Below are 67,467 nucleotides of genomic sequence, written 5' to 3'. Positions count from 1 at the left end.
CCTAACCTAACCTAACCTAACCTAACCTAACCTTACCTAACCTTACCTAACCTTACCTAACCTAACCTAACCTAACCTAACCTAACCTAACCTAACCTAACCCTACCTAACCTAACCTAACCTAACCTAACCTAACCTAACCTTACCTAACCTTACCTAACCTAACCTAACCTAACCTTACCTAACCTAACCTAACCTAACATAACTTAACCTAACCTAACCTAACCTAACCTTACCTAACCTTACCTAACCTTACCTAACCTAACCTAACCTTACCTAACCTTACCTAACCTAACCTAACCTAACCTAACCTAACCTAACCTAACCTTACCTAACCTTACCTAACCTAACCTAACCTTACCTAACCTTACCTAACCTTACCTAACCTTACCTAACCTTACCTAACCTTACCTAACCTTACCTAACCTAACCTAACCTAAGCTAACCTTACCTAACCTTACCTAACCTTTCCTAACCTAACCTAACCTTACCTAACCTTACCTAACCTTACCTAACCTTTCCTAACCTTACCTAACCTAACCCTACCTAACCTAACCGAACCTAACCTAACCTAACCTAACCTTACCTAACCTAACCTAACCTTACCTAACCTTACCTAACCTTACCTAACCTAACCTATCCTAACCTAACCTTACCTAACCTTACCTAACCTTACCTAACCTTACCTAACCTAACCTAACCTAACCTAAGCTTACCTAACCTTACCTAACCTTACCTAACCTTACCTAACCTAACCTAACCTAACCTAACCTTACCTAACCTAACCTAATCTTACCTAACCTTACCTAACCTTACCTAACCTAACCTAACCTAACCTAACCTTACCTAACCTTACCTAACCTTACCTAACCTTACCTAACCTAACCTAACCTTACCTAACCTTACCTAACCTTACCTAACCTTACCTAACCTAACCTAACCTAACCTAACCTTACCTAACCTTACCTAACCTTACCTAACCTAACCTAACCTAACCTAACCTTACCTAACCTTACCTAACCTTACCTAACCTTACCTAACCTAACCTAACCTAACCTAACCTAACCTAACCTAACCTAACCTAATCTTACCTAACCTCACCTAACCCAACCTACCCTAACCTTACCTAACCTTACCTAACCTTATTTAATCTAACCTAACCGAACCTAACCTAACCTTACCTAACCTAACCTAACCTAATCTTACCTAACCTCACCTAACCCAACCTACCCTAACCTTACCTAACCTTACCTAACCTAACCTAGCCTAACCTTACCTAACCTTACCTAATCTAACCTAACCTAACCTAACCTAACCTATCCTAACCTATCCTAACCTAACCTTACCTAACCTACCTTACCTAACCTAAACTAACCTAACCTAACCTAAACTAACCTAACCTATCCTAACCTAACCTAACCTAGCCTAACCTATCCTAACCTAACCTAACCTAACCTTACCTCACCTAACCTAATCTAACCTAACTTAACCCTACCTAACCTAACCTAACCTACTTTAGCCTAACTTTACCTAACCTAACCTTACCTATCCTAATCTTACCTAACCTTACCTAACCTAACCCTACCTGAACTAACCTCACCTAACCTAACCTAACCTAACCTCACCAGCTCTGTTAAATACAGTTAGTATTTTGTGTAATGGACGTAATGTATTGATTCCGTAACACGAGGGACTACAGCGAGTAACATCAACCTCTGGTATGTTTGTCAAACCAGACTTCCTGAGTATGCCAGCTAGGCAAGTTCTTGTTAAAACAATAACATTTATACGTATCTATCTATAATTTTATTTTTTATGTATACATCTATCTGTTTATGTCTATCTACCCTTTTTATTTATGTATCTATTTATCAAATCTATATTTTTTTGCCTCTTATCAAACTCTCAGTCTATCTATCCATTTATGTTTTTATCTATTTATGTATGTATGTTTCTGTGTATGTATGAATGTATATATCTGTCTCTCTATCCATCCATCTATCTATCTAGCTATCTATCTATCTATCTGTCTATCTATCTATCCATCTATCTATCTATATGTCTATCTATCTCTCTATCTATCTATCTATCTATCTATCTATCTATCTATCTATCTATCTATCTATCTATCTATTTACCTATCTATCTATCTATCAACTGGATTTTTACGTGTATTAACACGTAATGCCTCTTTATCTATGACTTACTTAGCTGCCTAGCATAACTACGATGACATTTAAGAAAATTACGTATCTTAATTAAGCCTCCCCAGCCTAGTTGTGTCAGCCTAAATTCGTTCCGTAATACTGAAGGTCAGCGAAATTAGTTCGTGTGAATATCCAGCCTGATTTTGGTGTAGTTATAGCCAAAAAATAAGTATTACACTAGACCTCTCCTGGGGCTGGGAAGATAGCAGACCAGAGGCCTAGCGTCTCCCTTCGAGCCCCATGAGGGAGGGGAATGTGGCAAGGCCTGGGGACATTTGGTCCCAGAAGATGAGGAGGTACTTGTACCTCCTCCCATGGCAGACTTGTGTCTCAGACACTCCCAAGACAGAGAACCAAGACAGGATCTCCATTTGGAAAAGACTTGGGCCGGGAGAGTACAGGTGAATCAAGAAGAAGCTCAAGATCTTTCACATTCTCGTGCGTCGTCAGGAGCTATGTAATGTTGCAAGACAGCAACAGGTAGGAGGGGAAATTCTGAGCAAGGCAGAAGGTACCGTTGGCAACCCATAACACTATTTTCTAGGTGGATATAAACTGTTGTTCTAAATACATATACATCGAGAGGTCCATGTTAACAAGAACGTATACAGAACAGTACAAGGTTACGAGAATGAACACTGCAGTAGGTCTACTGGCCCATGCTAGGCGGGTCTATGTTAAAAATTATATAAAATACTGACAAGCTGATGGGTAAGACACAATAAACCCCAATGGTTATAATCATAACCATAATTTTTAAAGCAGTGGAAGGCCTCGGTCAGATGACCTAAAGCTCCAGCTGTGGGTCCTCATATGACTAAGACCAGCGTCAGGAAACACTTGTCCTGTTTCCTGACAAACCTTACCTGACCTAACTTAAGGGAAATCAACCTGATTACACTGGAGGAAAGAACTAGGGAAGCGGGTGATAAAACCGTACAAAATACTGAGAGGAACTGACAAGGTGATACAAGCCTTCAAAAGTATGAAAAACAAAGAGAGTGCTGTGAGGAATATGTAAGTTTATTCAGGTATACACAAATACAGTTACATTGATTATCATACATAGCAGCATATGTGTAGAGAAGCTAGAATAACCCAAGAAAGTCAAAGTGACTTATATCCTAAAGTACCATTTGTGAATCAATACCTCTTTAACTCTCCTTTACTGCCATTGTCACGGAGGAACGTTCTCTGTGCTGTTTGGTGGACCTGCCTGCCCAGGATCCCTTGGTGCCACAAAATCTCTTACCTTCACCCGATTTACGCCACCAGTCTTGCAGTTGATACGTGATAGTGAGCGGCAACAAATGCATTATTTTCACGCCGAATATTACCATTGCAATGCTTTGCTTTTGGGTTTAGCCCCGGTGGCCTGGTGGCTAAAGCTCCCGCTTCACACACGGAGGGCCCGGGTTCGATTCCCGGCGGGTGGAAACATTTCGACACGTTTCCTTACACCTGTTGTCCTGTTCACCTAGCAGCAAATAGGTACCTGGGTGTTAGTCGACTGGTGTGGGTCGCATCCTGGGGGACAAGATTAAGGACCCCAATGGAAATAAGTTAGACAGTCCTCGATGACGCACTGACTTTCTTGGGTTATCCTGGGTGGCTAACCCTCCGGGGTTAAAAATCCGAACGAAATCTTATCTTATCTTATCTCTCTCCTTCTCTTACGTAGTTCCTCTCCCCATCTATTCTTCTCTTATCCCCACTTCCCCCTCGCCTCTAGTAGGCTCATACCTGTGAGTCCCTTGCACTGTATTGTATTGGTGACTTATTTCCATTGAGGTGCAAGGAACGTGCAAGAAGCTGTGTATATATTAACCAACCATTTCCCAAGATAGTTGGTAAAATAGTGAATATTGTTGGTATACACAGTGTGTGAAATCGAGTAACACAGTGGAAAGGCACTTTTCCAGTGCCACTCTAAGTGTCAACATGTCGCTGTGATGACTTAGTGAGACGCACTGTTGTAACCTCCAAGACGTCTCTGGATTGTGAAGGATATCTATGGGTGAATATCAAGAAGAAAGCGTGTCTGCTGGCGTTTAGCAGACGGAGGATCGAGCCTCCACCACTTGTTGCGCTGTATGACCCACATGGGTTTAGCGCTGAACATAAGTTAAGCAATCTGTGTTATGAATGAATTGGAAAAAAAAATCAGGACTATGCTTCGAATTTAAAATTAAAATTGACCGATGTTTCAGTCCTTCCATTACTTGATGATGGTCCGGGACTGACCGAAACAGCGTTTACTTTTATATATATAGACTGTTAGACCCCAGGGAAGGGGTGTCCTTGATATTAGTGAAGCAACCTTGATCTAAGGTATTAACAGCACGTTTACCTTCCTTAAATTACACTGATTACCTCTCGGCTCTTCCCACTTGCTGAGGTTGAATCACAGCTCCTGGCCCCGTGTGTGAACTCACCTATATGTGGTTGCAGGGGTTGAATCACAGCTCCCGGCCCCGTGTGTGAACTCACCTATATGTGGTTGCAGGGGTTGAATCACAGCTCCCGGCCCCGTGTGAAGCTAGACCAGCGTCAACAAGCCTGACAGAGCCCCACTAACTCTCTCGTCCACCACCAAGATAATATTAAGACTGTGGGAGGAGGCTTTTAAATTTGCCTGGGAGATAGTTACACAGGAATGCCCCACGTGGGTTTAGCGCTACCATGGTGTTATACCAGCTAGTGACTGCCACGCTCGTCACACAATACATCACTTTCCTGCAATATAACTTTCACTGCAACATTAGTTTTGATGACGCTGACGTTTGCTAGAAGTACGTTTTTACTGACGTCCAGCTATAGTGACGTCCAGCTATAGTGATGTCCAGCAATAGTGACGTCCAGTTATAGTGACGTCCAGTTATAGTGATGTCCAGCAATAGTGACGTCCAGCTATAGTGACGTCCAGCTATAGTGACGTCCAGCTATAGTGACGTCCAGCTATAGTGACGTCCAGCTATAGTGACGTCCAGCTATAGTGACGTCCAGCTATAGTGATGTCCAGCTATAGTGACGTCCAGCTATAGTGACGTCAAGCAATAGTGACGTCCAGTAAAATAGTGACGTCCTGCTACAGTGACGTCCAGCTATAGTGACGTCCAGCTATAGTGACGTCCAGCTATAGTGACGTCCAGCTATAGTGACGTCCAGCTATAGTGACGTCCAGCTATAGTGACGTCCAGCAATAGTGATGTCCAGCAATAGTGGCGTCCAGCTATAGTGACGTCCAGCTATAGAGACGTCCAGCTATAGTGACGTCCAGCTATAGTGACGTCCAGCAATAGTGACGTCCAGCTATAGTGACGTCCAGCTATAGTGACGTCCAGCTATAGTGACGTCCAGCTATAGTGACGTCCAGTTATATTGACGTCCAGTTATAGTGACGTCCAGCTACAGTGACGTCCAGCTATAGTGACGTCCAGCTTTAGTGACGTCCAGCAATAGTGACGTCCAGCAATAGTGACGTCCAGCTATAGTGACGTCCAGCTATAGTGACGTCCAGCTATAGTGACGTCAAGCTACAGTGACGTCCAGCTATAGTGACGTCTAGCTATAGTGACGTCCAGCTATAGTGACGTCCAGCTATAGTGATGTCCAGCTATAGGGACGTCCAGCTATAGTGACGTCCAGAAATAGTGACGTCCAGCTATAGTGACGTCCAGCAATAGTGACGTCAGTGACGTCCAGAAATAGTGACGTCCAGCTATAGTGACGTCCAGCAATAGTGAAGTCCAGCAATAGTGGCAGCTATAGTGACGTCCAGTTATAGTGACGTCCAGTTATAGTGACGTCCAGCTATAGTGACGTCCAGCTATAGTGACTCCAGCTATAGTGACGTCCAGCTATAGTGACGTCCAGCAATAGTGATGTCCAGCAATAGTGGCTTCCAGCTATAGTGACGTCCAGCTATAGAGACGTCCAGCTATAGTGACGTCCAGCTATAGTGACGTCCAGCAATAGTGACGTCCAGCAACAGTGACGTCCAGCTATAGTGACGTCCAGCTACAGTGACGTCCAGCTATAGTGACGTCCAGCTATAGTGACGTCCAGCAATAGTGACGTCCAGCAACAGTGACGTCCAGCTATAGTGACGTCCAGCTACAGTGACGTCCAGCTATAGTGACGTCCAGCTATAGTGACTCCAGCTATAGTGACGTCCAGCTATAGTGACGTCCAGCAATAGTGATGTCCAGCAATAGTGGCTTCCAGCTATAGTGACGTCCAGCTATAGATACGTCCAGCTATAGTGACGTCCAGCTATAGTGACGTCCAGCAATAGTGACGTCCAGCAACAGTGACGTCCAGCTATAGTGACGTCCAGCTATAGTGACGTCCAGCTACAGTGACGTCCAGCTATAGTGACGTCCAGCTATAGTGACGTCCAGCTATAGTGACGTCCAGCTATAGTGACCTCCAGCTATAGTGATGTCCAGCTATAGGGACGTCCAGCTATAGTGACGTCCAGAAATAGTGACGTCCAGCTATAGTGACGTCCAGTTATGGTGACGTCCAGCTATAGTGACGTCCAGCTACAGTGACGTCCAGCTATAGTGACGTCCAGCTATAGTGACGTCCAGCTATAGTGACGTCCAGCTATAGTGACGTCCAGCTATAGTGATGTCCAGCTATAGGGACGTCCAGCTATAGTGACGTCCAGAAATAGTGACGTCCAGCTATAGTGACGTCCAGCTATGGTGACGTCCAGCTATAGTGACGTCCAGGTATAGTGACGTCCAGCAATAGTGACGTCCACCAATAGTGACGTCCAGTTATAGTGACGTCCAGTTATAGTGACGTCCAGCTATAGTGACGTCCAACTTTAGTGACGTCCAGCAACAGTGACGTCCAGCTATAGTGACGTCCAGCTATAGTGACGTCCAGCTACAGTGACGTCCAGCTATAGTGACGTCCAGCTATAGTGACGTCCAGCTATAGTGACGTCCAGCTATAGTGACGTCCAGCTATAGTGATCTCCAGCTATAGAGACGTCCAGCTATAGTGACGTCCAGAAATAGTGACGTCCAGCTATAGTGACGTCCAGCTATGGTGACGTCCAGCTATAGTGACGTCCAGCTACAGTGACGTCCAGCTATAGTGACGTCCAGCTATAGTGACGTCCAGCTATAGTGACGTCCAGCTATAGTGACGTCCAGCTATAGTGATGTCCAGCTATAGGGACGTCCAGCTATAGTGACGTCCAGAAATAGTGACGTCCAGCTATATTGACGTCCATAGTGACGTCCAGCTATAGTACGTGTATAGTGACGTCCAGCTATAGTGACGTCCAGTTATAGTGACGTCCAGTTATAGTGACGTCCAGCTATAGTGACGTCCAACTATAGTGACTCCAGCTATAGTGACGTCCAGCTATAGTGACGTCCAGCAATAGTGATGTCCAGCAATAGTGGCTTCCAGCTATAGTGACGTCCAGCTATAGAGACGTCCAGCTATAGTGACGTCCAGCTATAGTGACGTCCAGCAATAGTGACGTTCAGCAATAGTGACGTCCAGCTATAGTGACGTCCAGCTATAGTCACGTCCAGCTACAGTGACGTCCAGCTATAGTGACGTCCAGCTATAGTGACGTCCAGCTATAGTGACGTCCAGCTATAGTGACGTCCAGCTATAGTGATGTCCAGCTATAGGGACGTCCAGCTACAGTGACGTCCAGAAATAGTGACGTCCAGCTATAGTGACGTCCAGCTATGGTGACGTCCAGCTATAGTGACGTCCAGGTATAGTGACGTCCAGCAATAGTGACGTCCACCAATAGTGACGTCCAGTTATAGTGACGTCCAGTTACAGTGACGTCCAGCTATAGTGACGTCCAGCTATAGTGACTCCAGCTATAGTGACGTCCAGCTACAGTGACGTCCAGCTATAGTGACGTCCAGCTATAGTGATGTCCAGCTATTGTGACGTCCAGCTATAGTGACGTCCAGCTATAGTGACGTCCAGCTATAGTGGCGTAAAGCTGTAGTGACGTCCAGCTATAGTGATGTCCAGTTATAGTGACGTCCAGTTATAGTGACGTCCAGCTATAGTGACGTCCAGCTATATTGACGTCCAGCTATAGTGACGTCCAGCTATAGTGACGTCCAGCAATAGTGACGTCCAGCAATAGTGACGTCAAGCTATAGTGACGTCCAGCTATAGTGACGTCCAGCTATAGTGACGTCCAGCTATAGTGACGTCCAGCTATAGTGACGTCCAGTTATAGTGACGTCCAGCTATAGTGACGTCCAGCTATAGTGACGTCCAGCTATAGTGACGTCCAGCTATAGTGACGTCCAGCTATAGTGACGTCCAGCTATAGTGACGTCTAGTTATAGTGAGGTCCAGCTATAGTGACGTCCAGCTATAGTGACGTCCAGCTACAGTAACGTCCAGCTACAGTGACGTCCAGCTACAGTAACGTTCATCTACAGTGACGTTCATCTACAGTGACGTTCATCTACAGTGACGTTCATCTACAGTGACGTTCATTTACAGTGACGGTCATCTACAGTGACGTTCATCTACAGTGACGTACATCTACAGTGACGTTCATCTACAGTGACGTTCATCTACAGTGACGTTCATCTACAGTGAGGTTCATCTACAGTGACGTTCATCTACAGTGACGGTCATCTACAGTGACGTTCATCTACAGTGACGTACATCTACAGTGACGTTCATCTACAGTGACGTTCATCTACAGTGACGTTCATCTACAGTGACGTTCATCTACAGTGACGGTCATCTACAGTGACGTTCATCTACAGTGACGGTCATCTACAGTGACGTACATCTACAGTGACGTTCATCTACAGTGACGTTCATCTACAGTGACGGTCATCTACAGTGACGTTCATCTACAGTGACGTACATCTACAGTGACGTTCATCTACAGTGACGGTCATCTACAGTGACGTTCATCTACAGTGACGTACATCTACAGTGACGTTCATCTACTGTGACGTTCATCTATAGTTACGGTCATCTACAGTGACGTTCATCTACAGTGACGTTCATCTATAGTTACGGTCATCTACAGTGACGGTCATCTACAGTGACGTTCATCTACAGTGACGTACATCTACAGTGACGTACATCTACAGTGACGTTCATCTACAGTGACGTTCATCTACAGTGACGTTCATCTATAGTTACGGTCATCTACAGTGACGGTCATCTACAGTGACGTTCATCTACAGTGACGTACATCTACAGTGACGTTCATCTACAGTGACGGTCATCTACAGTGACGTTCATCTACAGTGACGTTCATCTATAGTGACGTTCATCTATAGTTACGGTCATCTACAGTGACGGTCATCTACAGTGACGTTCATCTACAGTGACGTACATCTACAGTGACGTTCATCTACAGTGACGGTCATCTACAGTGACGTTCATCTACAGTGACGGTCATCTACAGTGACGTTCATCTACAGTGACGTTCATCTATAGTGACGTTCATCTATAGTTACGGTCATCTACAGTGACGGTCATCTACAGTGACGGTCATCTACAGTGACGTTCATCTACAGTGACGGTCATCTACAGTGACGTTCATCTACAGTGACGTTCATCTACAGTGACGTTCATCTATAGTGACGTTCATCTATAGTTACGGTCATCTACAGTGACGGTCATCTACAGTGACGGTCATCTACAGTGACGTTCATCTACAGTGACGGTCATCTACAGTGACGTTCATCTACAGTGACGTTCATCTATAGTGTCGCTCATCAACAGTGACGTTCATCTACAGTGACGTACATCTACAGTGACGTTCATCTACAGTGACGTTCATCTACAGTGACGGTCATCTACAGTGACGTTCATCTACAGTGACGGTCATCTACAGTGACGTTCATCTACAGTGACGTTCATCTATAGTGTCGCTCATCAACAGTGACGTTCATCTACAGTGACGTACATCTACAGTGACGTTCATCTACAGTGACGTTCATCTACAGTGACGTTCATCTACAGTGACGTACATCTACAGTGACGTTCATCTACAGTGACGGTCATCTATAGTTACGGTCATCAACAGTGACGTTCATCTACAGTGACGTTCATCTACAGTGACGTACATCTACAGTGACGTTCATCTACAGTGACGTTCATCTATAGTTACGGTCATCAACAGTGACGTTCATCTACAGTGACGTTCATCTACAGTGACGTACACCTACAGTGACGTTCATCTACAGTGACGGTCATCTACAGTGACGTTCATCTACAGTGACGTTCATCTACAGTGACGGTCATCTACAGTGACGGTCATCTACAGTGACGTTCATCTACAGTGACGTTCATCTACAGTGACGTTCATCTATAGTGACGTTCATCTATAGTTACGGTCATCTACAGTGACGGTCATCTACAGTGACGTTCATCTACAGTGACGTTCATCTATAGTGTCGCTCATCAACAGTGACGTTCATCTACAGTGACGTACATCTACAGTGACGTTCATCTACAGTGACGTTCATCTACAGTGACGTTCATCTACAGTGACGTTCATCTATAGTGTCGCTCATCAACAGTGACGTACATCTACAGTGACGTTCATCTACAGTGACGTTCATCTACAGTGACGTTCATTTACAGTGACGTTCATCTACAGTGACGTTCATCTATAGTGACGCTCATCAACAGTGACGCTCATCTACAGTGACGTTCATCTACAGTGACGCTCATCAACAGTAACGTTCATCTACAGTGACGTTCATCTACAGTGACGTTCATCTACAGTGACGTTCATCTACAGTGACGTTCATTTACAGTGACGTTCATCTACAGTGACGTTTATCTACAGTGACGTTCATCTACAGTGACGTTCATCTACAGTGACGTTCATCTACAGTGACGTTCATCTACAGTGACGTTCATCTACAGTGACGTTCATCTACAGTGACGTTCATCTACAGTGACGTTCATCTACAGTGACGGTCATCTACAGTGACGTTCATCTACAGTGACGTTCATCTACAGTGATCTACAGTGACGTTCATCTACAGTGACGTTCATCTACAGTGACGTTCATCTACAGTGACGTACATCTACAGTGACGTTCATCTACAGTGACGGTCATCTATAGTTACGGTCATCAACAGTGACGTTCATCTACAGTGACGTTCATCTACAGTGACGTACATCTACAGTGACGTTCATCTACAGTGACGTTCATCTATAGTTACGGTCATCAACAGTGACGTTCATCTACAGTGACGTTCATCTACAGTGACGTACATCTACAGTGACGTTCATCTACAGTGACGTTCATCTACAGTGACGGTCATCTACAGTGACGGTCATCTACAGTGACGTTCATCTACAGTGACGTTCATCTACAGTGACGTTCATCTATAGTGACGTTCATCTATAGTTACGGTCATCTACAGTGACGGTCATCTACAGTGACGTTCATCTACAGTGACGTTCATCTATAGTGTCGCTCATCAACAGTGACGTTCATCTACAGTGACGTACATCTACAGTGACGTTCATCTACAGTGACGTTCATCTACAGTGACGTTCATCTACAGTGACGTTCATCTATAGTGTCGCTCATCAACAGTGACGTACATCTACAGTGACGTTCATCTACAGTGACGTTCATCTACAGTGACGTTCATCTACAGTCACGTTCATCTACAGTGACGTTCATCTATAGTGACGCTCATCAACAGTGACGCTCATCTACAGTGACGTTCATCTACACGCTCATCAACAGACGTTCATCTACAGTGACGTTCATTTACAGTGACGTTCATCTACAGTGACGTTCATTTACAGTGACGTTCATCTACAGTGACGTTTATCTACAGTGACGTTTATCTACAGTGACGTTCATCTACAGTGACGTTCATCTACAGTGACGTTCATCTACAGTGACGTTCATCCACAGTGACGTTCATCTACAGTGACGTTCATCTACAGTGACGTTCATCTACAGTGACGTTCATCTACAGTGACGGTCATCTACAGTGACGTTCATCTACAGTGACGTTCATCTACAGTGATCTACAGTGACGTTCATCTACAGTGACGTTCATCTACAGTGACGTTTATCTACAGTGAAACACAGCCTTTCTTCCCACTGTGTAACTATCATACATAATAGTGTAGCAACACACTGCTGGTGTTCCCACTGTGTAACTATCATATAGAATAGTGTAGTAACACACTGCTGGTGTTCCCACTGTGTAACTATCATATATAATAGTGTAGCAACACACTGCTGGTGTTCCCACTGTGTAACTATCATATAGAATAGTGTAGCAACACACTGCTGGTGTTCCCACTGTGTAACTATCATATAGAATAGTGTAAGAACACACTGCTGGTGTTCCCACTGTGTAACTATCATATAGAATAGTGTAACAACACACTGCTGGTGTTCCCACTGTGTAACTATCATATAGAATAGTGTAGTAACACACTGCTGGTGTTCCCACTGTGTAACTATCATATAGAATAGTGTAACAACACACTGCTGGTGTTCCCACTTTGTAACTATCATATATAATAGTGTAGCAACACACTGCTGGTGTTCCCACTGTGCAACTATCATACAGAATAGTGTAACAACACACTGCTGGTGTTCCCACTGTGTAACTATCATATATAATAGTGTAGCAACACACTGCTGGTGTTCCCACTGTGCAACTATCATATAGAATAGTGTAGCAACACACTGCTGGTGTTCCCACTGTGCAACTATCATATAGAATAGTGTAACAACACACTGCTGGTGTTTCCACTGTGTAACTATCATATAGAATAGTGTAGCAACACACTGCTGGTGTTCCCACTGTGTAACTATCATATAGAATAGTGTAGCAACACTGCTGGTGTTCCCACTGTGTAACTACCTAGATGGGAATTTCCCTAATTCCTTCTATCTTGCACCAACTGAGCCCACGGAAGTCATTGAGATTATAAAGTCACTTAAAAATAACTCGGGGAATCTGTCTCATGTCCCACCATTACTGTACAAGCGAGCGGCCCATATCCTTTCGCATGCAATTTCATTACTTTTTAACAAGTCACTAGAGACTAGCACCTTCCCGAAACTACTCAAGATGGCAAGGGTTACACCAACACATAAAGGTGGTGACCCTACAGACTTAAACAACTATAGGCCAATATCTAACTTACCATTGCTATCCAAAATCTTTGAGAAACTCGTGCACAGGAGACTATATTCATTTATAACGGCTCAAAACATACTCAACCCCTGCCAATTTGGATTCAGGAAAAATAAAAGCACTAATGATGCAATCATAAAAATGCTAGATCTGCTTTACACAGCATTGGAAAATAAGGAATATCCACTAGGAATTTTTATTGACCTAAGAAAAGCTTTTGACACAGTAGACCACGACATCCTACTCCACAAACTTGATCATTACGGTATAAGAGGCCATGCGCTTGCTTATTTCAAATCTTACATTACTAATAGGTATCAGTACGTCACCATTAAAGACACAGCATCAGCAACACGGCCACTTGATACTGGAGTTCCGCAGGGAAGTGTCCTTGGTCCCCTGCTCTTCCTCATATACATCAATGACCTTCCAAACGTATCCCAACACCTGAAACCCATTCTCTTTGCTGATGACACGACTTATGTCATCTCTCACCCTAATCTTGCCACCCTCAACACCATTGTGAATGAGGAGCTGATTAAAATATCGACTTGGATGACAGCCAATAAACTTACGCTTAACACTGACAAAACCTACTATATTATGTTTGGTAGCAGAGCAGGAGATGCACAAATTAACATTAAGATTGACAACACTCTAATTACCAGAAATAATGGGGGAAATTCCTAGGCTTATACCTTGACAACAACCTGAATTTCAGCACCCATATCCAGCATATAACCAAAAAAGTATCCAAAACGGTTGGGATCCTCTCCAAGATACGATACTACGTGCCGCAAAATGCCCTTCTCACACTATACCACTCACTTATTTATCCATACCTCACCTATGCTATTTGTGCTTGGGGATCAACTGCAGCAACACACCTAAAGCCAATAATAACCCAACAAAAAGCTGCAGTAAGAATAATCACTAAATCCCATCCCTGGCAACACCCCCCCCCCACTCTTCATAGACCTAAACTTACTCCCAGTTCAGTACATCCACACTTACTACTGTGCAATCTATATCTACAGGGCCTTAAACTCTAATATCAACCTTGACCTAAAACGCTTTCTTGATAGTTGTGACAGAACCCACAGGCATAACACCAGACACAAACATCTCTACGACATTCCCCGTGTCTGACTAAACCTTTACAAAAATTCAATGTATGTCAAAGGCCCTAAAATCTGGAATACCCTACCTGAGAACTCTAGAACTGCAGACACATTCATCACCTTCAAAACTACGATTAGAAAACATCTTATCTCCCTGATACACCCCGTCAACTAACTACACGAATACCACCTGGTGGTTCACACTTACACTCACTCATTTGACCATAAACACAATTATTAATCTCAATCTTAAAATAATGAATCCTGTGATACTCCAATACTGAAACTATATACTGTGCCAAAACAAAAGCATTCACATTGCTAAACTCACAAACTAGTATTTAGTCACTTAGCCATAATACCAACTTACCTCATAATTTGTAATATTTTACAATTAAAAATAAAACTAAGTATGCCCGAAATGCCTAGCCATGCTAAGCGTTCTAGTGGTACACTCTGTAATCACAATTTTACTACATGTAAACCACACAATAACCAAATTTCTGTAAACTCAGCATTGTAATCCTTATAGAGAATAAACTTTGAATTTGAATTTGAATTTGAATAGTGTAGCAACACACTGCTGGTGTTCCCACTGTGTAACTATCATATAGAATAGTGTAGCAACACTGCTGGTGTTCCCACTGTGTAACTATCATATAGAATAGTGTAGCAACACTGCTGGTGTTCCCACTGTGTAACTATCATATAGAATAGTGTAGCAACACTGCTGGTGTTCCCACTGTGTAACTATCATATAGAATAGTGTAGCAACACTGCTGGTGTTCCCACAATGTAACTATCACATAGAATTTATTTATTAATTTGAACATGATACAGAGAAGTACAAGGAAAGCAATTTTTAAGGTGCAGCATGCCAAAGCCCCTTGTATGCAGAGCATTATGGGCAGCTTAAAATTAACTTAAGATTAACTAAGCAATGATATATTCAGTGGTACAAAAATTATTGTAAACATATAACAATTTAGTACAAATGAGTATTACAAAGACAGGTCATATGGTCATTTACTGTGTTGCTGTGTAATCAGTAGAATGGAGTATTATGTTAGGTAATGAAGTTAAATAGTAACAAAGTTTGATTGGGTCACAGGTTGACATTTATGAGATACAATAATGAGATATATATATGAGATACAATTTATGAGATACAATTATTCAGTATTTATTTAGTTGTGGGTGAGTAAATGATTTTTGAGAAGAGACTTGAATTTATAAACAGACAGTGTTTCTTTTATACTCACAGGTAATGAATTCCAGATTTTAGGGCCTTTTATGTGCATTGAGTTTTTGCATAGTGTGAGATGGACACGAGGAACATCAAAGAGTGATCTGTGCCTTGTGTTATGGTCATGTGTTCTGTTTAGCTTGGTAAGGACATGTTTGAGGGGAGGGTTTATGTCAGAGTTAAGTGTTCTATGTATGTAGTAGGTGCAGTAATAAGTATGGATGTTTTATATGGTGAGTAGGTTTAGAGTTTTGAATATTGGTGGAGTGTGTTGCCTGTAGTGAGAATTTGTTATCATTCTGACTGCAGCCTTTTGTTGGGTAATTAGTGGTCTGAGATGGTTTATTGTTGTTGAGCCCCATGCACAAATTCCATAGGTGAGATAGGGGTAAATAAGAGAGTGATATAGGGCCAGGAGGGCTGACTGTGGAACATAGTACCGTATCTTCGATAGTATGCCTACAATCTTGGAAATTTTTTTGGAAATTTGTTGTATATGTGTATGAAATTTGAGTCTATTATCAAGGTGGATTCTTAAGAATTTTCCCTCTGTGAGCTTTGTGATAGGTGATCCGTTTATCATTATGTTAAGAGGGACATCTGTAGCTCTGTTACCAAACTGAATGTAGTAGGTTTTGTCAATGTTTAGAGTAAGTTTGTTAGTCCTCATCCAGGTAGATATTTTCTGTAATTCGGTATTTACAGTATTGGCTAGCGTGACTGGGCTCGGGTGAGAGAAGACGTATGTAGTGTCATCTGCAAATAGTGTGGGTTTGAGTAGTTGCGATGCATTTGGTAGGTCATTTATGTATATGAGAAAGAGAAGATGGCCTAGGACACTTCCCTGTGGGACACCAACTGTAATTGGCTGTGCGGAAGAGTTTGCCCCATTTATGTACACATATTGGCTTCTGTTGCTGAGGTATGACTTTAGGTAGTTGAGGGAGTGCCCTCTTATGTGGAGCAAGTCATGGTCAACTGTATCGAAAGCTTTACCTAAGTCAATGAAGATCCCCAGTGGGACTTCTTTTTTCTCTATTGCTGTATAAATATGTTCTAGCATGTGGATAATAGCATCATTAGTATTTTTATTAGGCCTGTACCCAAAATGACAGGGGTTGAGTATGTTGTGGGAGATGAGGTAGGAATAGATACGCTTATGGATTAATTTTTCAAAGATTTTAGAGACAGGGTGTAAGTTGGATATTGGCCTATAGTTATTCAAGTTCGTGTGGTCTCCTCCTTTATGGATCGGGGTGACCCTTGCTATTTTGAGAACTGTAGGAAAGGTAGAGGATTCAAAAGTAGCAACAACTGCTGGTGTTCCCACAATGTAACTATGATACAGAATAGTGTAGCCACACATTGCTGGTTTTCCCACAATGTAACTATCATATAGAATAGTATAGCAACACACTGCTGGTGTTCCCACAATTTAACTATCATATACAATAGTGTAGCAACACACTGCTGGTGTTCCCACAATTTAACTATCATATACAATAGTGTAGCAACACACTGCTGGTGTTCCCACAATTTAACTATCATATACAATAGTGTAGCAACACACTGCTGGTGTTCCCACAATGTAACTATCATATAGAATAGTGTAGCAACACACTGCTGGTGTTCCCACAATTTAACTATCATATACAATAGTGTAGCAACACACTGCTGGTGTTCCCACAATTTAACTATCATATACAATAGTGTAGCAACACACTGCTGGTGTTCCCACAATTTAACTATCATATACAATAGTGTAGCAACACACTGCTGGTGTTCCCACAATATAACTATCATTTACAATAGTGTAGCAACACACTGCTGGTGTTCCCACAATATAACTATCATTTACAATAGTGTAGCAACACTGCTGGTGTTCCCACAATATAACTATCATATACAATAGTGTAGCAACACACTTCTGATGTTCCCAATTTTACTAAGTGAAAAACAGCTCAGGGTGTAATCAGGTTGTGTTTTGCTTCATGGTCACCAGGTGACCTCACTGATGGCTTCTCTAGGCCTATTTCCAGGCCTATCTTAACGTACTCAGAGAGCCTATAGAACACTATTTCATCATATTACGACAGTTTGGATGTATAGCAACAAACTGTTACTGGGCTGTCTATATATCAGTTAGAAAGAAGATTATATAGGCATGGTTGACTAAATGACCAGGTGTAGGCCTATCTTACGTTGTCTGTACAGGTATTTCCTTATGCCTATTGGAATGTCCGTTAATGGTGCAATATATGTGAATGCGTCTCGATGGCTGTATTGGGGAATGAAAATAAGTATATTGCTTCGGAACCACAGACGAAATGGATGGATCAGCACGTCAGTTTTGATTACGTAACATTTTAAGTGTGTTAAAATATAAGCACGAAGATGACTAAGACCAGCGTCAGGAAACACTTGTCCTGTTTCCTGACAAACCTTACCTAACCTAACCTGAAGACCAGCGTTAGGAAACACTTGTTCTGTTTCCTGACAAACCTTACCTAACCTAACCTGAAGACCAGCGTCAGGAAACACTTGTCCTGTTTCCTGACAAACCTTACCTAACCTAACCTGAAGACCAGCGTCAGGAAACACTTGTCCTGTTTCCTGACAAACCTTACCTAACCTAACCTGAAGACCAGCGTCAGAAAACACTTGTCCTGTTTCCTGACAAACCTTACCTAACCTAACCTGAAGACCAGCGTCAGGAAACACTTGTCCTGTTTCCTGACAAACCTTACCTAACCTAACCTGAAGACCAGCGTCAGGAAACACTTGTCCTGTTTCCTGACAAACCTTACCTAACCTAACCTGAAGACCAGCGTCAGGAAACACTTGTCCTGTTTCCTGACAAACCTTACCTAACCTAACCTGAAGACCAGCGTCAGGAAACACTTGCTCTGTTTCCTGACAAACCTTACCTAACCTAACCTGAAGACCAGCGTCAGGAAACACTTGTCCTGTTTCCTGACAAACCTTACCTAACCTAACCTGAAGACCAGCGTCAGGAAACACTTGTTCTGTTTCCTGACAAACCTTACCTAACCTAACCTGAAGACCAGCGTCAGGAAACACTTGTCCTGTTTCCTGACAAACCTTACCTAACCTAACCTGAAGACCAGCGTCAGGAAACACTTGTCCTGTTTCCTGACAAACCTTACCTAACCTAACCTGAAGACCAGCGTCAGGAAACACTTGCCCTGTTTCCTGACAAACCTTACCTAACCTAACCTGAAGACCAGCGTCAGGAAACACTTGTCCTGTTTCCTGACAAACCTTACCTAACCTAACCTGAAGACCAGCGTCAGGAAACACTTGTCCTGTTTCCTGACAAACCTTACCTAACCTAACCTGAAGACCAGCGTCAGGAAACACTTGCCCTGTTTCCTGACAAACCTTACCTAACCTAACCTGAAGACCAGCGTCAGGAAACACTTGTCCTGTTTCCTGACAAACCTTACCTAACCTAACCTGAAGACCAGCGTCAGGAAACACTTGTCCTGTTTCCTGACAAACCTTACCTAACCTAACCTGAAGACCAGCGTCAGGAAACACTTGTCTTGTTTCCTGACAAACCTTACCTAACCTAACCTGAAGACCAGCGTCAGGAAACACTTGTCCTGTTTCCTGACAAACCTTACCTAACCTAACCTGACGACCAGCGTCAGGAAACACTTGTCCTGTTTCCTGACAAACCTTACCTAACCTAACCTGAAGACCAGCGTCAGGAAACACTTGTCCTGTTTCCTGACAAACCTTACCTAACCTAACCTGAAGACCAGCGTCAGGAAACACTTGTCTTGTTTCCTGACAAACCTTACCTAACCTAACCTGAAGACCAGCGTCAGGAAACACTTGTCCTGTTTCCTGACAAACCTTACCTAACCTAACCTGAAGACCAGCGTCAGGAAACACTTGTCCTGTTTCCTGACAAACCTTACCTAACCTAACCTGAAGACCAGCGTCAGGAAACACTTGTTCTGTTTCCTGACAAACCTTACCTAACCTAACCTGAAGACCAGCGTCAGGAAACACTTGCCCTGTTTCCTGACAAACCTTACCTAACCTAACCTGAAGACCAGCGTCAGGAAACACTTGTCCTGTTTCCTGACAAACCTTACCTAACCTAACCTGAAGACCAGCGTCAGGAAACACTTGTTCTGTTTCCTGACAAACCTTACCTAACCTAACCTGAAGACCAGCGTCAGGAAACACTTGCCCTGTTTCCTGACAAACCTTACCTAACCTAACCTGAAGACCAGCGTCAGGAAACACTTGTCCTGTTTCCTGACAAACCTTACCTAACCTAACCTGAAGACCAGCGTCAGGAAACACTTGTCCTGTTTCCTGACAAACCTTACCTAACCTAACCTGAAGACCAGCGTCAGGAAACACTTGTCTTGTTTCCTGACAAACCTTACCTAACCTAACCTGAAGACCAGCGTCAGGAAACACTTGTCCTGTTTCCTGACAAACCTTACCTAACCTAACCTGACGACCAGCGTCAGGAAACACTTGTCCTGTTTCCTGACAAACCTTACCTAACCTAACCTGAAGACCAGCGTCAGGAAACACTTGTCCTGTTTCCTGACAAACCTTACCTAACCTAACCTGAAGACCAGCGTCAGGAAACACTTGTCTTGTTTCCTGACAAACCTTACCTAACCTAACCTGAAGACCAGCGTCAGGAAACACTTGTCCTGTTTCCTGACAAACCTTACCTAACCTAACCTGAAGACCAGCGTCAGGAAACACTTGTCCTGTTTCCTGACAAACCTTACCTAACCTAACCTGAAGACCAGCGTCAGGAAACACTTCTCCTGTTTCCTGACAAACCTTACCTAACCTAACCTGAAGACCAGCGTCAGGAAACACTTGTCCTGTTTCCTGACAAACCTTACCTAACCTAACCTGAAGACCAGCGTCAGGAAACACTTGTCCTGTTTCCTGACAAACCTTACCTAACCTAACCTGAAGACCAGCGTCAGGAAACACTTTTCCTGTTTCCTGACAAACCTTCCCTAACCTAACCTGAAGACCAGCGTCAGGAAACACTTGTCCTGTTTCCTGACAAACCTTACCTAACCTAACCTGAAGACCAGGGTCAGGAAACACTTGTCCTGTTTCCTGACAAACCTTACCTAACCTAACCTGAAGACCAGGGTCAGGAAACACTTGTCCTGTTTCCTGACAAACCTTACCTAACCTAACCTGAAGACCAGCGTCAGGAAACACTTGTCCTGTTTCCTGACAAACCTTACCTAACCTAACCTGAAGACCAGCGTCAGGAAACACTTGTTCTGTTTCCTGACAAACCTTACCTAACCTAACCTGAAGACCAGCGTCAGGAAACACTTGTCCTGTTTCCTGACAAACCTTACCTAACCTAACCTGAAGACCAGCGTCAGGAAACACTTGTCTTGTTTCTTGACAAACCTTACCTAACCTAACCTGAAGACCAGCGTCAGGAAACACTTGTCCTGTTTCCTGACAAACCTTACCTAACCTAACCTGAAGACCAGCGTCAGGAAACACTTGTCCTGTTTCCTGACAAACCTTACCTAACCTAACCTGAAGACCAGCGTCAGGAAACACTTGTCCTGTTTCCTGACAAACCTTACCTAACCTAACCTGAAGACCAGCGTCAGGAAACACTTGTCCTGTTTCCTGACAAACCTTACCTAACCTAACCTGAAGACCAGCGTCAGGAAACACTTGTTCTGTTTCCTGACAAACCTTACCTAACCTAACCTGAAGACCAGCGTCAGGAAACACTTGTCCTGTTTCCCGACAAACCTTACCTAACCTAACCTGAAGACCAGCGTCAGGAAACACTTGTTCTGTTTCCTGACAAACCTTACCTAACCTAACCTGAAGACCAGCGTCAGGAAACACTTGTCCTGTTTCCTGACAAACCTTACCTAACCTAACCTGAAGAACAGCGTCAGGAAACACTTGTTCTGTTTCCTGACAAACCTTACCTAACCTAACCTGAAGACCAGCGTCAGGAAACACTTGTCCTGTTTCCTGACAAACCTTACCTAACCTAACCTGAAGACCAGCGTCAGGAAACACTTGTTCTGTTTCCTGACAAACCTTACCTAACCTAGCCTGAAGACCAGCGTCAGGAAACACTTGTTCTGTTTCCTGACAAACCTTACCTAACCTAACCTGAAGACCAGCGTCAGGAAACACTTGTCCTGTTTCCTGACAAACCTTACCTAACCTAACCTGAAGACCAGCGTCAGGAAACACTTGTCCTGTTTCCTGACAAACCTTCCCTAACCTAACCTGAAGACCAGCGTCAGGAAACACTTGTCTTGTTCTCTGCTGTAACGTACATATGTTGACTGTTTACGTTCGTTCCTATTTTAGTGATTAATGTATTTTTTTTATGTAAGGGCGATGTGTAGTCTCAATGGCCCTCTAGTGAGTCGATAAAGTTATACTCTATTAACCAATGGATCCCAGTGGAAATAAGTCACTTTGTCCGACTTTTTTTTTTTGGGGTTATCCCATTGGTTAATCTACACATATGTTACTATATATGATAACTGTCCTTATGTGGACCTGAGCCTAAATACACTTACTAACCAACCAAACATTAGGTTTCTGTCTCATCATGTCTATAGGCCTAAACTCTTCCAGGTACAGGCTTCTGTAAGTGGAAATTTTCCTTGTTGGTGATAATTTTTATGATTGTAAGTTTCTCCGTTGATGTTATGATTGTCGTAGATAAATTAGCTTATTTAGATACACGTAAGTACAATTATCGTACTGTAAATTACCTCCAGGATATCCAGAAAAAGTCTGAGGTGTCTTATTTATATTAAGTTCTAAATGACGTATTATGTAAAAGTCGTATATATAAAAAACGAATGTGCTTGAAACAGTAAATTTTGAGGATTTGTCAAAGTCATGGCAGAGGATATACACACTGGGAGGTGTATGTTTCTCAGCATGTATATACGCTGAGAGTATTGTATTCTTGACTCTTGATTAACAGGTTACATTCAGCCTTAATGATCCTAGTGTAATCGTTAAGCTATGAACCCCGTTAACCGACAAACCAAGGATCAGGTGTTAGGTTTGTCAGGAAACAACACAAGGTTTAGTTTGGTTTAATATGTTTATTATGCACCTCAGACCCATCCTGTGGGTGGCAGTCAAAAGATTACAGAGAAACATAATGGGTCCAGGTACTGTACCTCAACATTACAGAGGTACATAGTAAGTCCAGGGACTGTATCTCAACATTACAGAGACACATAATGGGTCCAGGGACTGTACCTCAACATTACAGAGGTACATAATGGGTCCAGGGACTGTACCTCAACATTACAGAGGTACATAATGGGTCCAGGGACTGTACCTCAACATTACAGAGGTACATAATGGGTCCAGGTACTGTACCTCAACATTACAGAGATACATAATGGGTCCAGGGACTGGTCCCCAAAGTTTTGATAACTGAACAAGTTACAAGACAAAGGACCAAGGAGTTTTTCTAAGTATATGTGAGAGCAGTGGTGAGGAGACACAGGTCGACACAGTGACGGTCTGACGCTGTGGTTGTTTTAAAAGTCGTGACGCTGATACTTGTGTGAAGAAAGGTACAAGAATGAGGAACAGACTATGATTTGAACAATGGTTTACTGTAGTGCTGTTTCCATGGGGGTTAACTGGATTTAAAGCCTATCGACGACAGAAAGGGTACTTGAGGCTGCGTACAGACTATGATTTTTGAAGGGGTGGAGTGGCAAGCCAGTGGAAGGCCTCGGTCAGATGATCAAAAGCTCAAGTTGTGGGTCATCATATTGCTAAGACCAGCGTCAGGAAACACTTGTCCTGTTTCCTGAACAATATCGTGGCTGGAATAATTCACCAGTAATCCGGAAATTTGAGAGGAAACTCGACCATGTCTCATTCCGTCCTGGACCATCCAGTGACTGCACGGTCCAGGACCACAATGGAAATAAATCACGTTATCTGACTTTTTTACGTTATCCTAGGCAATATACACATATGTTACTATATATGATAATTGAACATATGTGTACCTGTGCCTAAATAAACTTACTAACCTATTCAAAAAATAAATGAACATTGTGGGTGTGGGTTGTAGCTTGTAAATCTTTGTTCTGTGTCGTCCTATCTCCCTTCCCTCCATTCTCAGTTTACTCATTACCCACTCCCTCATTCCCCATCAACCCCCCTCCCCCTTCCCTTCCCCTCCCACAGTTTTGATAGTGAAAGTGTGAGGGAGCCAAACACGGGGAAGACTCTCCATAACTCTATGAGAGTTCCCCCTGGCAGCACCTCAGCCAGGTACCTCTCTCACTACGACCAACTTAAATATCTTAGGGTGAGTTCTTTACTTACGTTATTTACTATAGGTGGTAGTGATGGCAAGGAATTGTGGGAGAATGGAATACATTTCTCGAGACAATGTTTTTTTTTTCTTGGAGATGAGTTAGTTTAGTATTATGCATCCCATACTCATCCTGTGGGCGGTGGTCAAAAGATTACAGAGGTGCATAATGGGTCCAAGGACTGTACCTCATCATTACAGAGGTACATAATGGGTCGTGGGACTGTACCTCAACATTACAGAGGTACATAATGGGTCGTGGGACTGTACCTCAACATTACAGAGGTACATAATGGGTCCAGGGACTGTACCTCAACATTACAGAGGTGCATAATGGGTCCAAGGACTGTACCTCATCATTACAAAGGTACATAATGGGTACAGTCACTGGACCCATTATGTACCTCTGTAAGAACAAGTTTTTTCAACTGTGTTTATTCTCTATAAGGATTACAATGTTGAATTTACAGAATTTGGTTATTGTGTGGTTTACTTGTAGTTAAATAATGATTACAGAGTGTACCACTAGAACACTAGATGTTAAAAATGAATCGTCTCCAAGAGAAATTTTGCCTTGTTGAAGATTTCCATTGTGTCGTAGTTTCTCTTATCAGAAAAAAAAATCTAACCACGGAACGGGAGGGACTTGAACTCAGGGCAAATCAGTTCTTAAACTCATAGGCCAGTGCGTTAACCACTTGTCCACCAACTAGTCTGGATAAATCTTTAGAGCCAGCTGGCCAAGTGGTTAACACATTGTCCTGGAGTTTCAGGACTCATTTGTCATGGGTTCAAATCCTTCCCTAATTTGTTTGCAGTCGTGTTACCTTTCTCTAGCAGCTTTACAACCCCTTCCCCAAATGGTGGTGGTGTTTTGTCTGTCAAGAGTTTAATTAGTTTAATATGTTTATTATGCACCCCATACCCATCCTGTGGGCGGTAGTCAAAAGATTACAGAGGTACATAATTGGTCCAGGGACTGGACTCCAAAGTTTTGATAGCTGAGCAAGTTACAGAGGGAATGAACTCACAATTTACAAAGGTAATGAACTCACAATTTACAAAGGTAATGAACTCACAATTTACAAAGGTAATGAACTCCAGGTAAGTCTGGTCACAATCATGACAAGTTACAAAGGTATTTACAGATTACAGAGGTACGTCTGTCAAGAATAAGCAAGTTTGTTCAGGTATACATAATTACAGTTACATAGATTATCATACATAGCAACATATGTGTAGAGAACCTGGGATAACACAAAAAAAAAGTCTGACAAAGTGACTTATTTCCATTGAGGTACTTTATTTATTTCCATTTGGTCTGACTCAGAGTCTCTGTCAGATAACCAATTACTGATCAAGCATCAGCTGATCTTCTCAAACTTGGTTTTTGACCTCATTTACGTAAACAAATAACAAATAATCACTGCTTAGTAAACTGATATGATGGCTATAAATACTACTAAATTTGTATGTTAGAGTAATAATGGTATAAAAAAAAACGATGCTGGTGAAGGGTTCTTGATTTAATGAATTAGAGCCGATCATCTCACCCATGGATGGAATCTGATTACTTCCCATTACCAACGTGAATTTAGTAACGATAATAACAAAATTGTTGTAAGAGAAAGTGAGCCGCTGAGATAATTTCAGTGGGTAACTAAGGTAAAATTGTCTTGCCATGAATTTTGTAATTTTGTGGCGTGATCGCTGGAGTTTGTGTTTATGATGGACTTTTGTAATCTGAAGATGAAGAAGAGGAAAAGAAGAAGAAGAAGAATAAGAAGAAGAAGAAGAAGAAGAAGAAGAAGAAGAAGAAGAAGAAGAAGAGGAAGCATATCCGAATGAAATCTTTCTGCTCGAGTGCTAATTGAATTTATTATTATTAATACGTGAAAAAATTAAGCTACGCTTACTCTGTGGTAGGTTTATTTAGGCACAGGTACACATAAGTACAATTATCATACATGTTTTAACATGTGTAAATTACTTAGGACAACCCAAAAAGAGTCAGTGACTTATTTCCATTGGGATCCTTAGTAAGTCTATTTTGTTTATCTTCCTACATAGGAGACGCCTGGATACTGGTGAAAGGCTTGGCTCAAATATGATTACATTCTCTTCCTCAGGCGCCGTATAACCTTACAGATTTAGCGCTCTCCCGTGAATCTAACAGTAAGGATGGGTCACCGTAGTTACATCACATTAACGTGGCGTCACAGCTGCACACACCTTGACTACCGTGTTACGTCACCGTAACGTGGCGTCACAGCTGCACACACTGTCTCGTAGTGACTTGCGTTCCACAGTTTGGTTACACAAGTTTCTGACGAGGAAGAGAGTCACAAGAAGGAAGTTTTAAACTTTTACAATATATTTATCGATGTCGTGTGTTTCCTTACACTTGCTGCCCTGTTCACCTTGCAGTAAGTAGGTTTATGTAGGTTAGCTGACTGTTGTGGGTGGCATTAGGTTAGGTAAGGTTTGTCAGGAAACAGGACAAGTGTTCCCTGACGCTGGTCTTCAGGTTAGGTTAGATAAGGTTTGTCAGGAAACAGGACAAGTGTTTCCTGACGCTGGTCTTCAGGTTAGGTTAGGTAAGGTTTGTCAGGAAACAGGACAAGTGTTTCCTGACGCTGGTCTTCAGGTTAGGTTAGGTAAGGTTTGTCAGGAAACAGAACAAGTGTTTCCTGACGCTGGTCTTCAGGTTAGGTTAGGTAAGGTTTGTCAGGAAACAGGACAAGTGTTTTCTGACGCTGGTCTTCAGGTTAGGTTAGGTAAGGTTTGTCAGGAAACAGGACAAGTGTTTCCTGACGCTGGTCTTCAGGTTAGGTTAGGTAAGGTTTGTCAGGAAACAGGACAAGTGTTTCCTGACGCTGGTCTTCAGGTTAGGTTAGGTAAGGTTTGTCAGGAAACAGGACAAGTGTTTCCTGACGCTGGTCTTCAGGTTAGGTTAGGTAAGGTTTGTCAGGAAACAGGACGTGTTTCCTGACGCTGGTCTTCAGGTTAGGTTAGGTAAGGTTTGTCAGGAAACAGGACGTGTTTCCTGACGCTGGTCTTCAGGTTAGGTTAGATAAGGTTTGTCAGGAAACAGGACAAGTGTTTCCTGACGCTGGTCTTCAGGTTAGGTTAGATAAGGTTTGTCAGGAAACAGAACAAGTGTTTCCTGACGCTGGTCTTCAGGTTAGGTTAGGTAAGGTTTGTCAGGAAACAGGACAAGTGTTTCCTGACGCTGGTCTTCAGGTTAGGTTAGATAAGGTTTGTCAGGAAACAGGACAAGTGTTTCCTGACGCTGGTCTTCAGGTTAGGTTAGGTAAGGTTTGTCAGGAAACAGGACAAGTGTTTCCTGACGCTGATCTTCAGGTTAGGTTAGGTAAGGTTTGTCAGGAAACAGGACAAGTGTTTCCTGACGCTGGTCTTCAGGTTAGGTTAGGTAAGGTTTGTCAGGAAACAGGACAAGCGTTTCCTGACGCTGGTCTTCAGGTTATGTTAGGTAAGGTTTGTCAGGAAACAGGACAAGTGTTTCCTGACGCTGGTCTTCAGGTTATGTTAGGTAAGGTTTGTCAGGAAACAGGACAAGTGTTTCCTGACGCTGGTCTTCAGGTTAGGTTAGGTAAGGTTTGTCAGGAAACAGGACAAGTGTTTCCTGACGCTGGTCTTAGTCATATGATGACCCACAGCTGGAGTTTTTGAATATCTGACCAAGGCCTTCCAGGTCTGAGCTTGCTCAGACCTCTACACCACAATTGTCCTCAAAGATTTGTTGAGTTATACCATGAATTAAGGAAAGATCCTGGACTTCACCTTGCGAAACAGACAAAGCAAATTTTTAGTTTAATATGTTTATTATGCACCCCATACCCATCCTGTGGGCGGTAGTCACCCCATACCCATCCTGTGGGCGGTAGTCACCCCATACCCATCCTGTGGGCGGTAGTCAAAAGATTACAGAGGTACATAATTGGTCCAGGGACTGGACTCCAAAGTTTTGATAGCTGAGCAAGTTACAGAGGTAATGAACTCACAATTTACAAAGGTAATGAACTCACAATTTACAAAGGTAATGAACTCCAGGTAGGTCTGGTCACAATCATGACAAGTTACAAAAGTATTTACAGATTACAGAGGTACATAATGGGTCCAGGGACTGGACTCCAAAGTTTTGATAGCTGAGCAAGTTACAGAGGTAATGAACTCACAATTTACAAAGGTAATGAACTCACAATTTACAAAGGTAATGAACTCCAGGTAGGTCTGGTCACAATCATGACAAGTTACAAAAGTATTTACAGATTACAGAGGTACATAATGGGTCCAGGGACTGGGCTCCAAAGTTTGATAGCTGAACTAGGTACAAAGGTAATGAACTCACAATTTACGAAGATAATGAACTCACAATTTACAAAGGTAATGAACTCCAGGTAGGTCTGGTCATTATGGACAAGATAGATAACAGAGGAAAAATGAACATGTTATTAGAAGACAGGGGAACTTACGTGCCTCTTGAAACATCTGCCCCAAATGAGGACTGAGTCTCATAATTCCAATAAAATCTCCATCGCAAGGAAGAGAAAACGAAACATAAAATGATAGGAAGGTCAAGCCCTTGATGATTCTCTTCAAATCGCTAGTTCTCTCTAGGCTTGAATATTGCTGTACAATAACGGCGCCTTTCAAGGCAGGCGAAAGTGCTGACCTGGAGAATATACAGAGAACTTTAATTGTATGTATTACCTGGAGTTTACCTGGAGAGAGTTCCGGGGGTCAACGCCCCCGCGGCCCGGTCTGTGACCAGGCCTCCTGGTGGATCAGAGCCTGATCAACCAGGCTGTTACTGTTGGCTGCACGCAAACCAACGTACGAGCCACAGCCCGGCTGATCAGGAACCGACTTTAGGTGCTTGTCCAGTGCCAGCTTGAAGACTGCCAGGGGTCTGTTGGTAATCCCCCTTATGTATGCTGGGAGGCAGTTGAACAGTCTCGGGCCCCTGACACTTATTGTATGGTCTCTTAACGTGCTAGTGACACCCCTGCTTTTCATTGGGGGGATGTTGCATCGTCTGCCAAGTCTTTTGCTTTCGTAGTCAGTGATTTTCGTGTGCAAGTTCGGTACTAGTCCCTCTAGGATTTTCCAGGTGTATATAATCATGTATCTCTCCCTCCTGCGTTCCAGGGAATACAGGTTCAGGAACCTCAAGCGTTCCCAGTAATTGAGGTGTTTTATCTCCGTTATGCGCGCCGTGAAGGTTCTCTGTACATTTTCAAAGTCAGCAATTTCACCTGCCTTGAAAGGTGCTGTTAGTGTGCAGCAATATTCCAGCCTAGATAGAACAAGTGACCTGAAGAGTGTCATCATGGGCTTGGCATCCCTCGTTTTGAAGGTTCTCATTATCCATCCTGTCATTTTTCTAGCAGACGCGATCAATACAATGTTATGGTCCTTGAAGGTGAGATCCTCCGACATGATCACTCCCAGGTCTTTGACGTTGGTGTTTCGCTCTATTTTGTGGCCAGAATTTGTTTTGTACTCTGATGAAGATTTAATTTCCTCATGTTTACCATATCTGAGTAATTGAAATTTCTCATCGTTGAACTTCATATTGTTTTCTGCAGCCCACTGAAAGATTTGGTTGATGTCCGCCTGGAGCCTTGCAGTGTCTGCAATGGAAGACACTGTCATGCAGATTCGGGTGTCATCTGCAAAGGAAGACACGGTGCTGTGGCTGACATCCTTGTCTATGTCAGATATGAGGATGAGGAACAAGATGGGAGCGAGTACTGTGCCGTGAAGGTTCTCTGTACATTTTCTAGGTCAGCAATTTCACCTGCCTTGAAAGGTGCTGTATAAGTACAATAAAGCACCTAAATTATTGGGAACAGTTGAAGTCCCTTGATTTGTACTCCCTGGAACGCAGGCGAGAAAGATACATGATATTATACACTTGGAAAATCCTAGAGGAATTAGTCCCAAATCTGCACACGGAAATCACTCCCTATGAAAGCAAAAGACTCGGCAGGAGATGCAACATTCCCCCGACGAAAGGCAGGGGCGCCACGAGTACACTGAGAGACAACACAATAAGTATCAGGGGCCCAACACTGTTTAACTGCCTCCCAGCATACATAAGGGGGATTACCACTAGATCCCTGGCTGTCTTCAAGAAGGCACTGGACAGGCACCTAAAGTCAGTACCTAAACCAGCCAGGTTGTGGTTCCTACGTTGGTTTACGTGCGGCCAACAGTAACAGCCTGGTTGATCCATCATGAGGCCTGGTCACAGACCTGGCCGCAGGGGCGTTGATCCCCAAAACCCTCTCCAGGTATACTCCTCGCCAGGTACCCGTAAGGGTGTGTTCTGTAGCTCGATTGCTACTGCACTCATCCCACAAACCGGGGTTCGATCCCTGGTATGGGTGCAAACATTGGGCTGTCCCTGTTCACCTAGCAGTAAGTAGGCACCTGGGTGGCAGTCACCTTACACCTACTGTCCCTGTTCACCTAGCAGTATGTACTGGGCGTTATTTGACTGGTGTGGGTGGCATCCTGGGGGACAAAATTAATCTAAGTTGTGGTTAATACTCTACATAACCAGGGACTTTCTTTGTAGTATGTCATTGATGTCAGCTATGGTCTGTATAAGTTGTATCATGTACTGGAACAAATAATGAATATTATTATTATTATTATTGTTATTATTATTATTATTATTATTATTATTATTATTATTATTATTATTATTATTATTATTATTATTATTATTATTATTATTATTATTGGTGGAGTCTTCAACCTTTGTCTGGGAGCGACAGAGCACACTACTAATTGTGGTTAACCATATAGCTGGGTAGCGATATACAGGGTGTTTCAGAAAGGACCCAATTTCAGTATATACTGTTATGAAATTAGGACCATCTTTCTGAAACAGCCTGAATATTGTCACTCATGACACTTGGTATGGTTGCTGTGTCTTCACAGGATGTGTGGCATTGTATTGATGGTGGTGGTGATGTGGTGGTCATCAACCAGTACAGCAATACGTGTTGATGACAAGGATGGATTCGTATTGTGCAGTAAGTAGGATTTGTCTTATGTAATAAGTAGGATTTGTAATGTCCATTAGGTAGGATTTAAACTATCATATATATATATATATATATATATATATATATATATATATATATATATATATATATATATATATATATATATATATATATATATATATATATATATATATATATATATATATATATATATATATATATATATATATATATATATATAAATATATATATATATACATATTATATATATATATCATACCTCGTCTTAAAACTATGTATGGTTCCTGCCTCCACTGCATTGCTTGTCACACTATTCCACTTCTTAATAACTCTGTGGCTGAAGAAATACTTCCTAACATCCCTCTGAATCATCTGAGTCTTCAGCTTTCAATTGTGACCTCTTGTTTCTGTGTCCCATCTCTGGAACATCCTGTCTCTGTCCACCTTGTCTATTCCATGCAGTATTTTGTATGTCGTTATCATGTCTTCCCTGACCCTCCTGTCCTCCAGTGTCATCAGACCGATTTCCCTTAACCTTTCTTCGTAGGACATTCCCCTTAGCTCTGGAAGCAACCTTGTTGCAAACCTTCGCACTTTCTCTAATTCCTTGGTGTGTTTGACCAGGTGTGGGTTCCAAACTGGTGCTGCGTACTCCAGTATGGGCCTGACGTACACAGTGTATAAAGTCTTGAACGATTCCTTACTGAGGTACCGGAACGCTATTCTCAGGTTTGCCAGGCGCCCATATGCCGCAGCAGTTATCTGGTTAATGTGTGCTTCTGGCGGTGTACTCGGTATTATACTCACTCCTAGGTCTTTCTCCTTGAGTGAGATTTGCAGCCTTTGGCCCCCTAGCCTATACTCTGTCTGCGGTCTTCTTTGCCCTTCTCCGAGCTTCATGACTTTGCATTTGGCGGGGTTAAATTCTAGGATACACAAATAACCCGCACATAAAAGAGAGAAGCTTACGACGACGTTTCGGTCCGACTTGGACCATTGACAAAGTCACAGTGTGACTTTGTCAATGGTCCAAGTCGGACCGAAACGTCGACGTAAGCTTCTCTCTTTTATGTGCGGGTTATTTGTGTATCGTTCCAGTCACGGTATTGTGCCTTTTTGTTATTTATTAAATTCTAGGAGCCAGTTGCCGGACCACACATCCAGCCTGTCCAGGTCTGTTTGTAGACCTGTTTGGTCCGCATCTGACTTAATTCTCCTCATTAACTTCACATCATCTGCAAACAGGGACGCTTCTGAGTCTATCCCTTCCGTCATGTGTACTCACCTAATTGTGGTTACAGGGGTCGAGACACAGCTCCTGGTCCTGTGTGTGTGTGTACTCACCTAATTGTACTCACCTGATTGTGGTTGCAGGGGTCGAGGCTCAGCTCCTGGCCCCGCCTCTTCACTGATCGCTACTAGGTCCTCCCCCTCTCTGCTTCCTGAGCTTTGTCATACCTCTTCTTAAAACTATGTATGGTTCCTGCCTCCACTACTTCACTTGCTATGCTATTCCACTTGCTGACAACTCTATGACTGAAGAAATACTTCCTAACGTCTCTGTGACTCGTCTGAGTCTTCAGCTTCCAATTGTGACCCCTTGTGTCTCTTCTCTGGAACATCCTCTCTTTGTCCACCTTGTCTATTCTGCGCAGTATCTTGTATGTCGTTATCATGTCTCCCCTGACCCTTCTGTCCTCCAGTGTCGTCAGTCCGATTTCCCTCAACCTTTCCTCGTACGACATTCCCCTGAGCTCTGGAACTAGCCTTGTTGCAAACCTTTGTACTTTCTCTAACTTCTTGACGTGCTTGACCAGGTGTGGGTTCCAGACTGGTGCTGCATACTCCAGTATGGGCCTAACATACACAGTGTACAGTGTTTTGAACGATTCCTTATTAAGGTATCGGAATGCTATTCTCAGGTTTGCCAGGCACCCGTATGCTGCAGCAGTTATTTGGTTGATGTGTGCCTCCGGTGACGTGCTCGGTGTTATGGTTACCCCAAGATCTTTCTTCCTGAGTGAGGTCTGTAGTCTTTGTCCACCTAGCCTATACTCTGCCTGCGGTCTTCTTTGCCCCTCCCCAATCTTCATGATTTTGCATTTGGCAGGGTTGAATTCGAGAAGCCAGTTTCTTGACCACGTGTCCAGCCTGTCCAGGTCTCTTTGCAGTCCTGCCTCATCCTCATCCGATTTAATTCCTCTCATCAGCTTCACATCATCTGCAAATAGGGACACTTCAGAGTCTATTCCTTCCATCATGTCGTTCACTTATATCAAAAATAGCACTGGTCCTAGAACTGACCCCTGTGGGACCCCGCTCGTCACAGGCGCCCACTGAGATACCTCTTCACATACCATGACTCGTTGTTGCCTCCCTGTCAGGTATTCCCTGATCCACTGTAGTGCCCTCCCTGTTATATGCGCCTGATCCTCCAGCTTCTGCACTAATCTCTTGTGAGGAACTGTGTCAAAGGCCTTTCTGCAGTCCAGGAAAATGCAATCAACCCACCCCTCTCTCTTGTGTCTTCTGTTACCTTGTCATAAAACTCCAGAAGGTTTGTGTCACAGGATTTGCCTTCCATGAATCCATGCTGGTTTTCATTTATAATCTTGTTCCGTTCCAGGTGTTCCACCACTCTCCTCTTGACAATCTTCTCCGTGACTTTGCATACTACACATGTCAGAGACACAGGTCTGTAGTTTAGTGCCTCGTTTCTGTCTCCTTTCTTAAATATGGGGACTACATTTGCCGTCTTCCATATCTCAGGTAGTTGCCCAGTTTCAAGGGATGTGTTGAAGATTGTGGTTAGGGGCACGCACAGCATCTCTGCTCCTTTTCTAAGGACCCATGGGGAGATGTCCGGTCCCATCGCCTTTGAGGTATCAAGGTCACTTAGCAGCTTCTGCACCTCCTCCTCAGTTGTTCGTATGTCATCCAACACTTGTTGGTATATTCCCTCTTGATGTTCCCTTCTGTGCTGTCTTCCCAGAGCCCTTCCTGTCTCTACTGTAGAAACTTCCTTAAATCTCCTGTTTAGCTCTTCACATACCTCCTGATAATTTCTTGTGAGTTCTCCACCTTCTGTCCTCAGTCTGATCACCTGGTCTTTGACTGTTGTCTTCCTCCTGATGTGGCTATACAATAGTTTCGGGTCAGTCTTGACTTTCGATGCTTTGTTATTTTCATGCTGTTACTGGGCCTCCCTCCTTACCTGTGCATACTCGTTCCTGGCTCTGCGACTAATCTCCCTATTTTCATGTGTTCTCTGACTTCTGTACTTTTTCCATTCTCTATTGCACTTAGTTTTTGCCTCCTTACACCATCGGGTAAACCAGGGGCTCGTTCTGGTCTTCCCATTGTTTCTGTTGCCCTTGGGAATAAACCATTCCACAGCCTCCTTGCATTTTGTTGTTACAATTCCATCATTTCATTTACTGGCTTTCCTGCCAGTTCTCTGTCCCACGGAACCTCCTGCAGGAAGTTCCTCAAACCTATGTAGTCCCCTCTTTTATAGTCTGGCTTTTCCCATTCAACTTCTGTTACCTTCTCCACTTGCAACTCTACTATGTATTCAAAGCACAGAACCACGTGGTCACTAGCTCCTAGGGGACTCTCATATGTGATGTCCTCAATGTCTGAACTGCCCAGGGTGAACCCAAGGTCCAATCTTACTGGTTCATCCTCCCCTCTCACTCTGGTAGTGTCCTTAACATGTTGGTGCATGAGGTTTTCCAGCACCACATCCAACATCTTGGCTCTCCATGTTTCGGGACCCCCATGAGGCTCCAGGTTTTCCCAGTCAATCTTTCTGTGGTTGAAATCACCCATTACTAGCAACTTTGCTCTGCTCGAGTGAGCTCTTTTTGCCACCTCAGCAAGTGTGTCCACCATTGCTCTGTTGCTCTCTTCATATTCCTCTCTTGGCCTCCTGCAGTTCTGTGGTGGGTTATACATCACTGCAATGACCACTTTGTGCTCCCCAGACTGAAATGTACCTACTATGTAGTCCCTTTCTCCTGTCTCGTCTATGCCTCCCATTTTCTCGAATTTCCATTGTTTTTTTTACGAGCAGAGCAACCCCTCCTTCCCCTCTGCCCCTTCTATCTTTCCTCATGATCTGATATCCTGGTGGGACGATTGCATCTGTTATTGTCTCAGTGAGTTTTGTTTCTGTAACTGCTATGATGTCTGGGGACTTCTCATTGATTCTTTCTTGCCACTCCTCATATTTATTCGTTAATCCATCCGCATTTGTGTACCAAACCTCTTCTCAAAGCTATGAATGGATCCTGCCTCCACTAAATTGATTCCCCAAGTATTCCACTTCCTGGCTACTCTGAGACTGAAAAAATACTTCCTAACATCCCTGTGATTCATCAGTGCCTTCAACTTCCAACTTTGTCCCCTTGTTGCTGTGTCCCATCTCTGGAACATTCTGTGTCTGTGTGTGCGTGTGTGTGTGTGTGTGTGTGTGTGTGTGTGTGTGTGTGTGTGTGTGTGTGTGTGTGTGTGTGCGTGTGTGTGTGTGTGTGTATGTGTGTGTGTGTGTGTGTGTACTCACCTAATTGTGATTGCAAGGGTCGAGACTCAGCTCCTGTGTGTGTGTGTGTGTGAGTATGTGTGTGTGAGTATGTGTGTGTGTGTGTGTGTGTGTGTGTGTGTGTGTGTGTGTGTGTGTGTGTGTGTGTGTGTGTGTGTGTACTCACCTAATTGTGATTGCAAGGGTCGAGACTCAGCTCCTGTGTGTGTGTGTGTGTGTGTGTGTGTGTGTGTGTGTGTGTGTGTGTGTGTGTGTGTGTGTGTGTGTGTGTGTGTGTGTGTGTGTGGGTGGGTGGGTGGGTGGGTGTGTGTGTTTGTGTGTGTGTGCGTGCGTGTGTAAATATGCAGATGGATGGACCAGGATTCAAACCGTGGTCCTGACAGGTAGCAGATCCATGAGAAGTTCTGTCTCTGGGAGCCCTCCTACTCAAGGCTCGTAGCTGAGTCGCTGGCTCTGCTACGTGACAGTGCCACGGTTCGAATCCACCTCCAGGCCCTGATCTACCGAAATGTCTGGTCACGGACCGGGCCTCGAGGGAGGGGCGATGATCCCCGAAACCCTTTCCAGGTATACTCCAGGTATATATATATATATGTGTGTCTACGTTTTACAGATGTACCACAGGTGGCCCAGATCCAGGAGGTGGAGGTGAAGGAGTGCAATAAGTGGCCCTGTGTGGCCCAGGCTGGACGATCTGGTACTTATAAGATCACCTTCACCCAGCAGTCAGGTGAGTCTTCTCCAGACATCTAGTGCACCCACCTATTTGTGGTTACAGGGTCGATTCACAGCTCCTGGCCCCGCCAGGTGTGTATGTGTATTAATTTAATAGCTTCATTATACACACCATCCCCAGGGTGTGGGCAACGGTCAAAAGCGACACATGATGTGCCCAGGAACTGGACCCCAACATGATAGTAATAAGCAGCGTTACAATGATAATTATTGAGACGCTTGTGATCTGATTATAGTTAATTTAGGCACAAAAACATTTCGGTGTAGTTTATATGTGGCTTGAATTATGCTAATTTAGCAAAATGTGGTTGAATGAGGTGACCCGTGGCCTGGTTGGCAACACTCTTCCTTCATACATTGAGTGTCCATGGTTCGATCCCCGGTATGGAGGGAAAAGTTGGGGATGTTTCCTTAAGACACCTACTGTCCCTGTTCACCTAGCGGCAAGTAGATGCCTGGGTGCTAGTCACCTTACACCTGCTGTACCTGTTTACCCAGCAGTAAGTAGGTACCTGGGTGTTAGTCACCTTACATCTGTTCACCTAACAGTAAGTAGGTACCTGGGTGTTAGTCACCTTACACCTGCTGTCCCTGTTTACCCAACAGTAAGTAGATACTTGGGTGTTAGTGGATGGTATGGGTGGCATCCTGGGGGATAAGATTCGAAGGACCACAATGGAAATAAGACAGACAGTCCCTCGATGACGCACTGACTTTCTATCATTATCCTGGGCGGCTAACTCTCCGAGGTTAAAAATCGGGACAAAATCTTATCTACAATGAGTTGCTTACAACAGGTAAAGTCAGAGTGCATTATATGTCAAGAATAGCTGGTAATGGTGGATGAAATTGAAATATCTTGAGCATTCTAGCAGAGTGCTTCCAGTGTAGTGTTACCTTGGTATATGAACTTAATTCGTTCCAGAAGGCTGTTCGAGTGTCGATACCGAACGTATTTTTTCCCATAAGGAATTCAAAGTTTATTCTCTATAAGGATTACAATGCTGAGTTTACAGAAATTTGGTTATTGTTTGGTTTACATGTAGTAAAATTGTGATTACAGAGTGTACCACTAGAACACTTAGCATGGCTAGGCATTTCGGGCAGACTTAGTTTTATTCTTAATTGTAAAATATTACAAATTATGAGGTAAGTTGGTATTATGGCTAAGTGACTAAATACTAGTTTGTGAGATTAATTTGCTGCAAACCCCCCAAAAATATACTTACAAAAGCACTTACAAATATACATGTGGAAAATACTGTATATATTTTCCAGAAATAAAGTAGTTATTTGTAAATAGATGGCCATACTGTATTTAATAAAAAATATGTTATAAAAAATGGGAAACTGCACCTGCGCAGAAGAGACTCGCCATTGTTCTTTTAATTGGACACAAACGTTAGTGAAGAATGTGAAGAATTTTGGTGCTCTAGAGGTAAAATTGGGCTGACACCTCTCAAATAGGAGTCAAAATTGTTGGATGTGCATTCCTGCATAACTTTAGATATCAGGCGACTGGACAAGACAGCTCCAGGAACCTCAGATAAGTCTGTTTATGTTTAACTCTGGCCAGTGTTATTTCATGTATAGACAGTGAGGTTTTCTGAGTATGATACACATTAATCTCCAGTCAAATTGGTGAGTGATATTAAGATATATTCTCCTTCTGTTATGTAAATTGTATATATATAATCGTTTTATTAATTTTAATATACAGTTCACAGATTTATATATTTACCAGAATTCCTGGTGTATGTATATTTCATTTGTAATTAATAGGTCTAGAGCAACTTGTGGATATGACAGTTGTAGGTATCGAAGGGGGACATTTTTGCGACCTAGGTGTCCCAAATTCCTACTTGTCTATGTAACTCTGATAAATAATAATTATCTTTGTTATCATTTACTGTTATGTACATAATGAGTTACATTCAGATAAATGCAATTTTCCACATTTAATTTGCTCGTTGGTCCTTCTTGAACCAGAGGTAATTAGTGAAGTCATTAATTAGTTAATTACTTAATAATTATATGTGAAATGACAGAAGGAGGTGGATGTTAAGTTCACAAATTTACTTAATGTGTAGTGGATTATAATTATTACAATATTAATTTGGATAAGCCAAGTCAAGTGTGGCTAAAGATTATATTGTGTATAATATTAATTTTGCTATGCCAAATTCTGGCAAGTATTTATATTAATTTGTATAATATTAATTTGATAAGACAATTCTGGCCAAGATTTATATCAGTGTATGTGTAATTGATAAGCCAAGTGTAGCTAATTATATTAATGTGTATAATATTAATTTTGCTATGCCAAATTCTGGCAAGGATTTTTATTAATTTGTATAATATTAATGTTGATAAGCCAAGTCTGGCTAAAGGTTTGTATTAATGTACATTTAAATTTTATATTATAATTTTCTTACATGTGTAATTACTAAGCTCAAGTGTAACTAACATTATTAATGTGTATTTAAAATTTATATTATAATTTTCTTACATGTAATTGCAAAGCTCAAGTGTAGCTAGGATTTATTCAAAGGTAAGTTGTAATCAGTGTTATTAATTAAGTTGAATATAATACATTGCATCATGGCTGAAAATGAGGAAATTAATGTAGAAGACAAACATATGGAATATAGAGTAAAGAAAGCATCACTACAAGCTAGAAAAGGTCATGTAACCAAGGCATATAATAAATGTTTGGAATTAATGAATCAAGAAACTGTGAATGCTGATGATTTAAAATTGTATTTACATGCCTTAGGGAATAGATATGATTCATACAAATTATATTACAATAAATGTGAAGGAGATTTGTTAGTAAACTGTGTAGATGAGACTGAAGTAGATCTCATGATTAATCAGTATTATGAATTAGAAGAAAAGATTCTTTCTTGTAAAAGTCAGGCTTTAAATAAATTTAAATGTGTAAACCAGGCAGTTAATCAGTCTGCTCCAACAAATAAGATGTCTTTGCCAAAACTCCCAGAATTATGTTTACCTGTATTTAATCCTGGAGAAAATTGGGAGGAATTTTGGTCAATTTTTAAAGCAGCTGTGCATGACAGGAGTGACCTAGCCTGTGTAACTAAATTATTTTACCTCAAAGGACAGGTAAGAGGAGATGCTCACATACTCATACAAGCCTTTCCCAATGTAGATAATTCTTACAAGGAAGCAGTTGACTTGTTGAAAGTCACTTATGGTAATATAGAACAAAGTAGGTTGGATCTAGTGAATATCATTGTTAATTTAAAATCTCCAGATCACACTTACAAAGGTTTTCAGCAATTTAGAATTAAACTGGAGAGCACTCTCAAAACTTTAAGTGATAAATATAATCTGAAGGAAACAGACTGGTTATTGAGTGCCATGGTACAGAATAAATTAAGTTGTAAAACACTTGAATGGCTCTCCAACAAATATCACAAGGGTTATTTTGGTCTGGAGGAAATAAGACTAGGTCTACAAGAATTAACTGTTCAGTTGCAGACCAGCCAACTAACTCATTTTAAAGATGCAACACATAATAACTCTGAGATATCTGTCAAGTTTCACAATGGGAAAAATTATCCAAATGGTAATAATCAAAATTCATCTCCTAAAAAGAGTTGCATAGGTGCATATCAAGTAGCAGGAATCAGAAATATCCACAAGGTATGAAGAGTAAGTACCCTCCTAAGAGTAGTCCAGTTAATAAGAAACCAATCAAAGAAAAGAGAGATTGTCTTTTCTGCAAGGGTACTCATTTTTCTAAGAATTGCAGTGCATACAATTCATGGAATGATAAAGTTGAAAGATTGGAGGAACTTGACAGATGTATCAGATGTCTAGGTAATCACAATGTAAAGGATTGTCATGCCAAATTAAACAACTGTTATCAGTGTCACAAAGGAAGACACCATATAGTCATGTGTAAGGGTCTATATGACAATGTTGATAATAATGATAATATTGACAATCCTGAAACAGTAGCTAATGTAAAAATTGCTGCTAATGTTAATAATGATGGTTTTGCTGAAGTAGCCTTACCTGTGTTACAGGTAAAAATTGATGATAAAAGGCATAAATCAAAAAATATAACTGCATTATTGGACGAGGGATCTCAGCGTACTTTCATTAAACGTAAATATCTTGATGGTATAAAAGTACAGACGGGAGATCCCACAACTTTAAAATTATCTGGTTTTCTCTCGGATAAAAGGGCTCAATTGTATGACACTGTTTATGTAACTGTCAGGTTGGGCAATGAGAAAAAACTTGTTAATGCAGTAATTGTAGATAGACTTCCAGAGAAAATATCTACAGTAGGGCTTAGTAAAGCTACAGAAAGACTTTCACATAATGTAAATTTAGCACCTTCTGGTGTAAGTGATGATTCTGTAGGCCCAATAAATATTTTGATAGGTAGTGACTATTATGCCTCCTTTGTAAAGGGTATGGTAAAGAAATGTGGTGTCACCCTTTTGAAAACTGCAAGAGGCCATGTAATGTATGGTAGGATTCCTCGTAATAATAATTCATGACTAGAGGAAACTACAAATACCATAACTGTGTGTCTTACTCATGAAATCGTGCCCCAGTATAATTCTTCCATAGAGGATGGTGTTGAGCCAGTGCATAAATTGTGGGAATTAGACAGCACTGGAATAAATGTAAATGAAGAAAGTCCAGACGATTCTTTTACTCAGGAGCAATACCTGAGAGATGTAAAATTTGAATCTGGACAATACTGGGTACGACTTCCGTGGGGACTGAACCATCCAGAATTGCCCACTAGTTACAGAATGGCATATGGACAGTTAAAGGCTCAGCTCCGCGAACTGAGTAAGACACCAGAATTGTTAACTGCCTATAATGATATAATTGCTGAACAATTAATTAATAAATTTATAGAAGAGGTACCTCTTGAGCAAGCCAAAATTTATGGTCACTATTTGCCACATCACAGAGTGAAGAAGGATTCTAAGACCACTCCTTTGAAGATTGTGTTTAATTGTAGTGCCAGGAGTAACAAAAATGTACCAAGTTTAAATGACTGTTTGATGACAGGTCCGTCGTTGATGGAAAAATTAGGAGATATCTTATTAAATTTCTGGGTGAAGAATTAAGCCTTTATGGCTGACATAAGTAAAGCTTTCCTAAGAGTGGGTTTACAAGAGGCTGACCGGGATTGTACCCGCTTCTTATGGCCTGAGAATCCTAGTAACTCACTTAGCCCTCTTAAAACCTTTCGCTTTATGAGCGTATTATTTGGTGCTACATCCAGTCCGTTCCTACTTCAAGCGACGATAAATGCACACCTTAAACGTACGGGAAGTCCATTGAGTAAAGTAATGAGCAAACAATTTTATGTGGACAATTTCCTGGGTGTGACGTCAACTGAAGAGGAACTGTTAAAGACTTATGGAGAGGCTAATAAAATAATGCAAAGCGCAAATATGCCTCTAAGGGAATGGAATAGTAAGTCGTCCAAATTAAAGGACAAAATAAGTAAAGATTACCCTGGAGATGAAGTGCCAAAATGTAGTAATGCATTGGGTTTAACTTGGGATACTGAGAGAGAGATTTGTTAATGTTAAAACCTAATAATTACAGTATGCCTAATAAATTAACTAAGAGAGTCTTGCTTGCTGAAGTTTCCAAATGTTTTGATCCACTAGGTTTAGTGTCACCCCTTACTATAAGAGGGAAATTATTAATACAGGAAGCATGGAAACTTAAATGTGCTTGGGATGAAACTCTACCTGAGGACTTCATTAGCAGGTGGGATGAATTAATTGGTGATTATGAAAAAATTCCAATGTTGGAGTTCCCACGCCAGGTGGCCAATCCAAATGGGAAAAATGTACTCCATATTTTTTGTGATGCTTCAAAATTGGCATATGGAGCAGTTGCTTACCTTCAATGTAATAGTGTTATTTCTCTTGTTATGTCTAAGGCTAAAGTGTCTCCAATTAAATCACATACCTTACCTCAGTTGGAATTAACAGCCATTTATGCAGGTGTCAAATTAGCTAATTATATAAGAAATAAGTTGCAGGAGATAAACCATACCCCCGGCCGGGATTGAACCCGCAGTCATAGAGTCTCAAAACTCCAGCCCGTCACGTCATTATGATTTCTTGAGTCATGTTGACGGCAGTGAAGGGACTTGAGCTAGAGTTCGTCACGGCCACGCTAGCTGGAGATTCGTCTGTAAAAACTTGCATTTGTGGTCACAGAGGTGCCTGTGCTAACCTTTCTATGGTGTAGAAATATACCTAGTTGGATGAATCTTATTGTGGCTAGCTGTCTAGTGGCTAACGCGACGGGCTGGAGTTTTGAGACTTTATGACCGCGGGTTCAATCCCGGCCGGGGGTATGGTTTGTTTGCAATCGTGTCATTATGATTTCTTGAGTCTTGCAGGAGATAAATATTAGCGACACTGTAATTTGGTCTGATAATGAGGTATCCTTACAATGGATTCGTAATGGAAACAGTAAAATTGTGTACGTACAAAACAGAGTCACTGAAATTAATCAGATGCAAGAGAAGTATAATAGTTTGGGTCAGCATATGTTAACATTTAATCATATACCTGGTGAGGAGAATCCAGCTGATTTCTTGTCTTGAGGTTTACCTTATGCTAAATTTGTAAATGCTGTATCATGGTTTAAAGGACCAAGCTGGTTGGTAAATAAAGCTAATTGGCCTGTACAAAAGGCATATATTGCTCCTGTTGAAATTACTGTGACCACCACTCCAATAGTTTGTCCTTCCTTAGCCATTGATATAAATAGGTATTCTTCTTTACCTAAACTAATCAATGTAACTAAGTTGGTGTTTAAATTTCTAAACAAGATGAATATCTCATATAAGTTTTCACATCCTCTTGAATATTGGATAAAGAGGGTACAGGAAGAAATCTATGGAAATGAGATTAAATTGATGATGGAAAGAAAAATTGTGAAAGGTTCCATAATAGAGAAATTGGGGCTGTATTTAGAGAACAATGTAATTAGGTGCAGAGGTAGGTTACAAAATGCTTAATTGGATGATTATGCTAAACACCCTATCTTACTGCCCAAAACTCATCATCTAACAAATTTAATTGTGCTAAATGCCCATAAAAATGTAATTCATGGTGGGGTACAAGATACCTTAAATTGTATTAGGGAAACTTTCTGGATTCCACAAGGACGGCAAAGTGTAAAAAGTGTGATTAAATCTTGTGTAATATGTCGCCGTGTGGATGCCAGATCCTATATGTACCCAGGTCCTCCAACATTGCCAAATGAGCAATTTGAGTCGTTTAGCAATGAACTCCACCCGGCCGCAGTGTGGAAAATACTGCATATATTTTCCAGAAATACAGTAGTTATATGTAAATAGATGGCTATACTGTATTAATAAAAAATATGTTATAAAAAATGGGAAACCGCGCCTGCGCAGACGAGACTCGCCATTGTTTTTTGAATTGGACACAAACGTTAGTGAAGAATGTGAAGAATTTTCGTGCTCTAGAGGTAAAATTGGGCTGACACCTCTCAAATAGGAGTCAAAATTGGTGGATGTGCATTCCTGCATAACTTGAGATATCAGGCGACTGGACAAGACAGCTCCAGGAACCTCAGATAAGTCTGTTTATGTTTAACTCTGGCCAGTGTTATTTCATGTATAGACAGTGAGGTTTTCTGAGTATGATACACATTAATCTCCAGTCAAATTGGTGAGTGATATTAAGATATTATCCTTCTGTTATGTAAATTGTATATATATAATCGTTTTATTAATTTTAATATACAGTTCACAAATTTATATATTTACCAGAATTCCTGGTGTATGTATATATCATTGGTAATTAATAGGTCTAGAGCAACTTGTGGATAAGACAGTTGTAGGTACCGAAGGGGGACATTTTTGCGACCTAGGTGTCCCAAATTCCTACTTGTCTATGTAACTCTGATAAATAATAATTATCTTTGTTATCATTTACTGTTATGTACATAATGAGTTACATTCAGATAAATGCAATTTTCCACACTGCACTTACAGAATTGTTCGAATTTGGAGCTGTTCGTATCCCGAGGTATCACATCAGTAATCAAATTCTCTTTCTCTCTCTGTTAGGTATCTTCGTTCCGAAACGTTTCGCCTGCACAGCAGGCTTCTCCAGTCGAATGTAGAGGAGACAGCAGAACCTGAAGAAGCCTACTATGTGGGCGATATGTTTCGGAGGGGGGGGGGAAGATACCTAACTGCTGCACATGTAAAGAATAATTATTATAATCATGGGGGAGCGCTAAACCCATAGGATTATACAATGCATGTCGGGGGGTGGAGGCTGGAAGGTATTCAGGATCAATTCAGGGAACTGGAGCACAGATCCAAGTCCCTGGATCAAGAGCCCCTCACCAGCGTCAAGGAACCTCCCTTGAGGGGTGTAAAGAACAAGAGAGGAAAACACCGAGGCTTATCAATTTATTTATTTATTTATTTTTATTTGGACATGATATATAGTTGTACAAAGAAATATAGTGATTTGGTGTACATACCAAAATTATAGTAAACAAATTACAACATGAAGTACAAATTAGTATTTGAAATAAGCAGCAACAGCCTGGTTGATCAGGCTCTGATCCACCAGGAGGCCTGGTCACAGACCGGGCCGCTGGGGCGTTGACCCCCGGAACTCTCTCCAGGTAAACTCCAGGTTAAAGTTGTACAAATTTGTAGCATAACAATGTATAATATAATTCGATCAAATCGAATAAAATCAATGATTTGTAGGGCAATGGTCCAAATCTGAGCGAAACGTGAAAGTTATCTGTTTCATTTGTATTTTACCAAACTCTAGGTATCGTGTGTCGTTATTATATCCACAGACGAGGTGATGTTTAACATTCAGAGCGACATATACGCCTGGGTGAGGCTGCCGTTCGTCCACGGGGGTAAAAGGCCAGTTCGTGTGGCCATCCCAGGGGAGAAGAGGAAGCCCTTGTGTCGTTATGCTACCCCAGCCTGCCCTGTCAAGCCTGGGGTACCTACCACCATCACCAAGTCCGTCACCATCCCTCTGCAGGCCAGAATGGTGAGACTTCTTTGACTTTTGGTAAACTGAGTGTCTGTGGTTCGATCCCGGGTGTTTATCACCTTACACCTACTGACACTGTTCACATAGCAGTAAGTAGGTACCTGGGTGTTAATCACCTTACACCTACTGACACTGTTCACATAGCAGTAAGTAGGTACCTGGGTGTTAGTCACCTTACCCCTTCTGTCCCTGTTAATCTAGAAGTAAGTAGGTACCTGAGTGTTAGTCACCTTACGCCTGCTGTCCCTGTTCACCAAGCAGTAAGTAGGTACCTGGGTGTTAGCCGACTGGTGTTTACCTGGAGTTTACCTGGGGTGGCATCCTGGGGGACAAAATTAACTTAAGTTGTGGAAAATGTTCTGCATAACCAGGGACTTTCTATATAGTAAGTCATTGATGTCAGCTATGGTCTGTATAAGTTGTATCAGGTTCGTGTGGAAATAGAGAGTATTCATTTATATTGATTTATACGGGTTTATCCGTCACCCGTGTATAGAAAAATAATATATGACGTTCTTGACCCTCACGCAGGCGCAGGGGAACGTGCTGGTGGAGTTCATCGCTACTGACGAACAAGATCAAGTCGTCATATGCTTCAGAGCTCCTGTGGTAGTCGCCTAGCACAACGCTACTACCTGCTACAGTCGCTGCTTGTGTCGCCACCTCCCTCTCTTATCCTCGCCACCTGTGCACCTGCTGGCAGTCTCCAGTACCACCACCTGCCTCGTGTATTATCTAGGTGTCTGAGACAAGGGTGGATGTACTGTGAAACTAATGGAGCTTTAGCTTGAGGGCCCCTAATCCGGGAGAGGCTTCAGAAGGAATTTTAGTCCACACGGCTTAAAAATTTTGGATTTACTTTATGAGGAGGAGTTGCGGAGTTCCCCAATAACAGTTCAGGTTTCAAGGACCGAAAAACAGGTTCATCATTAGACTGAAATGAGAATGGTACAGCAGACGCTCTCTCACTACCCACTACTCCTGGTCACGACTGGCATCAAACAGGGGGACTTACATATCATATTAAAAAACGGATTAGAATTTACAGGAGCAAATGGAATGTGTGATCCACAAACTACCTCTAAATAATATTGTTGTTAATAATGTGACTATTCTTGTTGTTCCACTGTCATTTACAGAGGCGTTCACAGCTACATTTGAGGATTTTATCATATTTTAGACACAGGTACACATAAGTACAATTATAACCTCAATAAATAATCAAAGTGGCTATTGGGGTCCTTGAAGGTCGACCTCCGGAATCCTGATGCTCACCTTGTCGAACCCCTTAACACACCCCGTCTTATCTTTAAATAATTTAGCGTAGTAAGTAAGTTTACTTAGGTACAGGTACACAAATACAATTACATAGATTATCATATATATTAGCATATGTGTAGATTACTCAGGATAACCCAAAATAGTCAAACTAACTGATTTCCATTGTTGAATGGCAATGTTGATGCCCATGGTCCTTGTTATCCTGGGTGGCTAACACTCCCTACCCTGGGTTATGCTGGGTGGCTAACACTCCCTACCCTGGGTTATCCTGGGTGGCTAACACTCCCTACCCTGGGTTATGCTGGGTGGCTAACACTCCCTACCCTGGGTTATCCTGGGTGGCTAACACTCCCTACCCTGGGTTATCCTGGGTGGCTAACACTCCCTACCCCGGGTTATGCTGGGTGGCTAACACTCCCTACCCTGGGTTATGCTGGGTGGCTAACACTCCCTACCCTGGGTTATCCTGGGTGGCTAACACTCCCTACCCCGGGTTATCCTGGGTGGCTAACACTCCCTACCCCGGGTTATGCTGGGTGGCTAACACTCCCTACCCCGGGTTATCCTGGGTGGCTAACACTCCCTACCCCGGGTTATGCTGGGTGGCTAACACTCCCTACCCCGGGTTATCCTGGGTGGCTAACACTCCTTACCCTGGGTTATCCTGGGTGGCTAACACTCCCTACCCCGGGTTATGCTGGGTGGCTAACACTCCCTACCCCGGGTTATCCTGGGTGGCTAACACTCCCTACCCTAGGTTATGCTGGGTGGCTAACACTCCCTACCCTGGGTTATCCTGGGTGGCTAACACTCCCTACCCCGGGTTATCCTGGGTGGCTAACACTCCCTACCCTGGGTTATGCTGGGTGGCTAACACTCCCTACCCTGGGTTATCCTGGGTGGCTAACACTCCCTACCCTGGGTTATGCTGGGTGGCTAACACTCCCTACCCCGGGTTATCCTGGGTGGCTAACACTCCCTACCCTGGGTTATGCTGGGTGGCTAACACTCCCTACCCCGGGTTATGCTGGGTGGCTAACACTCCCTACCCTGGGTTATCCTGGGTGGCTAACACTCCCTACCCTGGGTTATCCTGGGTGGCTAACACTCCCTACCCCGGGTTATCCTGGGTGGCTAACTCCCTACCCCGGGTTATGCTGGGTGGCTAACACTCCCTACCCCAGGTTATCCTGGGCGGCTAACACTCCCTACCCCGGGTTATGCTGGGTGGCTAACACTCCCTACCCTGGGTTATCCTGGGTGGCTGACACTCCCTACCCCGGGTTATGCTGGGTGGCTAACACTCCCTACCCTGGGTTATGCTGGGTGGCTGACACTCCCTACCCCGGGTTATGCTGGGTGGCTAACACTCCCTACCCTGGGTTATGCTGGGTGGCTAACACTCCCTACCCTGGGTTATCCTGGGTGGCTGACACTCCCTACCCCGGGTTATGCTGGGTGGCTAACACTCCCTACCCTGGGTTATCCTGGGTGGCTGACACTCCCTACCCTGGGTTATGCTGGGTGGCTAACACTCCCTACCCTGGGTTATCCTGGGCGGCTAACACTCCCTACCCCGGGTTATGCTGGGTGGCTAACACTCCCTACCCTGGGTTATCCTGGGTGGCTGACACTCCCTACCCCGGGTTATGCTGGGTGGCTAACACTCCCTACCCTGGGTTATCCTGGGCAGCTAACACTCCCTACCCCAGGTTATCCTGGGTGGCTAACACTCCCTACCCCGGGTTATGCTGGGTGGCTAACACACGATACCCCGGGTTATCCTGGGTGGCTAACACTCCTTACCCTGGGTTATCCTGGGTGGCTAACACTCCCTACCCCAGGTTATGCTGGGTGGCTAATACTCCCTACCCCGGGTTATCCTGGGTGGCTAACACTCCCTACCCTGGGTTATCCTGGGTGGCTAACACTCCCTACCCTGGGTTATCCTGGGTGGCTAACACTCCCTACCCTGGGTTATCCTGGGTGGCTAACACTCCCTACCCTGAGTTATCCTGGGTGGCTAACCCTCCCTACCCCGGGTTATCCTGGGTGGCTAACACTTCCTACCCCGGGTTATCCTGGGTGGTGAACCCTCCCTACCCTGGGTTATCCTGGGTGGCTAACACTTCCTACCCCGGGTTATCCTGGGTGGTGAACCCTCCCTACCCTGGGTTATCCTGGGTGGCTAACACTCCCTACCCCGGGTTATCCTGGGTGGCTAACACTCCCTACCCCGGGTTATCCTGGGTTACCTGGAGGTTACCTGGAGGTTATTCCGGGGATCAACGCCCCCGCGGCCCTGTCCATGACCAGGCCTCCCGATGGATCAGGGCCTGATCAACTAGGCTGTTACTGCTGGCCGCACGCAGTCCGACGTACGAGCCACAGCCCGGCTGATCCGGCACTGACTTTAGGTATCTGTCCAGCTCTCTCTTGAAGGCAGCCAGGGGTTTATTGGCAATTCCCCTAATGCTTGATGGGAGGCTGTTGAACAGTCTTGGGCCCCGGACACTTATGGTGTTTTCTCTTAGTGTACCAATGGCGTTAGTTTAGTTAGTTTAATATGTTTATTATGCACCCCATACCCATCCTGTGGGTGGTAGTCAAAAGATTACAGAGGTACATAATTGGTCCAGGGACTGGGCCTCAAAGTTTTGATAGCTGAGCAAGTTACAGAGGTAATGAATTCACAATTTACAAAGGTAATGAACTCACAATTTACAAAGGTAATGAACTCCAGGTAGGTCTAGTCACAATCATGACAAGTTACAAAAGTATTTACAGATTACAGAGGTACACAATGGGTCCAGGGACCGGGCTCACGCGCCCCTACTTTTTATTGGCGGCATTTTGCATCGCCTGTCCAGTCTTTTATTTTCGTAGGGAGTGATTTCTGTGTGCAGATTTGGGACCATTCCTTCCAAGATTTTCCAAGTGTAGATTATGATATATCTCTCCCTCCTGCGTTCCAACGAGTACAAGTCAAATGCTTCCAAGCGTTCCCAATAGTTAAGGTGCTTGACAGAACTTATACGTGCAGTAAAGGATCTCTGTACACTCTCTAGATCTGCGATTTCACCTGCTTTGTATGGAGATGTTAATGTACAGCAGTATTCCAGCCTAGAGAGAACAAGTGATTTGAAAAGGATCATCATGGGCTTGGCATCTCTCGTTTTGAAAGTTCTCATTATCCATCCTATCATTTTCTTTGCACGTGCGATCGTGGCACTGTTGTGATCCTTGAAAGTGAGATAAGAACAACATAAGAACATAAGAATGTAGGAACACTGCAGAAGGCCTACTGGCCCATACGAGGCAGGTCCTTATCAAAACGACATCTACCTAAAGCTACTCAAGAAATAACTCCCGTACCCCTTGACACCAATCAAACCCAGCCCCTCCCACTCATATATTTGTCCAGTCTCTTCTTAAAGCTACCCAAGGTCCTAGCCTCTATCACCCCACTGGGAAGATTGTTCCACGCATCTACAACTCTGTTAGAAAACCAGTACTTACCTATGTCCTTTCTAAATCTAAATTTATCCAACTTAAATCCATTATTCCTGGTTCTTACCTGGTTCGACACCCTCAGTACTTTATTAATGTCTCCCTTGTTTATGCCCGTCATCCACTTATACACTTCAATGATATCTCCTCTCATTCTACGCCTCTCCAGAGAGTGGAGATTTAAGGCTTTAAGTCTATCTTCATACGGGAGGTTCCTTACACAGTAAATCATTTTAGTCATTCTTCTCTGTATGTTCTCTAATGAGTCTATGTCCATCCTGTAGTAAGGGGACCAAAACTGAGCAGCATAATCTAAATGAGGCCTCACTAGTGATGTATAGAGCTGTAAAATAACTTTTGGACTTCTGTTACTTATACTTCTTGAGATAAATCCAAGTAATCTGTTGGCCTTGTTGCGCACACTAAGGCACTGCTGTCTTGGCTTTAGATTTCTGCTTACCATGACTCCCAAGTCTTTTTCACATTCTGTATGACCAAGCTCTACTTCACCTAGATTATAGCTTCGAGGATTATTTTCATTACCAAGGGCAAGTACCTTACACTTATCCACATTAAACTTCATCTGCCATTTTTCAGACCAAGACATTAACTTGTTCAAATCGTCCTGGAGTTCATTGATATCCTCCTCAGAGTGAATTATACGGCCTATCTTTGTATCATCAGCAAACTTACTCATGTCACTAGTAATCCCTTCATCAAGGTCATTAATGTAAATTATGAACAAGAGAGGGCCTAAAACTGATCCTTGTGGAACGCCACTAGTGACTAATCCCCATTCAGATTTCACTCCATTAATGGTAACTCTCTGCTTTCTATTGGTAAGCCATGCCTCAATCCATGCTAGAACTTTACCTCCTATACCATGAGCTGCCACTTTTCTTAAGAGTCTCTTGTGAGGTACTCTGTCGAAGGCTTTACTAAAATCCAAATAAACAATATCATATTCCTTATCACTGTCAACTGCCTCAAATGTTCTATTGAAGAACGTCAGTAAGTTTGTCAGGCAGGAACGACCTCTCGTGAATCCATGCTGAGATTCATTTATCAAGTTATGCTCTTCAAGGTGATTTCTGATAATGTCAGCTATAATTGATTCTAATAACTTGCCCACTATAGATGTCAGGCTTATTGGACGGTAATTTGAAGGAGTGGACTTATCCCCTGATTTGAATATAGGAACCACATTAGCCATCTTCCACAACTCTGGCACAACACTGGTAAGGATGGACGCATTGAATACACTCGTTAATGGCTGACTAAGCTCCATCTTGCATTCCTTAAGTACCCTTGAAAACAACTCATCGGGTCCTGGGGACTTATTTTGTTTCAGTTTGTCTATCTGTTTAATAACCATGTCCCTCGTGACAGTAATATTAGTTAACTTAAATTCATCAGGAACTAAATAATTGTTAATTACTGGAATCTCATTTACATCTTCCTGTGTAAAAACTGACAAAAAATAGTCATTAAATAAGGAGCACATTTCCAGTTCGTTATCCGTCAGCTGTCTATTCCCAGATTTCAGAGGTCCTAATTTTTCCTTCACCTTCGTCCTATACACTTGAAAGAACCCCTTTGGATTAGTCTTAGATTCATTAGCAACTCTAATTTCATAGTCACGTTTAGCCTTTCTAATCGCCTTTTTTACTTCTCTTTTAAGCTGAACATATTGGTCAGTAAGGTTAACCTCTCCTCTTCTGATGCGCCTATAAATTCCCCTTTTCTCCCCTAATAGATGCTTTAGCCTCCTGTTAACCCATTGGGATCGTTATTATTAGACCTAATTTCTCTCTGGGGAATGTATATACTCTGGGCACTGTGTACATTATTAAGAAAACAATCATAAAAGCAGATCCCTTCATATTCATAAGTATGATTATCGTCAATAAAATCATTAGCTAGATATCCCCAATCAAGATTAGACAGATGTTCCCTAAGTCCATTATAATCGGCAGAACGAAAATCAGGGATTTTTACTGTATTATCATTATTCTTGCATTCCCAATTAATGCTAAAAGTGATGGATTTGTGATCACTTGCGCCAAGCTCTTCAGTGATCTCCAGATTATTCACGAGTGTTTCCTTATTTGACAAGACTAGGTCTAGTAAATTATTACCCCTGGTAGGCTCAGTTACACTCTGTTTCAGAAAACAGTCCTGAACTGTTTCCATGAAGTCACTGGACTCTAGATTACCTGTCAAAGAATTCCAGTCAATTTGGCTAAAGTTAAAGTCCCCTACTATGACTATGTTACTGAGTCCAGAAGCCCTAACAATTTCGTCCCAAAGAAGTCCCCCTCTATCGTGATCCAAGCCTGGAGGTCGGTATATTACACCTAGAATTAGTTTTTCTTGACCCTCCACGAACTCTACCCAAACAGACTCTGTTACTGCTCCATCTATTTTTATACCTGTTTTTATGCAACAATTAATATTTTCTCGAACATACAATGAAACTCCTCCCCCCTTCCCATTACATCTATCCACATTGAACAACTTAAATCCCTGAATATTACACTCAGCAGTCATATCCCGACTCTTTAAATCATACCACGTTTCAGTTAATGTAATGATATCAAAGTTCCCAGCACATGCTACCAAACGTAGTTCATTAATTTTATTTCTTGCACTTCGACTGTTAGCATAAAATACCATCATATGTTTTTTCTTCTGCACATTTTTCCTATTCATCTTTGTTTTTACACAATTTCTGAAATTATCGTTACCCAGAGTTACTCAATGACAGTTACTATTAAGATTCTTAATATCAGAGCATAAGTCAGTATATCCATAGTCATTATTAATCATTTCTAAACCCATACCTCTAACTAATCCTAGTTTAAAGTCCTAACAACCCCCTCAACTGAGTTAGCAAGAAACCCACACCTGCCCTGGATAAGTGAACCCCATCCCTGGCATACATGTCATTTCGGCCATAGAAGTTGTCCCAGTTGTCAATGAATGGTACTGCATTATCCTTACAGTGTTTATCCAGCCAACAATTAATACCAATTGCTCTGGACAACCATTCATTACCAACACCTCTTCTTGGCAAAATGCCACATATAACAGGGCGCCCCCCCTTCTTCCTAATCATGTCTATAGCTGTCCTGAACTTTCTAACTAAATCCTCACTTCTACGCTTGCCTACATCATTGCCTCCAGCACTGAGGCAAATAATAGGATTGATCCCATTACCGTTCATGATGTTGTCAAGCCGGCTAACAATGTCCTCCATCCCAGCCCCAGGAAAGCATACCCTTTGTCTCCTACTCCTGTCCTTCAAGCAGAATGCCCTATCCATGTATCTAACCTGGCTATCCCCAACAACAACAATATTCTTACCTTCCTTGTTGTCGTTCGTCGTGACGATCCCAGTAGTAGACTCACATTCGTCGGGTAGCACCGAGAATTCGTTGGAGGTTTCCACGGGAGTTTCCACAGCAGTCTCTTTCTTCTTCACCGTTTCTGGCTTTCCATTCGTCTTCTTGATCGTCAACTTCGTCGTCCCCTGCTGTCCAGCCACTGACCACGATCCCTTCTTGACCTGAGGACTCGAAACAGGAGGACTACTACGAATCCTCTTGTTTTCCTCGGTCAATCGCCGTATCTCCATCTTCGCTGCCCTCAAGTCTTCCTTAAGTTGCTGGTAAAGTTGCTCGATGGAGGGCATCGTGGTTCAGTCCACGGGAGCGAACAAGACACTTCTTCACAGAGTTAAGTACAGGTCACCTCAGACATTACTACTCCCAGGTCCCTTACATTATTTTTCCGCTCTATTGTATGGCCGGAGTCAGTAGTATACTCTGTTCTAGTTATTATCTCCTCCAGTTTTCCATAACGGAGTAGTTGGAATTTGTCCTCATTGAACATCATATTGTTTACCGTTGCCCACTGGAAAACTTTGTTTATATCTTTTTGGAGGTTAACCGCGTCCTCAGCAGATGACAGCCTCATGCAGATCCTAGTATCATCCGCAAAGGATGATACGGTGCTGTGGTGTATATCTCTGTTTATGTCTGGGTGGCTAACACTCCCTACCCTGGGTTATCCTGGGTGGCGAACACTCCCTACCCTGGGTTATCCTGGGTGGCTAACACTCCGGGGTTAAAAATCCGAACGAAATCTCAACATCCCACAAGAACCTTCATCAACATCCCACTAGAACCTTCATCAACATCCCACTAGAACCTTCATCAACATCCCACTAGAACCTTCATCAACATCCCACTAGAACCTTCATCAACATCCCACTAGAACCTTCATCAACATCCCACTAGAACCTTCATCAACATCCCACAAGAACCTTAATCAACATCCCACTAGAACCTTCATCAACATCCCACAAGAACCTTCATCAACATCCCACTAGAACCTTCATCAACATCCCACAAGAACCTTCATCAACATCCCACAAGAACCTTCATCAACATCCCACTAGAACCTTCATCAACATCCCACAAGAACCTTCATCAACATCCCACTAGAACCTTCATCAACATCCCACAAGAACCTTCATCAACATCCCACTAGAACCTTCATCAACATCCCACAAGAACCTTCATCAACATCCCACAAGAACCTTCATCAACATCCCACAAGAACCTTCATCAACATCCCACAAGAACCTTCATCAACATCCCACAAGAACCTTCATCAACATCCCACTAGAACCTTCATCAACATCCCACTAGAACCTTCATCAACATCCCACAAGAACCTTCATCAACATCCCACTAGAACCTTCATCAACATCCCACTAGAACCTTCATCAACATCCCACAAGAACCTTCATCAACATCCCACAAGAACCTTCATCAACATCCCACAAGAACCTTCATCAACATCCCACAAGAACCTTCATCAACATCCCACAAGAACCTTCATCAACATCCCACAAGAACCTTCATCAACATCCCACTAGAACCTTCATCAACATCCCACTAGAACCTTCATCAACATCCCACTAGAACCTTCATCAACATCCCACTAGAACCTTCATCAACATCCCACAAGAACCTTCATCAACATCCCACAAGAACCTTAATCAACATCCCACTAGAACCTTCATCAACATCCCACAAGAACCTTCATCAACATCCCACTAGAACCTTCATCAACATCCCACAAGAACCTTCATCAACATCCCACTAGAACCTTCATCAACATCCCATTAGAACCTTCATCAACATCCACAAGAACCCAGAGATTCAGTCTTAAGTCGACGTTTTGGGCGCAACTTTGCTTTGGCGAAATGTTGCCTCATAGTATTGAACACTAACACTGGGGGATTCAGGCATCCTACTGAAGACAGAAGAGTTTCTGAACCTAAGGATGAGGTGCAACACACAGAGGTGCAGGACACACGTGCAAGACACAGAGGTACAGGACAGAGGTGCAGGACACAGGCCCAGGATACAGATGCAGGATAACCAAGACAGGGCACAGGAGTAGAACACATACCACACAGGTGTGGAACACGTACCACACGCGAAAAACACGTACCACACAGGTGTAGAACACGTACCACACAGGTGTGGAACACGTACCACACAGATGTAAAACACGTACCACACAGATGAAGAACACGTACCACGCAGATGTAGAACACGTACCACACAGATGTCGAACACGTACCACACAGGTGTAGAACACGTACCACACAGGTGTAGAACACGTACCACACAGGTGTAGAACATGTACCACACAGATGTAGAACACGTACCACACAGATGTAGAACACGTACCACACAGATGTCGAACACGTACCACACAGGTGTAGAACACGTACCACACAGGTGTAGAACACGTACCACACAGGTGTAGAACACGTACCACACAGATGTAGAACACGTACCACACAGATGTAGAACACGTACCACACAGATGTAGAACACGTACCACACAGGTGTAGAACACGTACCACACAGATGTAGAACACGTACCACACAGATGTAGAACACGTGCCACACAGGTGTAGAACACGTACCACACAGATGTAGAACACGTACCACACAGATGTAGAACACGTACCACACAGATGTGGAACACGTACCACACAGGTGTAGAACACGTACCACACAGGTGTAGAACACGTACCACACAGATGTAGAACACGTACCACACAGATGTAGAACACGTACCACACAGATGTAGAACACGTACCACACAGATGTAGAACACGTACCACACAGATGTAGAACACGTACCACACAGATGTTAAACACGTATCACACAGATGTAGAACACGTACCACACAGATGTAGAACACGTACCACACAGATGTAGAACACGTACCACACAGATGTAGAACACGTACCACACAGGTGTAGAACACGTACCACACAGATGTAGAACACGTACCACACAGATGTAAAACACGTACCACACAGGTGTAGAACACGTACCACACAGATGTAGAACACGTACCACACAGGTGTAGAACACGTACCACACAGATGTATAACACGTACCACACATGTAGAACACGTACCACACAGATGTAGAACACGTGCCACACAGATGTAGAACACGTACCACACAGATGTAGAACACGTACCACACAGGTGTAGAACACGTACCACACAGATGTATAACACGTACCACACATGTAGAACACGTACCACACAGATGTAGAACACGTGCCACACAGATGTAGAACACGTACCACACAGATGTAGAACACGTACCACACAGGAAACAAAGGTATTTGGGGGACAGTGCACTAGATGACAAGATCCCTGGTTCATGTATTGTCATATGGACCTGAAGTCATCCTATGACAAGATCCCTGGTTCAAGTATTGTCCTATGGACCTGAAGTCATCCTATGACAAGATCCCTGGTTCTTTTATTGTCCTATGGACCTGAAGTCATCCTATGACAAGATCCCTGGTTCATGTATTGTCATATGGACCTGAAGTCATCCTATGACAAGATCCCTGGTTCATGTATTGTCATATGGACCTGAAGTCATCCTATGACAAGATCCCTGGTTCATGTATTGTCATATGGACCTGAAGTCATCCTATGACAAGATCCCTGGTTCATGTATTGTCATATGGACATGAAGTCATCCTATGACAAGATCCCTGGTTCATGTATTGTCATATGGACCTGAAGTCATCCTATGACAAGATCCCTGGTTCATGTATTGTCATATGGACCTGAAGTCATCCTATGACAAGATCCCTGGTTCATGTATTGTCATATGGACCTGAAGTCATCCTATGACAAGATCCCTGGTTCATGTATTGTCATATGGACATGAAGTCATCCTATGACAAGATCCCTGGTTCATGTATTGTCATATGGACCTGAAGTCATCCTATGACAAGATCCCTGGTTCATGTATTGTCATATGGACATGAAGTCATCCTATGACAAGATCCCTGGTTCTTTTATTGTCCTATGGACCTGAAGTCATCCTATGACAAGATCCCTGGTTCATGTATTGTCATATGGACATGAAGTCATCCTATGACAAGATCCCTGGTTCATGTATTGTCATATGGACATGAAGTCATCCTATGACAAGATCCCTGGTTCTTTCATTGTCCTATGGACCTGAAGTCATCCTATGACAAGATCTCTGGTTCATGTATTGTCATATGGACATGAAGTCATCCTATGACAAGATCCCTGGTTCATGTATTGTCATGTGGACTTGAAGTCATCCTATGACAAGATCCCTGGTTCTTTTATTGTCATATGGACCTGAAGTCATCCTATGACAAGATCCCTGGTTCTTTTATTGTCATATGGACCTGAAGTCATCCTATGACAAGATCCCTGGTTCATGTACTGTCATATGGACCTGAAGTCATCCTATGACAAGATCCCTGGTTCTTTTATTGTCATATGGACCTGAAGTCATCCTGTGACAAGATCTCTGGTTCATGTATTGTCATATGGACCTGAAGTCATCCTATGACAAGATCCCTGGTTCATGTACTGTCATATGGACCTGAAGTCATCCTATGACAAGATCCCTGGTTCTTTTATTGTCATGTGGACTTGAAGTCATCCTTTGACAAGATCCCTGGTTCATGTATTGTCATATGGACCTGAAGTCATCCTTTGACAAGATCCCTGGTTCATGTACTGTCATATGGACCTGAAGTCATCCTATGACAAGATCCCTGGTTCATGTACTGTCATATGGACCTGAAGTCATCCTATGACAAGATCTCTGGTTCATGTACTGTCATATGGACCTGAAGTCATCCTATGACAAGATCCCTGGTTCATGTACTGTCATATGGACCTGAAGTCATCCTGTGACAAGATCCCTGGTTCATGTACTGTCATATGGACCTGAAGTCATCCTATGACAAGATCCCTGGTTCATGTACTGTCATATGGACCTGAAGTCATCCTATGACAAGATCTCTGGTTCATGTACTGTCATATGGACCTGAAGTCATCCTATGACAAGATCCCTGGTTCATGTACTGTCATATGGACCTGAAGTCATCCTGTGACAAGATCCCTGGTTCATGTACTGTCATATGGACCTGAAGTCATCCTATGACAAGATCCCTGGTTCATGTACTGTCATATGGACCTGAAGTCATCCTATGACAAGATCTCTGGTTCATGTACTGTCATATGGACCTGAAGTCATCCTATGACAAGATCCCTGGTTCTTTTATTGTCATATGGACCTGAAGTCATCCTGTGACAAGATCCCTGGTTCATGTACTGTCATATGGACCTGAAGTCATCCTATGACAAGATCCCTGGTTCATGTACTGTCATATGGACCTGAAGTCATCCTATGACAAGATCTCTGGTTCATGTACTGTCATATGGACCTGAAGTCATCCTATGACAAGATCCCTGGTTCATGTACTGTCATATGGACCTGAAGTCATCCTATGACAAGATCTCTGGTTCATGTACTGTCATATGGACCTGAAGTCATCCTATGACAAGATCCCTGGTTCATGTACTGTCATATGGACCTGAAGTCATCCTGTGACAAGATCCCTGGTTCATGTACTGTCATATGGACCTGAAGTCATCCTTTGACAAGATCCTTGGTTCATGTATTGTCATGTGGACCTGAAGTCATCCTATGACAAGATCCCTGGTTCATGTATTGTCATATGGACCTGAAGTCATCCTATGACAAGATCCCTGGTTCATGTATTGTCATATGGACCTGAAGTCATCCTATGACAAGATCCCTGGTTCATGTATTGTCATATGGACCTGAAGTCATCCTATGACAAGATCCCTGGTTCATGTATTGTCATATGGACCTGAAGTCATCCTATGACAAGATCCCTGGTTCATGTATTGTCATATGGACCTGAAGTCATCCTATGACAAGATCCCTGGTTCATGTATTGTCATATGGACCTGAAGTCATCCTATGACAAGATCTCTGGTTCATGTATTGTCATATGGACCTGAAGTCATCCTATGACAAGATCCCTGGTTCATGTATTGTCATATGGACCTGAAGTCATCCTATGACAAGATCCCTGGTTCATGTATTGTCATATGGACCTGAAGTCATCCTATGACAAGATCCCTGGTTCATGTATTGTCATATGGACCTGAAGTCATCCTATGACAAGATCCCTGGTTCATGTATTGTCATATGGACCTGAAGTCATCCTATGACAAGATCCCTGGTTCTTTTATTGTCCTATGCACCTGAAGTCATCCTTTGACAAGATCCCTGGTTCATGTATTGTCATATGGACCTGAAGTCATCCTATGACAAGATCCCTGGTTCATGTATTGTCATATGGACCTGAAGTCATCCTATGACAAGATCCCTGGTTCATGTATTGTCATATGGACCTGAAGTCATCCTATGACAAGATCCCTGGTTCTTTTATTGTCCTATGGACCTGAAGTCATCCTTTGACAAGATTCCTGGTTCATGTATTGTCATATGGACCTGAAGTCATCCTATGACAAGATCCCTGGTTCATGTATTGTCATATGGACCTGAAGTCATCCTATGACAAGATCCCTGGTTCATGTATTGTCATATGGACCTGAAGTAATCCTATGACAAGATCCCTGGTTCATGTATTGTCATATGGACCTGAAGTCATCCTATGACAAGATCCCTGGTTCATGTATTGTCATATGGACCTGAAGTCATCCTATGACAAGATCCCTGGTTCATGTATTGTCATATGGACCTGAAGTCATCCTATGACAAGATCCCTGGTTCATGTATTGTCATATGGACCTGAAGTCATCCTATGACAAGATCCCTGGTTCATGTATTGTCATATGGACCTGAAGTCATCCTATGACAAGATCCCTGGTTCATGTATTGTCATATGGACCTGAAGTCATCCTATGACAAGATCCCTGGTTCATGTATTGTCATATGGACCTGAAGTCATCCTATGACAAGATCCCTGGTTCATGTATTGTCATATGGACCTGAAGTCATCCTATGACAAGATCCCTGGTTCTTTTATTGTCCTATGGACCTGAAGTCATCCTTTGACAAGATCCCTGGTTCATGTATTGTCATATGGACTTGAAGTCATCCTATGACAAGATCCCTGGTTCATGTATTGTCATATGAACCTGAAGTCATCCTATGACAAGATCCCTGGTTCATGTATTGTCATATGGACCTGAAGTCATCCTATGACAAGATCCCTGGTTCTTTTATTGTCCTATGGACCTGAAGTCATCCTTTGACAAGATCCCTGGTTCATGTATTGTCATATGGACCTGAAGTCATCCTATGACAAGATCCCTGGTTCATGTATTGTCATATGGACCTGAAGTCATCCTATGACAAGATCCCTGGTTCATGTATTGTCATATGGACCTGAAGTCATCCTATGACAAGATCCCTGGTTCATGTATTGTCATATGGACCTGAAGTCATCCTGTGACAAGATCCCTGGTTCATGTATTGTCATATGGACCTGAAGTCATCCTATGACAAGATCCCTGGTTCATGTATTGTCATATGGACCTGAAGTCATCCTATGACAAGATCCCTGGTTCATGTATTGTCATATGGACCTGAAGTCATCCTATGACAAGATCCCTGGTTCATGTATTGTCATATGGACCTGAAGTCATCCTATGACAAGATCCCTGGTTCTTTTATTGTCCTATGGACCTGAAGTCATCCTTTGACAAGATCCCTGGTTCATGTATTGTCATATGGACCTGAAGTCATCCTATGACAAGATCCCTGGTTCATGTATTGTCATATGGACCTGAAGTCATCCTATGACAAGATCCCTGGTTCATGTATTGTCATGTGGACCTGAAGAAGAAGAAGAAGATTTCGTTCGGATTTTTAACCCCGGAGGGTTAGCCACCCAGGATAACCCAAGAAAGTCAGTGCGTCATCGAGGACTGTCTAACTTATTTCCATTGGGGTCCTTAATCTTGTCCCCCAGGATGCGACCCACACCAGTCGACTAACACCCAGGTACCTATTTGCTGCTAGGTGAACAGGACAACAGGTGTAAGGAAACGTGTCGAAATGTTTCCACCCGCCGGGAATCGAACCCGGGCCCTCCGTGTGTGAAGCGGGAGCTTTAACCACCAGGCCACCGGGCCACCTGAAGTCAGCCTATGACAAGATCTCTGGTTCATTCATAATCCTATGTATAAATAATTATACAATATTTTTGTGTAGTTAATACGTGGTGAAAAAATACTTGATTTTTTTAATTAAGATTTATATTTGTATTATTGCTCTAAATGGACTATTTTCACAACGGAGGATGTTTATGTTAATGGGCTCTTGGTACGAGGAAGTGGAGCTATCTGCACTCCTTTTGGATCGGGTCTGATTTCTCGTAAGTATGACCCTTGCGACTTTAGTGCTTAATGAAAATACAGTAAATAGGTATTTGGGTGTTAGTCACTTTACACCTGCTATCCCTGTTCACCTAGCACTAAGTAGGTACCTGGGTGTTAGTCACCTTAAACTGCTGTTCCTGTTCACCTAGCAGTAAGTAGGTACCTGGGCGTTAGTCACTTTAAACTGCTGTTGCTATTCATCTAGCAGTAAGTAGGTACCTGGGTGTTAGTCACCTTAAACTGCTGTCCTTGTTCACCTAGCATTAAGTAAGTATCTGGGTGTTAGTCACATTACACCTGCTGTCCCTGTTCACCTAGCAGTAAGTAGGTACCTGGATGTTAGTCACCTTAAACTGCTGTTCCTGTTCACCTAGCAGTAAGTAGGTACCTGGGTGTTAGTCACCTTACACCTGCTGTCCTTGTTCACCTAACAGTAAGTAGGTACCTGGGTGTTAGTCACCTTACACCTGCTGTCCCTGTTCACCTAGCAATAATAATAACACTAATATACAAAATAATCATAATAATAAAGTCAGTTGTGCCTCCTGGGCAGGTAATATATCAATTACAAATGTCACAATAGGCCTTGACTAGGCCTACCCCGACACACATCAACAAAAAATATATTTTAGAGTCAATTTACAAGTTTTACAATACCTCCATATACCTGATAAACACAATACAACATAGATCAACAATCTCGTAAACATTTAAGCATTTTATTATCACTAAACTGTTAGATATTATTGAGTTATTCTCAAAAATATATCAAAATTCTGTCGTCTGGTGGAGTCAAAATGTGGATAGGACGTAAAAATTTCCAGATATTTTATAATTAGCGGTGAATTGCTTTGTCGTACCGTCGAACGCGGTGTTTTAGAGTGTCCAAACGTCCAGCTTCTCAAAAATACCTCAATGGAAACTATTATACATATATATAAAAAAAAAAAAACGAGAAAAATATTGATTTCGGAATTTTGTATTTCCCGCTGGGGATTGACTGACCAATCAGGAGCCAATAGTGTCTCCAGCTCGACCAATCACAGCGCGAGTTGCCGTGGTCGGCCATGTTTGTTGTGGTTCCTCTCCATCATGGCGTTACTCTGGCTGCTGTCTTCTGCCTTATTTTAGCACATTACAGGTACATCACCCACTTAAAATCACCCATAATTTACCCATATAATTTTAGCACGTCCGAGGACGCCCCATTAATGTATTTTATGGGAAAAATGAGACGGTTGCTGTCTGTGTTTTTGTTTCAAAAATGTACACCCTGGGCCAGGCATCTTTATTATTATTGTTATTATTACTATTATTATCATGGGGAAGCTCTAAAACCGTAGGGCTCGTACAGTGCCTGGGGAAATGGCAGGTTGAATAAAAGGAAAGGTATGATATGAGGAAGGTAGCTCTGAATTCTTGGATCAGGAACCCTGGCTTTATTATTATTATTATTATTATTATGATTATTATTATTATTATTATTATTATTATTATTATTATTATTATTATTATTATTATTATTATTATTATTATTACGCTGTTTGACCCTTATGGGTTTAGCGCTTAGTTATTATTATTATTATTATTATTATTATTATTATTATTATTATTATTATTATTATTATTATTATTATTATTATTATTGACGCTGTTTAGCCCTTACGTTATTATAAATTTTTATTATAAATTATTATTATTATTATAAATTATGTATCTATATCTATTACTACTATTAATTACTACCACCACTACTACTGACCTACTAATTACTACTATATTACCAACTACTATTGTTACTGTTACAAACTACTACTGTTTACAACAACTACCACTACTACTACTACTGTTCACTACTACCACTATTACTACTACTATTTACAACAACTACTACTATTACTACTTACAACAACTACCACTATTTCTACAACTACTACTACAATTACCTACAACTACTACTACTACTACTACTGCTAACTACTTCCTACAACAACAATAACCACAACAACAACTACTACTAGTGAAACAACAACAACTAATACTGTAGTAACAACAATAACAACAACTACTGTAGCAACAACAAAAAATACTACTATTGTAGCAACAACAATTACTACTACTGCTGTAGCAACAACAATTACTACTACTGCTGTAGCAACAACAATTACTACTACTACTACTGTAGCAACAACAATTACTACTACTACTGTAGCAACAACAATTACTACTACTACTGTAGCAACAACAACTACTACTACTTTTACAACAACTACCACTATTTCTACTACTACTACAACTACTGCTAACTACATCCTACAACAACTACAACAACAACTACTACTACTGAAACAACAATAACAACAACTAATACTGTAGTAACAACAACAATAAGAACTACTACTGTAACAACAACTACTACTACTGTAGCAACAACAATTACTACTACTGTAGCAACAACAACTACTACTACTACTGTAGCAACAACAATTACTACTACTGTAGCAACAACAACAACTACTACTACTGTAGCAACAACAATTACTACTACTACTGTAGCAACAACAACAACTATTACTACTATTGTAGCAACAACAACTACTGCTATCAGTACTACAAGAACAACAAGTTCTATTACAACAACTACTACTGCTACTGTAACAACAACAACAACAACAACAACTACTACTATTACAACAATTACTACGAGTACTACAACTACTATAACAACAATATCAACACCAACTAGTACTATTACAACAACAACAGCTACTACTGTTACAACTACTACCAGTACTACTACTACTACAACAACAATAACAACAACAGCTACTACTACAACAATAACAACAACAGCTACTACTACAACAACAATAACAACAACAGCTACTACTACAACAACAATAACAACAGCTACTACAACAACAATAACAACAACAGCTACTACCAGTACTACAACAACAATAACAACAACTGCTACTACAACAACAATAACAACAACAGCTACTACTACAACAACAATAACAACTACTACTACAACAATAACAACAGCTACTACAACAACAACAATAACAACAGCTACTACCAGTACTACAACAACAATAACAACAACAACTGCTACTACAACAACAATAACAACAACAGCTACTACCAGTACTACAACAACAATAACAACAACAGCTACTACCAGTACGACAACAACAATAACAACAACTACTACTACTACTACAACAACAATAACAACAACAGCTACTACCAGTACTACAACAACAATAACAACAACAGCTACTACCAGTACCACAACAACAATAACAACAACTACTACTACTACTACAACAATAACAACAACAGCTACTACCAGTACCACAACAACAATAACAACTACTACTACTACTACAACAACAATAACAACAGCTACTACTACAACAACAATAACAACTACTACTACAACAATAATAGCTACTACCAGTACAACAACAATAACAACAACAGCTACTACTAGTACTACAACAACAATAACAACAACAGCTACTACCAGTACTACAACAACAATAACAACAACAGCTACTACCAGTACTACAACAACAACAACAACAGCTACTACCAGTACTACAACAATAACAACAACAGCTACTACTGTTACAACTACGACCAGTACTACAACTACTAAGACAACAATAACAACAACTACTACTACAACAATAACAACAACAGCTACTACCAGTACTACAACAACAATAACAACAACTACTACTACAACAATAACAACAACAGCTACTACCAGTACTACAACAACAATAACAACAACTACTACTACAACAATAACAACAACAGCTACTACCAGTACTACAACAACAATAACAACAACAGCTACTACCAGTACTACAACATCAATAATAACAACTACTACTACAACAACAATAACAACAACTACTACAACAATAACAACAGCTACTACCAGTACTACAACAACAAAACAATTACTATTACAACAACTACCAGTATTACAACCACTACTACTGTTACTACTACTACTATATAATATATATATAACACATATAACAAAGGTGAATTTCTCACCTCTTGAACAATAAAATCTATGGAAATCAAATAATTTTTCATTTCTAGTATTACCCTTCATGGCCGGAGTAATATAATATTATCTTAGCCATTGTAAAAAGTTTATTAGGTACAGGTACACATAAATACAATTATCATAGCATAAATTACCCATCAAGATAACCCAAAAAGGTCAGACAAAATTACTTATTTTCATTTGGGGCCCTGAAGCTTAAGCTTCAGGGCCCCTAATCCTGGAGGGGCCCCAGAAGCTTGAGCTTGAGGGCCCCTAATCCTGGAGGGATGCCAGAAGCTTAAGCTTCAGGGTCTCTAATCCGAGAGGGACCCCAGAAACTACTATAGTCCACATTGCTTAAAAATTTTGGGTCTACTGTATGAGAAGGGTTTTTTAAAAAATAATTCAATACAAAATAAATAAAATGAAAATTAAAAGGTTCTTAAAGCATCATGTAGGATCGCCATAAATGAGAAAACCTAATTAAGGATATTTAATTGATTTTTAACAAAATTGTGGTGATCTCTAATGGAAGAACCCCAATGAAGAAGATAACAGACCTCATTGCTGGTTTTGAAGGGGCCCCATAACAGGTCAAGCTTCAGGGCCCTAAAAATGTAGGTCCACCACTGGGTCCCAGACCTGATTTTGCATCAGGTTTCTAGTGTTAGCTCTCCCAATATTACCATAATAATAATAATAAACTTTAATAACAATAATTTTTATATCTACAAGTACATGTACAAGGTATACTGACCATAGCTGACATCAGTGATATACTGTATAGAAAGCCCCTTGTTATGCAGAGCATTTCAGGCAAATTAGGTCAGTTTTGTACCCAGGATGCAACCCACACCAGCTAATTAACACTTAGGTACCTAATTACTGCTAGGTGAATAGGAACGGCAGGTATCTTAAGGAAACGAGTCCTAATGTTTCCACCCGTACCGGAGATCGAACCACGGACCTCAGTGTTTGAGCTGAGTGCGCTGCCAACCCAGCTATGGGACACCTTGGTTTTATTTTGAATTATTCAAGATATAGCTACCAGATCCAAGCTTGGAATTGAGTTTTTAAAATACATATAATGTGCCCTGAGGGAAGAATTTTAAAATTTTTAGGTTCGACTGTATTATGGGAAAATTATCTAAATTTGCGTCATAAATAACTTCAAATATATTCACTATGTTGTGATCTCCAGAAACTTAAGTTTTCTTTATTTTTCC

At 42.2% G+C, this 67,467-nt stretch overlaps 2 protein-coding genes across 5 annotated transcripts in view; both read left to right on the top strand.

Annotated features, from left to right (window-relative positions):
• Positions 1–23,994: 23,994 nt before the first annotated feature.
• Positions 23,995–46,651, top strand: LOC128687179 (uncharacterized). The gene is made up of 5 exons (XM_070098401.1): positions 23,995–24,110; positions 31,092–31,186; positions 36,337–36,453; positions 45,339–45,544; positions 46,079–46,651. The coding sequence occupies exons 2-5, from the start codon at positions 31,093–31,095 to the stop codon at positions 46,166–46,168; spliced, it is 507 nt and encodes a 168-aa protein (XP_069954502.1). The 5' UTR covers positions 23,995–24,110; position 31,092; the 3' UTR covers positions 46,169–46,651.
• Positions 46,652–61,181: 14,530 nt separating this feature from the next.
• LOC128687105 (uncharacterized) overlaps positions 61,182–67,467 on the top strand; it is a 79,689-nt gene continuing 73,403 nt past the window's right edge. The window contains exon 1 of one of the 4 annotated variants that reach the window (XM_070098397.1): positions 61,182–63,558. Coding sequence is in view for 3 of the 4 variants with exons in the window: in XM_070098396.1 (XP_069954497.1) it covers positions 63,237–63,310 (74 nt within the window). In the remaining variant the exon portion in view is untranslated. The remainder of the gene's footprint in view (positions 63,559–67,467) is intronic. The other 3 variants (XM_070098396.1, XM_070098398.1, XM_070098399.1) reach the window with 3 other exon arrangements.

The sequence above is a fragment of the Cherax quadricarinatus genome, chromosome 62, assembly GCF_038502225.1.
Source record: "Cherax quadricarinatus isolate ZL_2023a chromosome 62, ASM3850222v1, whole genome shotgun sequence".
Classification (NCBI taxonomy): Eukaryota; Metazoa; Arthropoda; class Malacostraca; order Decapoda; family Parastacidae; genus Cherax; species Cherax quadricarinatus.
This window is presented reverse-complemented; position numbering and strand designations above follow the sequence as displayed.

What these genes read in the sequence shown, in the direction of transcription:
- LOC128687179 (XM_070098401.1), top strand. Translation starts at nt 31,093, where the DNA reads ATGTGTGGCATTGTATTGATGGTGGTGGTGATGTGGTGGTCATCAACC. An exon ending in GGATGGATTCGTATTGTGCA is followed by an intron (nt 31,187 to 36,336) that starts GTAAGTAGGATT and finishes TACGTTTTACAG; the next exon opens with ATGTACCACAGGTGGCCCAG. An exon ending in TCCCTCTGCAGGCCAGAATG is followed by an intron (nt 45,545 to 46,078) that starts GTGAGACTTCTT and finishes ACCCTCACGCAG; the next exon opens with GCGCAGGGGAACGTGCTGGT.